This window comes from Suricata suricatta, chromosome 6 (genome assembly GCF_006229205.1).
Source record: "Suricata suricatta isolate VVHF042 chromosome 6, meerkat_22Aug2017_6uvM2_HiC, whole genome shotgun sequence".
Taxonomy (NCBI): domain Eukaryota; kingdom Metazoa; phylum Chordata; class Mammalia; order Carnivora; family Herpestidae; genus Suricata; species Suricata suricatta.
Genome location: NC_043705.1, coordinates 51,999,261 through 52,071,349, shown reverse-complemented (window position 1 = coordinate 52,071,349; position 72,089 = coordinate 51,999,261). Strand labels below are relative to the sequence as shown.

The 72,089-nt window shown below is 44.1% G+C and overlaps 2 long non-coding RNA genes across 2 annotated transcripts; both read left to right on the top strand.

Annotated features, from left to right (window-relative positions):
* The first annotated feature begins 20,895 nt into the window (after nt 1-20,895).
* LOC115294499 lies at nt 20,896-51,232 on the top strand. Its single transcript, XR_003909915.1, has 4 exons — nt 20,896-21,013; nt 23,164-23,322; nt 46,485-46,591; nt 51,056-51,232. It is a non-coding gene; the product is annotated as an uncharacterized LOC115294499 (long non-coding RNA).
* Nucleotides 26,134-27,644, top strand: LOC115294500. The gene is made up of 2 exons (XR_003909916.1): nt 26,134-26,216; nt 26,304-27,644. It is a non-coding gene; the product is annotated as an uncharacterized LOC115294500 (long non-coding RNA).
* Nucleotides 51,233-72,089: the final 20,857 nt, after the last annotated feature.

Sequence of the window (72,089 nt, the reverse complement as noted above, 5' to 3'; positions counted from 1 at the left end):
ATTAGGAGACACATTTGATTCAATGTCTCATTTCCCTCCTGTGAGGGAGAGAAATAGGACAGTGAGGAATCCTCATGGAGGACCTCGGTCAGTGGCTGATGGTGTCTCCTTACCATATGGAAGATCAGCTGTTCCCAGGATATGTCCAGATATTTCTACTCCATGTTGAAATCCTCATATACACGTAGGAGAAAGGGAAGCATATAACAGGTAAAAACCTAACAAACTGGGGCCACAGAGGCTGCGGCTAAGAACCAAAGGTCTACTTGAATGGCCAAGCCTTCTGTGAAGACCAAAGCTGATAGATGAGCACCGCCTGCAAAGTTGAGCACTCAGCTCAGGAAGGAGCTTTTCTTGGCCTAGTTCTATGCATTATACAATGAAGAATAGGACATAATCCTGTGAATCTATAATACACAGAAAATACAGTTGGATAGTTGAGAACTAAATATTTTGAAAGGGAAAGATGTTAAATTTCCTGCAGGTGGGATCTTGAAGAGGCATCAGAGTAAAATAGCTAAGAGCACGAACTCGGGAGCCTTCCTGCTTGGGCTCCACTCTTGGTTACACTGCTCATCGGCTGCCTGACTTTGGGTGGGACACACAACCTTTCCGTCCTTCAGTTCCCTTCTCTGTAAAGAGGGGATATTCACAGCATTGATTTCATAGAGCTATTTGCAAATATTTACAGTAATGTTTGGCACACAATAAACCTTGTGTTCTTAAAATAAATAAGCCTTAGTGCAAGCACTTTCATTGTGTTCCTTCCTGTATCTCAGAGCATTTTCTGAACATCTAAATTCAGCAAATATTTATTGAGTACTCGCCTGGACCGGGCATGTTCTGAGTACTGGGCAAGAATGAATTTCTTAAGTCTTTGCCCATCCAGGTGTTCATGGGATTACTTTTATTTAAAAGCTAAATTTTAAAAGATAATTTGAAACAATGGTACACTTGTGAAATTGTTGGAAATGTAATATAAGTAATTTGTCCCTTTACCTGTGTGGGAATAAGATGTCACATAATGCCCATCATCCCCGATTAGATTATACTTTCCTACAAAGATAAAGACAGTCTTCTCCATAAGCACAATCTAACCACAGCAATCTGAAAGTAAGAGCTACACATTGTGACCATCTAATCCTCGGACCCCATTCAAGTGGGGTCATTTGCTTTAGTAAGGTTTTCTAGGTTGACATTACATGTTGCATTTGGTTACGTCTCTTCAGTTTGCTTCAGACTAGGACATGTCATCCTTCTTTCCTCATCTTTCATGACTGACACTTTTGAAGATTACTAGCTGGGAATGTTCTCCAACTTGGATCTATCTGATGATCATTCATGATTAGATTTAGGGTGTGCCTTTTTGGGAATGATAACAAAGAAAGAATTCTGTGTTTTTTTCCATTGGGCCTTGTCCAGGAGCACAGAAGTCCAAGTTGTTCCAACTGTGATGTCCATTCACTTGATTAAGATGGTGTCTACCAGGCTTTCCCACTATAGAGTTACCCTTTGCTCCTTTGTAAGTTATAAGCATTTTGTTGAGAGGTACTTTGAAACTACGTAAAAATTCTCTTCATCATCAAGCTTTCAATGTGTTTATTTCAGAATGGATTCAAAGTTTCCGGTTTTATTCAATGGGTTATAATCTGTTGCTATTATCTCTCCAAGCTTAAATTGTTCCTGATTTAGCCAGTGTGAGTCCATTGAAGCAGGCCTGTGTCCTTTTGACATTTTTACCTTAATCTTTGAGCTCAGGATTTTTGGCATGACAAGATATTCCTTATATCTTGTTCCTTGTTCCAGCTCTGAAGCAGATGTTTCTCTGAGGAGCAGCCTTGGTTTCTTTGTGTGGAGGATGGTAGTTAGAAGTGTCTGTGCACCCTGTGTGTGCTCATGGTCCTTGTGGTGTCATTGCTCCCAAGCCCACTGAGTGGATACAGCTCTATTTCTTTCTTTTTTTAATATTTTTGAGAAGGAGAGAGAGAGACAGCATGAGTGGGAGAGGGGCAGAGAGAAAGGGAGACACAGATCTGAGGCAGGCTCCAAGCTCTGAGCTGTCAGCAACGAGCCCAATGTGGGGCTCAAACCCATGAACTGAGAGACCATGATCTGAGCTGAAGTCAGACACTTAACTAAGCCATCAACGTGCCCCGAGCTGTATTTATTTCTATATTTATGCATATTGAAACCGTTCATTCACGTTAATATATCCCATTCCAATCACCATTATATAGGTCCCATTCTAGTCTTCTGGCTTTCTGCTATACTTAAGATGTTTACTTATCTGGTTAGTCCTCCTCTGTGTAACCCATCTCCCGTCTCGATTGCTCTGACGTCTCTCCTTGGGATGCTCAGGCCCTGAGGCCCATTCTGCACTATGATTTTACTCGGCCACATTAACACCCCATCACCCGACTGGGACCAGTACTCCCCAGGCCTGGCTAACCCTCCTGGCCTCCGTATGGATGACACCCTCCTTCAAGGGCCTGGGCTCCAGCACCCCACACCAGGCCACCCCACCCATGTAGATGCCTTCTACACCCTGCTCAGCCTTCCTATCAGGCATGTACAGTGTGACTCAGGCAGATTTTCAAAGGCTCCTGTGGGGTATGTTGAGCTGAATTGAAGAATCCAAGCCAAACGAAACTAAACAAACCAAAAAACACAAAAGGCAAAAAACACCTTGATGTGACCACATGTATCACACTTTAAAATTTGTAGCTAAGAGTACTAAAATGAAATTTATTCTCTTCCTCTCTTCCATTTTTAAACTTTAAATTAAAATGAATGATAGCACTTGTGAATCTCAGTAAGTGATTGATGGAAAAGGAAATGAAGTCAAGTTTAGCTAGGTTCACACCTGAGTCAAGGGAATGCAAGTCTAGGTGACATGGAGGCCATGTGGACCGGGATGAAAGGGGCTGGCTCTTCTGCCTTCATGACTTTTGATCTTGACTCCAAAGACAGATATCCTGGTTATGGAGTAAACAAAGATTGGGAAATAGCCAAGAGTTCAGGAAGGGGCAACTGATAGAGGATGCTTCTGGTAGATGCAGGAGACTTCAGTGGGTGGGAAAAAAAACATTTGTTTTTTTAAATCCAATTTTATGTAAGTGAATTTCCTCTTAACCCAGAACAGCAGGACATGTCATCTCCCAGGAATGATAGTGTTGAAGATCTCATTTTCTAGTTACCACTTCTCCTATGCTACAGAAACAATTTTACTTCAAAGGCATAGACTAAGGGATGTTCCCTGTGAGTGTGAACGGGTTTGAACAACTGGCTGGTGGTCTTTTCTGTTCTGGTAAAATACCCATGGGGGTGGGGGCAACCTTTCTAGGGAGCACAGCTTCCCTGCACCCCCGTCTGCCCGCCTGCCCTGTGATGGGGCAAGGGAGGAGCGCTGTCCCCCGTAGGAAGCCAACTGTTCTGGTTTTATCTTCTTCCTGAATGTGTGCATTCCTGGGTAGGAAGGCAAAGGAAGCAGAGACACCCCCACCCAATCTGAAAGTCTAAGATTCCCTGACGCCAAGTCCTGTCCCAGGTGTTTGTTGGAGTTCAATGAAGGAGAAGAGAGACCCTCCATTTTACCCCAGTTCTGGTCAGTCCAGCAAGCTCTTAACTGCCCACAAGGAACCACAGAAATGCTATTTTCAGAAGTGCTAATTTTTATTGGACATGACCTAACTCTCAAACTCCATTCCCCCCTTTTTTTTTTTTGCTTTGTTTTTCTTTTTTAAGAATAATCACTTCAAAATGATTAATGATGCCTGAAGCCACCAGTCTCGCTTCCTGCGGTGAAACACAGAACTTGTGTGCATGTCTGGGTTTGTAGGAGGGTGTGCTCCAAACGGCAGCACCAGATCGTTTCCCATCCTGCACAGACAGTTGGGTCTTTGTTCAGAAAAGCTGACTCTCTGGAGGAAATGTGCTGCAGAATGGGACCCTATCCCCTGCAGGGAGGGAAGGCTCTGCTCCAGTTACGGAAGGGAAGTGAAATCCTTTACTTCTTAAGGTGCCAGAACAAGATTGGAGCCGGGCTAGCTGGAGCCTAATCTCCCTCCCTTTCTTTTTCGGTGGGAGCTGAGAACAATGAGGAGGGTGTCTTTGAAAACAGGTGGGATTACTGAAGGATTACAATAGAGCAGTAGGTGAAACCAAAAGTCACCACCCTGCGGGGACGCTGCCACCGTGCTGGACCTCTAGGCTGAGCTGGGGGAGATAATTCCCAGGGGCGCATCCGGTCCCTCCAGCCCACTTCTCAGGAGCAGCCGGACCTGCTCTCATCCTCTCTTCACCGAGGACCCAGAAGGGGAAAAACAGCAGGTTTGCAGCAGCTGCGTTTGACATTTTTGTGAATCCTGTTTGGAAAGGACTATACATGATTCTTGCTTATGAAAACTAAAACTAAATATACAATACTTTTGATCGATTCTTTCACAGAATTTTGTAAGTCTAGAATTTTGTCAGGCAAATCACCCCATCCCTATGCTAGCCTTTATATTACTGCTCTGGAAGATGCAATATGGTGACGTGAAGTAGAAATTCCCTTTTCTGGAGCTCAGAGCAACCTCTACCATGGTCCCTTCTTTCAATAAAGTGATTTATAGAGGGCCCAAACTTTCCATTCTGAAAGGCTGTAGATAGCATGGTAAGGAAGCAGGGGGGGATCATAGTGGAGGTCTGAATGCTAAGAGAGAGGTCTGTGAGAGCATAGGTGTGCACACGTGAATGCACAACATACACACGCAAGCCTTGTCCCTTCTGCACAAATAAATGCCAGTAGGTCTGTTTCCTCGGGACCCACATTTCCCACTTACAGGGGGAATTGGAAGCATAGCAGCAGATCACAGCAAGGAAATGTGAAAGCATGAAGTAATGCTGCATGGTTATATTGTATTAGAAAAGTCAGATGGAAGAAGAAAACACAAAGCCAAAAAATCTCCCCCAAGCTCAAGCTGCTCCTGGCTCTTCCTCAGGGAGCTGTTCTTAGGTTACATTGTGTAAACCAGGCTCTCCTTCTGCAGAACTATCTTAGCATCAACTGTGTGAGAAATTGTAAGTAATTTTGGGCAGTGTGCCCAAAGGGTTGGAGCCAGGAAGACTGATCTTTATGCTAACAGGCCAAGCACCTGCCTGAGAAATCTGGGAACACACGTTTTCTTCCCACGACGCCTTCTCCATGCGAATTAATGTATTAGCTGGTATGTGTGTCAATTTATTTAGGAGCATGTGTGCTGACAATTGGCTTCTGAATGTAAAATACGGTCTTCGGGGAGAAAATGATTAATTGCCTGCTTTAACGTGTGTGTGTGTGTGTGTGTGTGTTTGATGACAGTCATTAGTATGTGTGTGTCTACAAAACTAAAGGCAAATAATTGTTAAGAAACTAGAAGGTGTGAATAAATAAGGCGGCTCTTGGTCTTTGGACATTTATGCCCTCTTCTTGATGGACAGGAGAGTCACGGAAATCTCATTTACGGAGTGCATTATTTCCAACTATAAAACAGGAGTCAATTCACGGTGGAAAAAAAAAATCCCCATTGAGTTTTCAGTATTATGATGAAGCCAACGTTCTTGGGAAGAAACTGAGGGCTGTAGACATCCCAAGTAGGTGTTTACTATAATAAAATCTTTCTGTCTCTGTTTACTTTTAAAATGCTAAGTGAATATCACTTAAAATGAGTCTAAGTGATAGTAAGCTCTTCATCCGACCTAGTAAGGATGCAGAGGTCACAGATATCTGGAAGAACAGACTAGCTAACCTAATTTCCGAAACACAGAAGTTATGCCAATTGTTGTTCATGAACTCTGCATTTTTCCAATTAAGCATACTGAAAATAAAGGGAAATGACCCCTGTTTCATTATAGAAAGGACATTTTTAATATAGAAGGCAGTAATATATAATTTCCTACGTTGCAACATAATGTGGTAGAAAGCTCACAACACGGGCTTCATCTTATTTTGCCTTCATGGACATTCGGAAAACCTTTTAAAATTTTTTTTTTATTTATTTTTTAAACTACCTTTTCTATAACTCTGGAGGCAGCACATTGGAGGCTTTTGACACAGCATTAAAAATATCCTGACGGCAGCGGTGCTCAGAGGGAATTACGGGGAAGAGAAGAGGGAACAGGGTGGCCAGTTCGGAGGCCAGCTCGGCCAGAGGGAGGAGGACAAGGCTCACTAAGGGTCTAAGGCCCTCCCTAAGGGCATACATGCGCAATTACCTCACTTAATGACCATCTAGCCTCCAGAGTCTGTTGATGGTCAGGCTTGTTTCAAATTTACAGACATTCCCAGGCTGTCTACCCTGGGGTTCCAGAGAGTGGCTGGGCTGGGAGCTTTATGAAGTCGGCCCTGTGAGACTTGGAAAGGAGAATGTTGCTCACACAAAGAGGCTGAATGGGAAGCTGGAAAGGTGGGGTGGGGGGTGGGGTGTGTGTGAACTCAAGACTTAAACTTGGAGAAGGTCGTGACGCCAAAATGCAAGAAGGTCAAGGCACTAGATGCTGCAAAGAGGCAGGGAGTGGGAGTGAATAGTTGCAGACATTCACTGTGCGTATTGACTAGGTGATTGGGAAATAATCTAACATCAGGAAAGCAATCCAGTTGGCACCAGAATTCCACTTCAGGGCGGGGGGGTGGTGGTGAGGACTGAGTAAGGAGAAGTTTAGGAAGAAGTGAAGCAGAGATGCAGGTGGAGATGCAGGTGGAGATAGCAGTTCCAGAAGGTAGCAGTGTGATAGTTGTGTGTTTTTTTTTTTTATGGAAAGATGAGCATTCTTTCAGTCACTCAACAAACCTTCATTGGTTATGTGTTACGTATCAAGGATTGTCAGAAGTGCTGGAGACTTAAAGATAAAAGGAACAGTCTCTGCCCATCAAAAACTCACAGTCTGGGAAGTTTTTGAGGGAGACAGAGAGGTGGACAAATAATGCTAACATTGTGTGGTCAGAGCTATGGGGGAGGAGAGTTTGAGGCTCTTACCACACAGGGCAAGAAGTATTAATCTTTATCGGAAAGGGCCAGTGGTTGGGAATAGCATCACAGGGTTTGACGCTGAGCTGGGCTTTGTAGGATGATTAGGAGTTCTCTAGACCAACAACGGAGGTGCGCCTTGCAGACGGAGAAAACAGAGGGTGCAGAGGAGTGGGAAGATCGTACTGGGTTGTTACGCCGGTGTGGAGGGCACAGTGAGCATAGTGTTGAGGCGCAACACACCTCAGGAATTTCCTACTATGCTGTAGATGTGGGATTTTAATGTGTCAGTAGATAAAGGGGAAGCGGCCATTTGAACAAAGATGAGATGATAGTGGAGGGGGAGGAAGAGAAGCCGAGTGAAGGTAAGAGCGATTTTGAGATAGAGAGGAGGAATGTCAAGGCTGTGGGTGGCGGGCTGGCCTTGATTGCCTCCACAGGGTAGTGGCTTTGGCCATCTGGCACGGAAGGCAAGACGGGGAGGAGGTCTGGCAGAGCGGCTCTGGGGAATTCTAGAAACAAAAGGATGGCCATATTGTCATTATTTGAGATTCACAAAGACTTTCATCAGTTATGTAACTGATTCTCAGTGACACCATCACCCCTACATCTGTTGTTCTGCTTTTAAATGAAGTGCAATCTTACTTTCCAATATTCATTTTCTGTAAAGATATCAAGTGCCACAAGCATGGCCGTTCTGAACAGGAGCCAAGGGATATTGATTACATATTCTGTCTTCTTGTTGAAACTTGTTTATATTTCACAGAGTGAAACATCAACCAACAGGAAGGGCTCTTTACGGAACACCAATTATTACTATTGGTGGGAAGTTTTCAATGAAGAAGAAAAGCAGGACAAGTATTTAAACTCAGTGTTTATTTGAAAGTGGATTTGTACCAATTTTTTTTTTTTTTTTTTTTTTTAATCTCAGAGCGAAGAATGACATAGAAAAGACAGTGTGGCTACCAGGGAGAGCACTGGGTCTGGGGTCCAGAGGCTGAGGTTTTTGTCTGGGTTATACCACTAATAACTCTGTGACTGTGGGCAAAGTTTATTTTTGGTTCCAGTAGCGGCTAGGTTATAATTTTTCTCCCCCAGTCGGCCCCCAACCAGCATAGTTATAGAAATATAATGATAGATTCTAAACATAAGGCTTCCCATTTATGATCTTATAGGTGCAAAGAAACAACTTCAGGAAATAATTCTAAGTTCTATTCATGTGCCCAATTTACAGAATGAAATTGACGAGCATCTGTTTCATCAGTTCATGAAAAGTTAAGTCTGCTCAGGGGATTCACCGGTTTGTACTTAAGGGAAAAGGATGGTTAGACCAGAAAATGATAAAACCAGCATGTGGAGAATCAGAGTTGGAAGAGCAGGTTGGAGAAGTTGTAGGTGGTAAAAGAAACATGGGCTTCGTAGATGTCTGATATTTGGGGGGCGTTAGGTGATCTGTGGCAAGTGTTCAGATAGAAGAACGTTTGTGTGTGATAATACAACCTCTCACCCAAAGGACTTTTAGTTTAAGACTTAACTCTGCGCGAGGCAGAATAATGTCCCCCGTGCTCTAAAAGAAATCCACATCCTCCTGTCTGGAACCTGCGACCGTGCGGTTTTACACAGCCAAGGGGCTTTACAGATCTGCTTGAATGAAGGATCTGAGACTGGATCTCAGGAGAGGACCCTGAATTGTCCAGATGTGCTCAGGATAATCACAGGTTCTTGTCAGAGAAAGGCAGGGGTGTCAGTCAGAGAGAAGGGGATGTGACAAATGAGGACAGCACAGGTCAGAGTGGTGCAGGGCATGGGCACCTGAGCCAGAGAAGCCCATGGCCTCCAAAAACTGAAAAAGGCAAGGAATGGATTTTCCCCTAGAGGCTCCAGAAAGATTATAGCCTTCTGACAAATGTATTTTAGCCCTGGAGGCCCATTTTGGACTTCTGATCTCCGAGGTGCTAATGCAATAAAGTTGTGTTGTTTTAAGGCATGAAGTTTGTGGCGACTTGTTAGAGCAGCGGTGGGGAACTAATACCAAGTTGGTGAGCGGTCCTGGTTCTCTGGGTTCTATACTCGTAGGTTATGAACTCCTTGTGTATGTCCTTCATTCACCCCAATTCCTTTCCCTCATGGCCATGGTCACTCTCTTGTGATTGCCCTTTTAATTATTGGTCTCCTCATTAGATGGGAGCTTTCTGAGGGCAGGGAATGGTCTTACTTCTGTGCTCCAGCAGTTGGGTACGGTGCCAAGCATGGGAGTAAGAACACGACCACTCATTGAGTGAACTGGTAAAATCAGTGCCAGGTAAGAAATTTTCAAATGGATCAAAAGGGTGGGAAAGATCAAAGGATGTACATCTGCCGTTTCTGGTGATACCAAATGAAGGCGAAAAAGGATTGTGAGGGAATGTGAGAAAGTGTCGTTTTAGCCTTAGATTCCTTGGGTGCAGCCATTTTCTTCTCCTACACTGTGGTCTGCTAACATCTGGCACCAATAGTTGGCTTGTGTGGGTGACTCAACCACAGTGGGCTGTGAGACCTTCTAAAGGGACCCATCTAAGAAAGATCTTTGCCAGTTCTTGTTTAACTCACTCAGCCTGATTATTTGTTGGGGGTGTTCTATAGTCATTCCTCTTTCATGCTCTGTGCTGGGTGTCCTGGGGTCAGACCTTCTGGAGACTGCCCTTAACTTCTGGTCTTCAGACTGGGCCTGGGCACAGCCTTCAGACCTTTGAGCTCTGGAGCAAGTAGTCTTTTCTGTTCAGACTCCAGTTTTACCTTCTTTGAGCCTTTGGCTGAGCTCCTGTGAGATTATCTTCTCCATCAGTGGAGAAGGTATTTGGCTTCCTACCTTCTGTCTCTGCACTATGACAATGCTTGAGAGGCTGCATGTAAATTTCATATTTTTGCTTATTCTAAAGCTGCCATTCTTGGATTCCTGTACCTCTGGAGGTTACCAAGGGCCTGTTCTGCACTCCTGCACTAATCTCATTTCTCCTCCATCTGAGAGCCACTGTCTTTGCTCTCCACTCCACCCCCCCCCCCTACTCCATCCCATCCCATCCTGGATGAAACTTCATTCAGCTTTTTATAGCACTTCCCTTTCAGCACCAACCACACAGGTGGCCCACCCAAGACTTCCTTGTCTCTCCAGCCTGGCCTTCTTTTCTCCTGCTCCCAAAGTACTGTTTGGTGGGTCACATCGTGTACTTTCAGGGTGAAGACAACTTCCATCTTTTCCAAAACATTCCCTAGGGGGTTAAAAATGTGTAACATTTAAAAGTACTAAAGAAAGAACATGGAGGTGTTTGGGCTGCAAATTCTGTCACTCTGCTGCTTGCAAGGGTGGGTGGAGTTGGCTGATGGTGAGGGCTTCCCACATCCTCTCTCACCAAGCTAATGGCAGCTCTCAAAGACACACAGTGGATCGAAGGAATGGTCTTCTATGATAGAGGAAGACATTTCTGGGAAAGATAATTACAATCAAATGGAGGGCATATAACTCTAAGAACGGAAAATAGGGAAGTATACAGATATTTGTATGACTATGTTCACAGATTTCTTCATAATAACCACATGTGTAAACAACCAAAATATCTATTGGTAGATGGATAAACAATATGTGCTGTGTACAGACAATGGAGTATGTCTTCCTTAAAAAATGAGTTCTGATACATGCTACAAAGTGGCTCAACCTTAAAGACCTTCTAAGTCAAATAAGCCAGACACAAAAGGATAATTATTGTATGATTCCATGTCTGTGAGATACCTAAAAGAGTCAAATTCATAGAAAGTAGAATGGTGGTTATCAGGGGCTTGGGGGTGAGTGAGGGTAATGGGGAGCTATCATTTCAAGGGTACAGAGTTTCGGTTTGGGAAGATGAAAAATCTGTGGAGATGGAACGTGGTGATGGTTGTACAATAGTAACGTCCTTACTGCCACTCTACTATACACTTCAAAGTGGTAAAATTAATGTCTATTTTGCCACAATAAAAATATTTTAAAAACGATATGGTGCCTGGGTGGCTCAGTTGCTTGAGCGGCTGACTTGGGCTCAGGTCATGATCTCACCATTGTGGGTTCAAGCCCCGCATTGGGCTCTGTGCTGACAGCTCAGAGCCTGAGGCCTGCTCTGTATTCTGTGTCTCCCTCTCTCTCTGCCTCTCCCCTGCTTGTGCTCTGTCTCCGTCTCTCTAAAATAAACATTAACAAGTGATTTTTAAAATTATTTGTAAACTATGGTCTTGTGGTCTTTCCACAATTCACATTCAATTTTTGGTCAAGGGTACACATAAAAATATCAAACAGTGCAAAAAAATTGTTGCGATTGCCTATCAGCATGGTTCCTATTTTGTGTACTTTCTTCTTTCCAAGTAATGGTGAGAAAATCTTCTTCAAACAGTACTCAAGTACACCCTCCTACTGAGTAATTATTTCCTGGGCCTGTAGCTCACTAATCTAGGAAAGAAAACATGTTCAATGAATTGAATGTGCATTTACAAAAGTACCAAATAAACCTGGTGGCCGTGACAACTCCTTGGAGCTGTGCTGAGTAAGCTGGATTTTGTAATTCACACCCGCTCATGACAGGACACCTTTGTCCTGGGCTCCTTCACTTCCCATAGGAAGTGCGTGCCCTCCAGGTAGCTGCACTCCGGAAGAGCTTTGATGGAAACAAAGCAGACAGTTGGATTCCTCCTGGTTTAGGTGATTTTTGTGGCCGATTGTCATGTGCAACTTTTGAAAGAGAAATACCAACTCCTTACTCTGGGAATGGGAGTTTGTTGTTTGGGTGGAATAAATGCCGATTAGATGCCCTGAGCACTTGGTGGGCTTGTCGAGTGATTTCTAGCGAGTCACCTTGCCACTCTGTGACTACATGCCATGGGGTTGTCACATTTTATCTGCCCAGCCTTCCCAGGGCAACCCAGGGTGCCTTTCTTGTCATAATTTGGGATGCAGGCATGGCGAGAATGGAAGCATCTCTTTAATACAGTTTAAAATAAAGATATCACCATATTGAGATACCTACCACCTTACACCAGTCAGAGTGGCTAAAATTAACAACACAGGAAACAACGGATGTTGGTGAGGACGTGGATAAACAGGAATCCTCTTGCAACTGCTGGTGGGAATGCAAACGGTGAAGCCGCTCTGGAAAACAGTGTGGAGGTTCCTCAAAAAATTAAAAAAAAGAACTACCCTACAACCCAAAGTGTTACTAGGAATTTATCCAAAGGATACAGGTGTGCTGATTCATAGGGGCACATGTATGCCAATATTTAAAGCAGCACTTTCAACAATAGCCAAATTATGGAAAGAGCCCAAGTGTCCATCAACTAATGAATGGGTCAAGAAGATGTGGTTTATATATACAATAGAATACTACTTGGCAATGAGAAAGAATGAAATCCTGCCATTTGCAACAATGTGAATGGAACGGGAGGCTATTAAGCTAAGTGAAATAAGTGAAATATCTGTCAGGGAAAGACAGATACCATGTTTTCACTCCTATGCGGAACTTGAGAAACTAACAGAAGACCATGGGGGAAGGGAAAAAATAGTTTCAAACAGAGATGGAGGCAAACCATAAGAGACTCTTAAATACAGAAAAACTTAGGGTCAGTGGGGAAAGAGGGGAAAACGGGTGATGGGCATTGAGCAGGGTACTTGCTGGAAAGAGCACTGGATGTTGTACGTAAGCGATGAATCATGGGACGCTATCCCGAAATCCAAGAGCACACTGTACACATTGTTAGCTAACTTGACAATAAGTTTTATACATATATATAAAATAAAAATATCATAAAGTAGGTGTAAGGAATCCCAATCATATTCTGCATTTCACCCTAATAATTTGGAACTATTTGAAATAGCAAATAACTATTTCATCATTTTCTGCCTTTTCCCTGCTTCCTTTTCTCCTTCCCTCCTTCTATCCCTCTTCCTTTCATCTTCCTTTTTTCTTTGCTTTGTTTTGTAACACATGCACCCTGAGTGCTGTTTTGTCTGCCTTCTGTGTCATCCAAAGTTGCCCAAACAAAATGCCAAATAAAATTATCTTCCTAGTTTGCTCTCATGTCTTTAGGTGAGGATTATGGGTGGCTACAATAATATATGATGGGGGATGTAGAGGGCGGTGTAGAGGTTGGCAAGAGTTATTTGAAAATAGAAAATATAGGGAGGGTGTGAGGGCATCCTCTCTGATCATTTTCTTTTCTGTCAACACTTCTCAACTCCCGCCCACCAAAGACTTTCCTAGAGGAAAATGGATGGGACGGAAAGGAAAATCGCAAGTAGCATAGTGCTTACTCTTTTCTCTTTGAGACGGCCCAAGTGGCCTAGGTGGGGACTGGGCACTGTGCTTCTACCTGGCAGATACCTTGCTTCTGAAGAGCCAGTGGATCCTTTGAGGCCAAAAGGCTAGGACAAGGGAGACCCCTCTTCAGGGCTCCTGTTACCACTTCCAGGAGACACAGGAAGAGGGTCCTGTGGTTTCTTTAAAAGTTGTCCATATGACTCCGATTGACATGACAGAAAAAGGGGTAGATACACTGTCCCTTAGTAAAGGTTACATATTTGGCCCTTTCTTGATGACCCAAGCAGAGGTTGCATTTGGGTGATGAAAAACTCTCCTAGCAGCATTTGAGATGTTGCTCAAGAGCAGGACTAATAATAATTACAGCTAATAGGGCAGCTAAGTGCTTTTTCTGCATCATCTCACATTTCAACTGTATGATGCGTTGCTATTCTTTTCAAGTACGTAGGATAGGTACTATCATTATCCACAATATACGTAGTATCTCCGTTTTTACATATTCAAACTCAAATAAGTTATTTCCCTAAGGACAGGGTGACTAAGAGACTCTTCATTATAAGTCTATTTATTGCCTCCTTCTTTCACTCTTTTCAACACTATTAATTCTTTTATTTTGCTAGGAAATAATGAGATCCATGGTGTAGGTCAAGAAACAAACTCAAGTCTTGTTTGAAAGCTGTCTCCGGGAAGTTAATGCAGGTAGGAGAAGGGAGCTAGCTTCTCTGAGTCAAACGTCTTGTCAGCTAAAGCAAGAAGTATTTCCCATAATCTGACATAAAACAGGCTTGATTTCATTTTATTGGGATGTGGGGGTGATAGTGGAAAACAATTCTGAGGTATAGTTTTCTTGGGGCCATATGGAGATAAAGTTTTTTAAGTCCTATTTTAGCTTCAGCAATAGAAGTTGTACAATTTTGAATTCTGAATGAAAGGAAAAGCCAATATTATAGTGTTGACTAAAGACACAGACCTAGCAACGAGGCAGGCAATGGCAGATGGTAGCCACCAGCTGGAGAGAAACCAGCTTAGAACCCCAGGGGAAAAGTGAACCCCACTGGAAGTGCTCTCTGGCATTGCTGGTTATTTTCTGCTGCCTTCCATCAGTCTCAGCTTTGTGCCCTGGGAGCCTGGCCTTGAGGAACGCTCCCTCTGGGCTCCCTTGCACCCCATCTTCTGGTTGGGTTTGGTCAAGAACAGGAGGAAAGGCTGGAATATTTCTTCCTTGCTCTCTTCCTGCTTTGGTGAGGTCTCCAGAGTTGCTACTTCCTTTAAAGTCAGCTCCACCAGACAGCTTCTCCTCAATGGTTCTAGTGCAGAATGGATTCACAGATATCACTAATCCTTCTTGACATTCCCTCAGCCTCAGGGATTGTAATAGTGACGGCTGTTGCTGGTCCAAAATTTTCTCTCCATCCCTGTGAATCCTCTCTGGCTCCACTTTCCCAGGCGGTCCCTCCATTGCACCTCTCCTTTTGTTCCACCCATGACTGAGGTCTATTTATTGGCAGGACCTTGACTAAGACACCCCAAATGGCAGTGCTCCTAACTTGGAATGTTCCTTCCTATGAGTCACCTGGGGTCTGGTTAAATGCAGATTCTGATTTAGTAGATCTGGAGTTGGGCCCTAGAATTGGCGTCTCTAACAAGTTTCCAGACGATGCTTAAGCTGCTGATCTGGGGACTGCATTTTGAGAAGGAGGAAACAGGAGCACTTCTCTCATTAACTATATCAGTATAGCTGTTGGCAAATATAGCCCAAGACATGAAAAAAATTTAGTCTCATTACCAAACCCTGAAAGTCAGAAATAGGTTGATGTAAAAGCAAAATAGAAGACATTTTGCTTTTCAGGTTTGGCTCCCTACCCCCACCTCCGTGTGTGTGTGTGTGTGTGTGTGTGTGTGTGTGTATTATATACACAGGCAGCAGAGGAATCTCTGCTTCTACTGATGGATGAATGGTTGTGGGTCATTTCACAAAATCAGCCTGGACACAGGGACAGGCAGGGTGGCATGGCGATATAGAATAACATGAGTTCCTAGACCAGAAATTGGCAAACGATGGCCCAAAAGCCAAATTTAGCACACCACCCAAATTTGTAAATGAAGCTTTATCAGAATAGCCATATTCAATTGCTTTTGTATTGTCTATGGTGGCTTTTGCCTTACAATGGCCCTGATGAGTGGTTACTACAGATACCCTATGGCCACATAGCCCAAAATGTTTAATGTCTGGCCATTCACAGCAAAGTTTGCTGATCTTTGCTTTAGACTACTGTGCAGAGTTTCACAAGCATTTAGATCCTTGAGCAATAGGACTCGCACGAATCATCTTATCTCATTTTACGGATGGGGCAATGGATACCCACGTTGTCCCAGGTAACGTAAATGTGTAAATCTAAAAAGACACATGGGAAAAAACTGGAGGGAGCTTGGAGAAGGAAAAACAGTTATTCTATGTCCTTTGAGGAAAGCAGAACTTGAATGATAGAGGTTAAAAAGTTGAAGGTAAGACAATAATTATCTCTCTGTAACAAGAAAGCTGAATCGTTACTCTTTCTTTCTACGTAGGAAAGGCTTTCCCACATGTGAATGAGGCAGGTGTTGCAATTAGGATTCCAAGGGAGGTGGGCGCTTGATTATCTTGAAAAAATGGTCGAGGAGCTGCCTCAAAAGCCATAGGCTGAAATTGATGAGTTTTCTGAGGCCGCACCTGAACTTGTCATTCATTTGTTTGTCTACCAAATAGTCAAGAGGAAGGCAGGGACTGAAGTCAGGAAAAGGGCACTTCGGCATGCCATCACTGTTGTGTGCACACACATGCATAGGCACACACACGCATATGCATGCACAGAGGATTCCACCATCTCTGTCTCTGGCCAGGCTGAAAAATCATCCTGAGGCTAGTCGGCTGCCAAACATTGGTATAATCATGTGTCATCTGGGTTGAACGAACCCTTCAAACTTATGGATTCTGAGAACAGAGAGATAGAGCTTATCCCCTTTAAAAATATAATAAATATAGGGGCACCTGCTTGGCTCAGTCGGTTAAGCATCCGACTTCAGGTCAGGTCATGATCTCACGGTTTGTGGGTTCGAGTCCTGTGTTGGACTCTGTGCTGACAGCTCAGAGCCTGGAGCCTTCTTCCGATTGTGTCTCCCTTTCTCTCTGCCCCTCCCCTGATCACACAGCCTCTGTCTCTCAGAAATAAGCAAATAATTAAAAAATATAAGTGTACAAAATCTAAGTATATACACATAAAATATAAATGTATAGAAATATAATCAGTGATCATTTGGAGCACTTGTAGGTTCAAATAGCATTAATATACTTTGAATTTGAAAACAATGTGCAAAATTTGAATTTGTCATAGTATATATCATGATTCATCAATGACTAAATAGTCATTGCTAATGGGGAAGTCAGCTACAAAAGTTTTGGGTAGTGTTTTGAGGAGGGACTTTCTCTGGGATGCTCTCAGCTTCTGACAGACTCCCCTCTCTCTAGACTATATAGGAGACCTGTGCATTTTCTATTTTATTCTGAGCTCTGCAGCAGTAAGAACTAGGTGTTATTTAATTTCTGCATTTCCAACACTTAAGGCAGTCTTGCACATTGTAGGTGCGAGATAAATGTTTCTTGCTGGGGTTGGGGAGAGTAGCAAGTGTGCATTAAATTGTAGCAGTCAGTCTTTGTGGTAAGCTGCTCAGGAGGGACAGTTAAGTGGTGTGATGACAGATTGGCTCAGAGATAACGTGCTTCCCAGTCCCAGGCACTCCGGCCCCCCCCTCCCCCTGGCCTATCAAGGTCATCCTGGTCTAGATCTGCTGACAGGTGGGAATTGCTTCCACAGTGCCTACCTGTCAGTTCACACTGATGTTTTGAACAATAATGCTGGAATTTATATTGAGCCTTTCATCTTTGAAGTTCAATGTTCTAACTCTAATCTTTATGACTTCCCTGTGAAGTTGCAGAGAGTTTAATCTCATTTTTTTTTCCAGGTAGAGAGGGAATGTGATGGAGACCTAGGTTCAAGGACTTGCTGGAGAACTCTAAGCCAAGGCCAAGGTGGGAAAGGAGCTGGACATTTTGTAGCTCAGTAGTAATCTTTATTTTCTTTTTCCTCATGAAAAGTTGGATAAATGAAGCATGCCTTTTTAAAAATTATGTTTTAATTTGAATTCCAGTATCCTTAACGTGCATTGTTCTATTAGTTTCAGTTATATGCAGCAGGCCTCTTCATTCTTAGGACAGAGTTGCTTGCAATGCTTTTTTTCTAGCATGTTCCAAATATGTTTAGAGTCAGAGAGATGGAAATCAAAGAAATTGCAAAGTCTGTATTTTAAGAAGTCTCTTCTAAAGTGCTCCTAACACCTTTGGTCCAACTGCTGGATTTAATTTGGAGCTTAGGACACGGTCATCATCCCTACTTTCCCCTCAGCCTGGCTTTCCTTCTCAGATTCCCATCTGACCTTCTCTCCCTGAAGTCACTTAAAGTGCCTCTGTTACAGCTTACAGGCCTAAGAGGCCTTGTTGATCAGCAGCCCAACGCAAGGCTTTAGGTAGCTTCCCTCTCAGATCGCAACACAGACCCTACAGTTTGACTCAGCAGCTCCTGTTGAAAACGCGGGTTTGTAATTGAAACGTGGTGGTTATCTGGAGGACAACGGGGAACTGCAATACAATTTACAAATTGGTCTCAGTACAAAATGAGACCTGTGGTGGTCTCGTTTATAGAGCAGATGTAAAAATACATGTAAAGTGAACAAATACCAGCTTCTCGAAATCCTTGACGTTTAGGCCATAGAAGGTCTTTGGTAAATAATTAAATATCCTGATTTGAGCTTCGCAGGAGACGTACCAGGAAGTTATAACTTGGCTATAAGCCATGGTTGTGGTGGACATTCCGTGAAAGCCTGTTCTTCCAGAAAGATAAGTCTCCTTGCACGGTTTCTCTAACTTCAGGCTCTTTCCCAGTAACAAAATAAAACATAAGAAAATTTATTTTAATGTTTTTTTTAAAAAAATTTACTTTTGACAGAAAGACAGAGGTGTGAGCAGGGGAGAGAGGCAAAAGAGAGAGAGAGGGAGACACAGAATCTGAAGTAGGCTCCAGGCTCCAGTACAGAGCCTGACCCGAGGCTCAAACTCGTGGCCCGTGAGACTGTGACTTGAGCTGAAGTCAGGTACTTCACTGACTGAGCCACCCAGGTGCCCCAAGAAAATTTAACCTTAACAAATATATTATTGATAGAATATAAACATGCATAGTTTACCCAAAATTAATCCTTGCCTTTTGGCAGCCTTCTCTGTGAAGACAGAGCCGAAGGCACTGCTACTTACACTAGGAGATTGAAGTAATACTGGAGTTTCTCTGCCCCCTCACATTTATTTATTAAATTTTTTTTAAAGTTTATTTATGAGAGTGAGAGAGAGAGAGAGAGAGAGAGAGAGCGAGCGAGCACGATTGTCTCCCTCTCTCTGCCCCTCCCCCACAGAATCCGAAGGAGGCTCCAGGTTCCAAGTCGTCAGTATAGAGCCTGATGTGGGACTCAAACCCACAGACTATGAGATCATGACCTGAGCCGAAGCTGGATGCGAAACCGACTGAGCCAGCCAGGCGCCTCACTGAACTATAAATACATTGGTTTGAGGTAAGGCTTTGCTACCAAAATGCCTCTTTTTAAATCGCCTAGGATAAAAGTAGGACTTGAAAATATAGGACACGACTTGCCAAAGCCAGAATACCTTGTCTAACGGACATGCTTTCCTTCCCTTGTGGCCACTGTGCTGTCTTGTAGCTGTGAAATGTCAACATTGTAAGATGAAGTCCATGGTTTTATCCTTTGCTAACTCACTGAATGGCATTCCTTTCTCTCAGAAAACATCCTAGTCAATAGCATTTTAAATTAATAGAGATTGAAACAGATTCTGAAGAAACTAAGGCATATATTGAATCAAGATATGCTAAGTATACTAAGGTTTTAGGTTACTAAGAATAGGTGATTATTGCATATATTAGAAAAAACTGCCAATTTCAGAGCCTTTCTTTCTACATCTATTTCTACATGAAGATTCTTTAAAATACTATGCTTTTTAAAAATGTGACTAATATAATCTTGCATGATATAAAATGATCATGAAGACAGAATTCTATAAAAAGATGCTGACCTTAATCAAAGATTAAATTATTCATTATTTTATGCTGATCCAGTTGATTTAAAATTTTCATTTCTTTAATATCAGGGAAAAATATGTTCACATTAAGAATTTCTGATGATACCATGAAAGTGGTAACACTAGCTAATCCTCACAGAGTTAGACATTGTTCCAAGAGCTTGACATTCACCACATACTCTTCCTGATAATCCTGTGAAGAAGGTAGTGGTACCAGCCTCATTTTGCAGATGAGGAAACTGAGGCTCAGACTAAAAAACTCTGTCAAGGTCATAAACTGGTATGTGGGGAAGTCAGGATTTGAACCTGCACATCCCAGCCCTGGAGTGTTGACCACTGCCTGTACTGATCATACTGATCACCTAAGCAAACCCTGACATGAAGGCATTTGGTTCAGGGGTGAGGGGGGGAGTTTTGAAGATCTGTTCCACATTAACAGGAAAATTTAAGGAAGAAATTCTCAGTGAGGAAAAAAATCACAAGAAACTGACTTGGAGTGTAAAGTAATTACAATGGGAATAATGACTTATAGTTTGAGATAATTTTTGAGAGAGAGAGATAATCTTTTTTGAGAGAGATGGAAAGAGAGAGAGACACAGACAGTGCAGGGGAGGGACAGAGGAACCGAGAGGGGGGAGAGGGGGGAGAGGGGGGAAAGGGGGGGAGAGGGGGAGCGGGGGGAGCGGGGGAGAGAGAATCCCCTGCTCCACTAACAGCTAACAGCACAGAGCCCAATGCTGGTCTCCATCTCAAACTGTGAGTTCATGACCTGAGCTGAAATCAAGAATGGGATGCTTTAATCAACAGCCCCCCAGATGCCCCAGAGATGTTTTGACGTAAGTTTATTATGAGCTATGATTGGTTTTAGATTCTGCCATTAAACCTGGATTTGACAAGAGGAGAGAGAAGAGGGGAGAGGGAAGAACGGGGAGCACTGGGAGAATGATGGAGGCAGTACCGTTATGGTTTTCAGTCCCTTAATGATAGTTCCTAGACCTGGGCCTGATGCGGTTTGACTACGCATGTTTAAGCATATATTTTTACCTTTAACCTATGTGCACTGTATACACATGTGCAGTATAGGTGTTGAAGGTGATTTCAAATTCTCACATCCTATACAACTGTAATGTAATTATTATAGCATCTGAAGTGAGTCGTAATCATTTATTAAGAGATTTTAATCATCCTTTTTTGAAAATGCGCAGAGATTTTTCAAAGGGAAAAGCTACCCTGGAGTAGAAGCTGGATAGAATTTGACACTGAGCCCAGTTGATGTCTTGCTGCTTAAGTCTTATCTATCAGAAGTAAACAAACAGTTTACTTCTTGGCCTTCTTGTCCTGTCTGATGCCTTGCCCCCAGAGATCTGCAACTGTATTTATTTTCCATCTGCTTCCGGCTCTCTAGACAGTCCGAGACCGCCTGCTCACCAGCCAGCAGTCACAGAGAAGTAAATATCGTAGTGTGCATAAAACCCAGGGAGCAGGCAGAACTGACGCACGTCACAGGCAGACCCGGACATCACAGGTGGATTCAGGTATGGATGGGATTAAGAAACAATGTTCTTTGGAGTGAGGCCAGGCTGCCTATTTAGGAGGAATTTTTCAAAAATCAGGTCTCTTGTTCTGTTCCCTCATCAGATATTGGTTAGCGTCTTGGGCAGTAGACAGACAGTATCATCCGAAACGTTTCTTAGGGTTTCTTCTTTTTTGGGCCATTTTGACCAGTGCTTCTGGAGGTCACAGCCTCATTGAAAAATAAAAAGCAAAGTAAATGATGTGTGTGTGTAAGGGGATGGGGCAGATCTCTCTAGGATTGCGAGGTTTTGTTTTTGCAAAGTACAGACATTAAAAATTTCCTCATTGTTTCAAATATGAAAGGACAACTTAGTCCCAAAGACACAGTGCAGGCCCATCCTTCCTAAGAAACATAGGCAACAACACCAAATGCATATAGGTGTTTAGAAAAATAGCTTTAAAGTTTTGGAATGTAGACCAATGAGGGAACAGTTCAGTTAATCATAGCAACTGTTAGACACCAGTTTACTTGTTACAGGTTTGCTGCTTTGAAGATGTTTTCTATAGCTCGAAAAGGAGCCCAAATAGCCAGTTTCTAGGAGAGACATTGATAAACCATAGTCAGTGCCCCAAATCCAGTTTCTCAAAACTATGTCATTGCAAATGGAATCCTCGTTCCTGGTGTCATTTCTATGAATTTGGAAAATCCTGGGCAGGGTAGTACCTGTGGGTGGCTGTAGCCATGGCATTAATTCGCAACTACCTCCCCGCTGGGAAGATTTCCACGCAGCCTTTGTTAAAGTGGAGGGCCGGACAGTGGTGTTCACGGAGTAGAGGAAGGACAGAGCAGGAAAACTGGGGGCACGACTCGGTCTTGCTTTGATCGATTTGAATGAATAAACGCTGCCTCCACCCTTGAAAATCCCACTCAACAAAACCAAATCCTTTAGTTCTCAGGATCTGTTGTTCTCCTGGGGAGACATGTGTTATGATTTGCACCTGTTCTCAGTGCTGTGCAATCCTATTCATCCCGATAAGATGAAGTAAAACAAAGAAAATTGTATTTAAGGGATTCTAAGAGCTCCTGTGGAATAAGAGTGTGACCGCCTGGATGTTCTGCTGGCTGGACTCCTTAGCAGGGTCCAAATTCTGTGCGAGCCACCCCCCGCCCCCGAAAATATCAAGAAACAAGACCACTCGACCAGGGGCTTCTCCTGCCCTCTCTGGGTTGGGAGCAGAGCAGGCAGTGGCCAACCAGGTGCTGGCCAGTAGAAAGTAGTTGACGGGAGGCAGGGAGCTCTCTCTCTCCAAGAAGCAGGGTGACTTAGTGAGGCCTAAAACACAGCAGGAAAAACTAAATAGGAGAAATCTGTCTGAAATGGAGGTTGCATGTTTCATCTGGCTCAGCCCTGGACCAGGATTTTGGAATTAATGATATAGATGTTGGTATGGGTTGATTTTCCACCTACCTCCCCAAAGTCGTATATTGAAGTCTTCACCTCCAGTACCTCAGAGTGTGACCTTATGTAGAAAGTCACTGCAGATGCACTTAGTTAAGATGAGGTCATGCCTTTGACCTGGTTTTTGGGCAATCCATGGCCACACCCTTCATTCTCCATTATCTGTAAGTGCCCTGCTGGTGAGGCTACAGAATGCCTCTAGACCAGAGATATTTGGGGAGTTGGCATGAGAGATGACCACATCCCTTTGTACTTTCCATTAGAATTGCCCTAACCCCCATGGCTGTGCCAAAATGTACTGATTGGACTAAGGGTTACCCAGGCCAAATGTAGAATGCTGGAAATGGACTTTGAGGTCTCTTGGCAGTAGATCCTGGGAGAATATTCTGAGCATGGCATGATTAACTAGAGTCAAGTTTTCACGAGTCTAACAGCAGAGATTTGAATGAATGGGAAGAAAAAAGCATGCCCAGAGTTACACCTTTCTCCTAGGAAAGGGTTACCTATGGATGCATTTATTAGACTTAACCCGGATACAAAGCTTATAAACTTCAAGGAACTGGGCAAACATTTGTCGATTTCCTGAACATGTTTGGAAAGGTATACTTGTTCCGCAGAAGGGCACCTTGGGCAGGGGAATAGAGGTTTTATCAGTGCAGTGTGGGATGCTGCCAGAGTCAAGTGTCCTAAGCTTCTCTTCCTTTCTTTAGGCTTTCAGCGGTTTTCCCCAATACTTCTGGTGGAAGACATACCAAATACAGAGAGAGGAGCAGTGAAGGGAACTGGAGTTAGATAGTAGATTGTCAGTCTGGGATGCCAGTTTTTGAAACATCCAGGTGTTCCTGACCACGTCCCTCCTTCTCTCTGAGGTGAGCATCTTAAATTAAGGATAGAAGCTTCATCAACATTTGGACTCTTTGGAGACAACCAGTAATTACTGCAAATTCTGTTCCCACTGCCACCCCTCCCCAACTTCAAAGGAAACTCATTAGCAGTCTCCGAATTCCTGAAATTACTTTCCCATCATCTCAAATGATGTACGTAAGTAGTTCATAATGAGGATCTAACCTCACCCTTTAGATTACTCAAGAAGCTCACAGAAGATGGACTGTGATAAAATTATTCCAAGGCAAGGTGATTATCTTTGGATTCTTCACAAGAATTCAGTCACTGGTTTGCTAAAATTTTAGATGAGATTTTATGGACCTATATTTACAGAAATCATTTATACAAACTTCTTCCTGACCTTCATTTGCAAGTTAACACCTAAATTTGACCTCTTCTCATAATGAACTATTTTATGTCTCGTGGATGAATAATTTGATGAGCATATCTGAGGTAAATAGCTAGGTGCCTTTGTTTTCTAGAAGATTCTATCTTATAAAGGAGAGAGATCAGGAGGTGCCCGAGACTAAAAGCCTGTACAAAAAGGCAGACAGCCTAGTTCATTCATTTGAGCAGCATTCTTGTTTAGATTTACCCTTGACATCAACAAAAATAAGAAAGAAGTAAATAGAGATGTGGCTGGTAGAAACAGGCACTTTAAACTGTCAAGTATCCTAGGTTTTTAAACTAGGTGTTTTTCAATGGTTATTTACATTATTTTTTTTCTTAGAAATTTGAATAGAAAACTATATGGTTAAAGTTGATGGTAAGTTTTTGGAGACCATCTTTATATAGAACAAAACACAAGTGCATCAGATTGCCTCTGTCCTCTTTAGGTCTTTATTCTTCTCCATCTCGCAAGTTCACCTCCTGTGGTAGTGGGGTATCCATGGGCAGTTACTCACTTTGTCCTTTGAGGTTACAAAGGGAGAGGGAGAGGTAGGAGTGTAGGGGTCAGAGAGAAAGAGCAAGAGTCTGCCTTTGAGAATGTTAAGGCCCATAGGGACAGTGGCGCCTTATAATTACAATAAAAACTGACAGGGAACACTTGCTGGGCTCACAGGGACAACATGGAGAAGAATCTGATACAACCACGGAGGACCAAGAATGTTAACCTGTGTCCACTACCGCAGGCCAATAGCAGGAACTCCCGTCACATGTGCAACAAAAATAGAGATGGATCAACGGGCAGATGGAATCTACAGCTTGACTTTTTATTTTAGGAGACCCCATCCTTGGGGGATTCTTCGATCTTAACCTGGCTCCTTTTTACTCACAATGAATCTCTCATGTTCTGGGTCTTGCTCCAGGTTCTGAATGAATGCTGGGAAGTCATTTGGAGAAAGAGAGAACCGAAGGAAGACAGGACAGTTCATACAACTGTGGAAGAACTCAGATCATGGAAAAGTTGAAAAAGATGTAATGTTACCCATGAGATCTTTGTGCATTTCTGAATAGATCTTATTACCTGTTTAGGAAAAGGAGACATCATCAAAATGGCAACTTTGCCACATGAGCACATTCATTTTTAACCTCAAACTCATGGTGCTGAATGCTAACTTATTCTTTGGATACAGATAAGGAAGGTGGAAGCGCTTTGAAAACAACTCTTCCCTGGGAGGAAGTCAAGAGACAAAGAAAGGTAGGGAGAGAGTTCAGGCAAAGGAGTCAAAAGGCAGGTGGAAGTTTCTCAATTTTTTCTTCCTTTCCTCTGTGCCCCCGCTTGGAGGCACTTGCTGTGGGTCCTAGGCAGCCCCGAAGGAAAAGGAGGACCATCAGAAACAGATAAGTGGGGCCCAAACAGATGGAAATGAACTAGAAAGTGGAATAGAATGACAAGAAAACTCTTATTTGGCTGATAAGTTGTAAAATGGCTGATTTGTTTCTGTCATTGACATTAATGCATTTAATGAAGACAATCCTACTGTGGTTTCTGCTGTGCAGGGGACCCCATTCTCAAGTAAAGGATGGCAGCCCATCCCAGACCACTGCACCTCAGCCAGAAGATCCGGAGCTATAAGGATGTAGGCAAGAAAAAGGTGCATTTGCATGGACCATGAACACGATCTTCACCATGAATATTACTGTTCTAGGAAAACCAGACCAGGCAAGAGGTGGCTATTTCTTTTTTAATTAAAAAAAGGCCTTAAATGTGTATTTATTTTTGAGAGAAAGAGACAGAGTGAGAGTGGGAGAGGGGCAGAGTGAGAGGCACAGAATCTGAAGCAGGCTCCAGGCTGAGCTGTTAGCACAGAGCCCAATGCAGGGATCAAACCCACAAACTGAGATAATGACCTGAGCTGAAGTCAGATGCTTAACTGATTGAGCCACATTGGCACTGCATCTCCCAACCCAATGTTTAAAACATTTCTATTACTATTCTTAGCAAGTTCTATTAGGGATCTTTAGGGTGTGCAAACTTTACTCTTTTTCTTAATGCAGAACCTAAAATCTTCACCTATGCACCGTTTTTTCCACCAACAATTCACTGCATTCCTTTGATCTGTTCTTCCAACATGTTTCGTGAAGTCAGTCTTGGTCTTATCCGCTCCTTATAGTCTCCCAAGAAAAATATGCAATCCCTTGTGTTTGATTGGTTTTAAAACAGATTATACTGAAACTTGCTAAAGTGGAGAAATGATACATCTTCAGAAATAGTTACTTGAATCATAACCTAAAATACTCTTTTCTCTAACAGCTCTCGTGAGCACTCCATTGACGTTCTTTTTTCTCTCTCAAATAATTCTGGGGCGTCCCCAGGGAGAGGCGGACTCCTGGAGTCCCTCCTGCAGACCCTGGCAGGCAGAGCAGAGCCCCACAGGTGCAATGGTCTCTGGTAGAGCTGGGGAGAAGGCTCCCTCCCTTAAGTTACACGGTGGTAAGTGTGAGGCACGGGCTCTGCTGGGCTAAAGCATTTACTGAAACCACTGTTTTAGAGTTTGATTGTATCATTCTCTTTCCCTAGGAGCCATCGAAACCTGTGGCCCGTGGGGGTGACCACGTTGCTGCAGGTGGACTCCTCCCACATCCTCTGTCAATACTAGGATTCTGCTTTCTTCAGTGCTATTCTGGGCTCCTTCCTTGCAGAAAGACCTGCTCCCCAGAGCTCCTCAGTCCTGCCCAACAGTGGAATTCTGCCTAGTCCTGCACCAGGTTGCTGTGTACCCAGAGCGTCTACCCTCTAGCACTGTTCCCAGGAGGCAGCTCAGCCCCCAGGCAACAGACATCCACCAGGTAACAGCCACCAGGGCAGGTCCAGAGAGCTCTGAACCCTGGCAGTGGATGGCAGTGGGTCTCAGTCAGGCTAAAGCCGAGATCCTTCCATACAGCCGTGGTCTCTTGTTCCTACTGGAAGACTGGTCTGTGGGCTTTTCCGCCCTGTTTTATTTCTGAGCATTGGTCTCACCAAACTCTCTCCAAGAAAAAATCAGGTGTGTGTGAGGACCCTTTCCATGAAGGTCTACGAAGACAACGGTGTGTCTCCCAAGTCAGGGACCCCCTAACTGGCTGCTGCCTGTTGCCTTTAGTCTCTGCTCTATCACAGGCACGGCCCCCTTGGAGCATTACCTGAGATATCTCACAAGCATAATCTTCTACTGATTTCTGATCTTCCCACAAATTCAGACTCTAGTAAGATCGAAGTTGATGAGGTTTAGGTGATTTCAATTTTCACATCCAGATGATGTGTGGCAAATGGTATGTGATTATTTAGCATAGAGCACATTTCAACTTTGTGACTATAAAAATACAATCTAGGCTATAAATATCTATATGAAATTTAGAAGAAATTTTTCCCATGCAGAAAAAAACAGCTTCAGATGTCATGAATGTGTTAGACACAGGTAAGCGCCAAGTTTAAGAGAAACAAAACATTCACTGACAGCTGTTAAGTATGCATTTGATTTAGAATAGAGTTAACGTCAGTTGTCTCTGAAATTCACCACTTTAGCGGTCAGTGCTCTTGTTTCTCTTCTATTTGCTACTTTTTATTCTTGTTTTTCTTTGAAACTCAGTATCTTTCTTAAATCCACCCCTAGTTTGGTTCCACCTTTCCTCAGAGACCCAGTGAGGTAGTTTACACAGTGCGTGCTAGCATAGAGAATTCATAGAGCTGACTACAAATTTAAAACAATATTTGCATTCTAGCTGAAGTGAGTTGATTTGTGAGTCAGTATTTGGTTAATGCTCCATGATCTTCACAGTGAAAGCAAGATCCAAGTACACTGTATTATTGCTTCACTGTCTTTTCGTAAAGCACCTGGTACCATGACAATATTCACTAGGTAAATAAATGAAATGAAATATACTTCCTTCTCTATTTTAATAATGTACCATTCATGCATTTTTTTCCCTCCTGGAACAAAGAATCATTGTAGGAAGTTGCTCTGCCAATATTAGGCTAATATCTTGTTGCAAGCAGAAAAGAGATAAAATGGCATGCCACAGGAAAACTGATAACATTTCTTTTCAAAATAAAGAACAAGGCAATAAAATATGAAAAGCCAGGAAATGGTTCGATGGAATTAATACAAATATGAACACAGGTCCTTTGGTTTTCTCTCACTAGCCTGGTTATAAGGTAAATACCTCCATGTCCAGAGCAAAGTTCAAATTAGTTTCTTCATCAATTCTACTTTTTAAAAAAAATCTATTGTTCTCTGAATAATCTTGTCCTCAAGAAAGTGGTCAGAGGTTTAATTTAATAGAGCAGAACCATTTCCAGCCATGTCTAGTGGGCATTGAGCTACCAAATATTTCCCTCAAATTATAGAAAATTGCCATTTGTAGAGGCCACATTATACTTAGCTTCTTAATTTAGGATTAAACATCTGTAACTTATTTTTTAGGACCTATTACAGAGTTTTTCAAACTCTCCCTATGAATATTATCTCTCTCTTTAGTCCCATGGGGTCTCTGAAGAAAGTTGTTTTGGCCCCATTTGTAAAGATTTGCTGATGGCCTAAAGAGCCAGTATATAATTCTAGACTGAATAAATTGAGGTCTTGTGCAATGCAATGTTGCCATGTTTTCACCCAAAATTTGCCACCAGTTGACCAAGGATCCAGACAGTGGTTACCCTTCCCACTACTTCACATACCCCAAGGGACCCAATGGAACAGAGAAAAACGGCAACTTCATCTCTCATTCCTCTGGCTTTGGCTAAATAAGATGCTTTAATAATACGGGCTTTGGAAGAATTTAGGAATGGCCATAAGCCTCCCTGCTACGCTTCCCTAGTAACCCTCAAGTAGCATTACAGGGTCTGATTTTTAAAACATTAAAGGATGGACATAGTGGACATGGAGATCTTTCAATGACTAAATATAAAGGAGGAGCTTAGGGTTTCTGAAAGCTCAAGGAAAATGTAATAGAACTTGAATCTTGTGCTTAGAATCTTTTAAAGTTATTTTAAGAAACAGAAGCGAAACTGAAAGTCAAAGATGACTTACTAGCAAAGCCAACATTAAAGTTGAGCCTTGAAGAATGAAAGATGACATTGGGAGCAAATTCAAAGCAAAGTATTCTGGCTAAGGGAATCATGTAGGTCAAACACAGAAGTAAAGAGGACATGGTCGTGTGTGAAACGTTGGCTCGTGCTCTCCAGTGGTCCTAGAGGCATAGACAAATTTTAGAAAAGTTCTCCAAAATCTTACTCTTCGAAATTATTGGCATTCAGGTTATTCCTCCTGGAAGGCTTTCTCTGACCACCAGTACTTAACTGAATGCCATTTTCCTATGCTTTCAGAGCCCTCTGCTCTTGTCCCAATGTACTTTTGTACAAAATATGCATTTACTTGGTCTTATTGGACTTTGTTTTAAATTCCTTACAGAATGGACCTTGTCTTGACCACTTTTGTCTTAATGCCCTGGACAGTGCTTGGTAGGCACTCTATTTTTGGAACTGCATGAATTATGCAAGCTTTTCCTTAAAGACTTCCAAATGTTTTAAATTTTTTTCAAAGGCCTTAGATAAAGCTTGGTAATTGTCCTAAAGGCATAAATTAACATATTAATAAATGTGGCTATCTTTTATCATTAAACTACTAAAAATAAAACTTACTCTCAACTGTTATAGAGAACAGAATACAATCCCAAAAGAATCCACCCAAAGGCTTTTTCTATCCAATTGCTGAAAGGTCCTCTTTATAAAAGGACTTTCACTTATAAGATGCCTCGCCAGGGTAAGGGACCACTTGAGCGGCCATGTAAGAGTGGCAGAACCCTAACAATCTGCTAAGGAAAGACTCTGTTGGAACGAATCCTAAACTTGAAGTCAGAGAACTTGGGACCCAGCTCTGGAAATTGCTAGGTGAACCTAGGTGATCCACTCAGTCTCTGATCTTCAATTTCCTATCTGTACGTTCAGAACCCTAATACCAGTTCTGTTTACCTCAGGAGTTGTGAAGATAAGATAACGTAGAAATGAGATGATCAACTACAAAGAATTATCCTTATCACAGTGTTGTAAGAAATAACTTGAATTGACCTCCTGAACACTAGGTTGTCGTTTGTCCACCGGTTAAACAGATACTAGACCTTAAGACTTTTGATCTGACATTCCATCCGTGACTATGCTCTGCCGCCTCGTTGTCATCTAACAAGGAAAAGAATACAAATCACTAGGAGAGGAATGTAGGGTTGTAAAAGTTTGTCCTTGGCAGGATACATTATACCTTCTGGAATTTAACACCAAATCCCAGAGTCAGATTCAGCCTCCAGGTAGTTTTCGTGTACAGCTTATCAATAGCTGGGTGAAAATATCCCACGACAGATTCTGGCCACAGTGATGTTGAATGTTGGCAAGACAGCTGAGCACTGTTCTCTGGCACATCTCTCCCATGTTCTGCTTGTTTCCAGGCTGTCAGGGGTTGGGTCTGGCCAACATGTTGAAAGGTCTGGCCAGTTTTCCTCCAAGGCTGTTCAGTCTACATTAGAGGGAGGATTGGCATGTTTACCAATCCTGTATCTACACTGATGATTCTGACAGCATTTAAACTTGAGACGGGTTTGTCTCTCCCTGGTGGCCCTTTGTCTTGGTTTATGATGGACTTATTATCTTTGACCTAGCAAATCCAGAGAGTAGAGGATGGGTGTTTGATTTCATATGCCAGGTACCACAGACTTTATCTTCTTGAGATCAGTCCAGTACTCAGGGATGAGGGACTAAAGTCTCAAACTGCTTCATAGTTTGGATAGTTTCTAAAACCACAATGAGTATGTATCCTTTAGTTATTTAGTATTTGTCAAGAAAACGATGCAGTTTGCCGATCTGTGATTTTCTGATAAGCTTCATTTAAAATTAATTTTTGGTACATGTCTAATTCTGACAGTGCAATAGCTATAAAATGTAAAATGTATAACCAGTCAGTGCTGGAACACATGCCATGTAATTTCTCCATTCACCCTGCTGAGTTTGGGGATATGCAAGTTCTCTTCTTTGCTTGGTAGTAGAGTAAGTGGATGGGAAGACAAAGAACAAGTTAGGGGATGAGTCAGTCAGATTGTATCTAACAGCATTGAGTCAATTTTTTTTTTCCATTTCAGATATTTCTCCCTAAAATTCTGTCCCACTTCTTGGATCCCGTTTAGTGTCATTTAGTTTGCATAATAGGTCAATTGTGGAATAAGAGCTTTACAAAAAGCATAGAGGTAGGCACACATGCATCCATCTAGTCTGCCAGCACTTGGTATAGGAAAGGCCCTGGGGGAAGACTAGACATACCACTCTTGAGTTTACAGAGCAAAGCAGTGGTTTTTAACCTCTCTCCTACTCCTTAGACAATCTGATAAAAACTATGGACCTCTTCTCTAAGGGAAAGAACATCTTCAGTTGCAGGGTATTCATCAACCAACAATGGACAGGTTTAAAGACTTCTATTCCTTTGGGAGGCAAGAGAAGTTGATGTACATTACAGTGGAACAGTAGGGTCTATGTCTGAGACACATGCAGACGCTATGGGATTACAGAAGAGGAAGTGCCACACTCTTCATCCAGACGGAGGACCCTACTTCCTCACCAGTAGTCCAGCATATGCTCCGAGTTGTGTTTGTCAACGGTGCTGGATTTCCCCCTTCCTAACAGTTTTGGTGGTGGTGTGGGAGAGGGCAGCAAAATCAATAGGCAGACTGGCAAGCGTTCTGGAATTGGGATTAGAAGTTTAGCATTAGTGGTTCTAGTTGTATTAAATGGACACGTTACTTAATTGCTTTTTGTTCCATGTCTCAATCTGTGAAATTAGAGATAGGTGCTCTGTCAAACTTATGGCCAGAGTGAGGGCCATAAGGGGGGGACCTTGTGATTAGAGGGAGTAGGGGGTAGGGTGCGTGAAAAAGTCCTACAAACATATTGTGTTGTCATCACTATGCCCACAAATACAGATATTTGAGAAATAGTTAAAACTTGGTTAAAAAGGAGACAACCAGTTGCATCCTGGGGCTTCCTATGGCCCATGGGGACAGGAAGTCACTTACAGGCTACCACACGGAACTAAACTCACAGGCCCCTGTGGGACAGATACCATAATCGCAATTCTCAAGACTGATCCACTTAAGGAACCACGTTCAAAAGTCCTGAATGTATTGGCAAGAGATCCAAATTTATAAATTCAGAGAAAATGTGAGTAAAATAGTTATAAGCCAGTGGTTTGATTAGTAGATGTCCATTTATTTACTTTACTCTAATGCAGGGTTTTAAAAAACCAGGAGACCATAAAAACTTTGTCAGCATGCCCACCCTTACTCAAACCATCTATCCCTTCTTTCTTGATCTCTTATGCTCCAATGGAGAGCAGCCTGTGGCTGAGCTGGCAGCCAGGCGGGGCAGGAGGTAGAGGATGTGGTCGCCCTGGTCTTGGAAAATGAGGTCTCGGGTGTGAGCCTTGGGGCTACCCTCACTGAGTAGCTCTGGAACAGTGAACTATCCAATCAATGCCCCAGATTCTTCATCAGGAAACAAAATGATAATATCCAGCTTGTCTATCTTATTGGGTTGTTCAAAGTTCCCAGCAATTTTTTTTTTATGAAGTGTAATGTGCCAGCCATTTAAGTACCTATTATGTGAATAAATGTACATGGTTATCCATGAAATGATCAAAAGAGGAAAAGATCCCACATTTTATGTTTACAGATTGGCTGCCCAATTTGCCTGTTAAGCAAACATCAGGATGCATGGGTGCCTAGTTCTCTATGTGAAGAATTCATCTAGAAGCTTCTGATCCAAATATATCCAGGAGCTCTGCCCTGGATGCAGGAAAAAAAGGCAATCTTCCACTGGCATTTTTCACATTTTCTATCTAGCAAAAGAAACTTAACAAGTTTGATTCTCAAGAAGCTATCAAATATATTCTATCTTATTCGGGAACAAATACCAAACCCTCCTCCCTCCACCCTTGTACCCATATGCTTCCTCTCAATTCTTATTGCCCTCCCCCTACTTGCCCTTTCTGTTCCCTTCCTCTCCCCCATCCTTGCTGGCAGTGTATTTGCAGCCCAGAAGTGGCAGCTGCCCACACAGATGAATCTGAGTGGATCATGGTGGCATGGTCTCCATAGGAACCTGAGAAGAACAAGGCAGGCGCTGCCTTCCAACCCACGTGTTTGTGGTGTGGCCAGACTGGCTGAGGAGCAAGTTTTGCTCCAGCCATGACACTTAGGAATAGACAGTGCAGAAACTCCCAGCTGGGATGTCAAACAATGCTTAGCAGGGGCCATATGGGCAGTTGTAGCTCTTCTATTGACCCGCTCTTGGGATCCTGCCTCTTCCTCCAGGCTGAGTGTCCCCAGCTCCCAGCCACGCTCAGTATGTTCAGTAAACCAGAAAGAGAATCTTTGAACTGGGAGCTTATTCTTTCATTCAATACTTAACAAACATGTACCATACACCAGAGACTCTGCTAAGGATTAGAAGAAAACCCAAACTCATATCTCATATGGCTCCTATTTTTAAGAAGTTGACAGTCTAGTAAGAAAGACAAAAGTATACAGAAATAATTATAATATGTGACAAGTACTATTTCATGGCCAAGCACTATGGGGACCATGGGAGGAAGCAAGGAATTCTGTTTAGGTGTGTGAAGGTCTAAGAGGAGGGGAGTTTGATGTGCACCATGAAAGAGGACTCCTATTCCACATGGAAGAGATAACAATGGCATTGCTGGCATAAAAGTTGGTAAGACGACAGGGAGAATAGCATGAGGATGTTCAAGGAATGGGGAGTGTCCATATGTGGAGTTTAAGAAACACAACAGATGAACATAGGGAAAGAGAAGGAAAATAAGATAAAAACAGAGGTCGGCAAATGCTAAGAGGACCTTAACTAGAGAACAAAATGAGGGTTGTTGGAGGGGTGCTGGGTGGGGGCACGGGATACATGGGTGATGAGTATTAATGAAGGCACTTGTTGGGATGAGCACCGGATGTTGTATGTAAGTGATCACTGGGTTCTACTCCTGAAACCACTACTACACTATGTTAACTCACTTGAATTTAAATAAATGGAGAAAAAGGAATGGTGAGGGTCTAAAATGGCTTGAGCATAGTATTCAGTGGGGGCATGCAGGGGCACATGAGGGGAGAGGTAGGCATGGGCCAGGTTGTAAAAAGAACACTGCCCAGGAGATTGGATGCAAAAAGGAAACAAAGAAGATATTGTCAAGATACTATTTATTTTGAAAAATTCTAAACCTGTACAGTCCACTGCAAGTGCTTATGCTCATGAGTGACACCATTAAGATGTTTCTTTTGGGGGCGCCTGGGTGGCTCAGTCGGTTAAGCGTCCGGCTTCGCTCAGGTCATGATCTCACAGTTCGTGGGTTCGAGCCCCGCGTCAGGCTCTGTGCTGACAGCCAGCACAAAGCCTGGAGCCTGCTTTGGATTTTGTCTCCCTCTCTCTGACCCTCCCCTGCTCATGCTGTCTCGCTCTGTCTCTCAAAAAAAAAAAAAAAAAAAAAAGATGTTTCTTTTGAATGTGAACTCTGGGGCAGTGAGAAATGGGCTGATGGATGAGGACAGGGAGACCATGGGATGGGAGGCAGGGAGGCCCACTAGACAGCTGTTGCAAAGCTCTAGGCAGGAAGTAAAAAAGACTCCAGAGGGTGGGGTGGGATGACAGGAGAGCAGGTTAGCTGGACATAGATTTGGGAGGGCTCCAGGGACTGGTTGGGTAGGACGGTTTGGGGAGGCAGGGATGATGCTAACTCAGTGGATGGGACGGGGAGAACCAATGTGGAGATCTCAGGAGGAAGCTCCCAGGACAATGGAGAGGCCAGGACTCTCTTTCCACTTCAGACGGAATGTAAATTCTGGCTGCAAACTTCCAACAGTTGGAGCTGGGGAGGGCCATGGCCAGAGTTCGGCCAGCCGGTGTCCTGGGACAAACTTCTAAAATATTTGAAAGCAGGTACGTAGCCCTCCCTTCGGTTTCATGATAAGAATTAACCATTTCCACCTCTTTTAATCTTCCCTCAAGGGTCTTAAATCACCTGGGTTGATCTGTACGGTCTCTTTTCCCACATCCCACTTAGAATGCAAAGCCCCAGGCAAGAGACCATACATGAATCTTTCTTAAGCGATTCATATAATTACATACTTCTAGGTGCCGTGCACACTTTATCAAGGATTACTTAATTCCCCACATTTAACACTTTATAGTTATTAAATGCCTGCTTTTCCTGCAAACACTTGATTTTTCCCTTCATTATTTTTCATCTCCTCACTACATATTTACTTCTGACGATGTATTTGCCTGCCCGGCCCACAGTTCTCAGTGCCGGTCTTTAGGAATCTTTATAGCAGAAGTCTTCTCATGACCCTTAGTATAGAATTGCTGTTTGGATAAACTTCCAGAATCGGATTACATCAAGGGAAGAGATTCCTCTGGCAAAACATAAAATGAACGAACAGCCACATCCTGTCAGGAGGACACTGGGGGGTCCGGCGAGATCTTCTAGGAGGTCCAAGGGCTGATTTTGCACTTCAATGATTGTGCTAGGATCTTGGAGAGTTTCTCTGTCGACATAGGGAGAAAATGGCCTGGGAAAGAGGCTGTTTCCTCAAGACTTTACCATCAGGAAGCATCAACTGAACAGTACCTCACTTAACCATTTTAGACCTTCTGAATATCTGACAGGCAAAGGGAAAAGGCATAGGAATTTTAGGAAGTGCTTGAGTTATGGTCAAAGGTATCCGCAGAGACGTTCATTGCCCCAGAGGATTTTTTTTTTTTTAATATTTTGTTTTTGAGAGGGAGGGAGGGGGGAGAGAGGGGGAGCAAGAGCGAGCACGAGCACGCTTGAGCGAGAGCAGGGGAGGGTCAGAGAGAGAGAGAGAGAGAGAGAGAGAGAGAGAGAGAGAGAGAGAGAGAGAGAGGGAGACACAGAATCTGAAGACAGACTCCAGGCTCTGAGCTGTCAACACAGAGCCTGATATGGGGCTTGAACCCACAAATTGTGAAATTGTGGCTTGAGCCGAAGCTGGACGTTCAATCGACTGAACCACCCAGGGCCCCCAAGAGTTTTTAATTGGTCCTGCAGGTTCCTGCTTGCAGGACCCTCTTTCTGCCAGCCTCACTTCAAGAAGGCCTCTCCCATTGCCTCAGAGCCCCCTAGGGCTGGAGTCTACAAACGCCCTTGTGACATTCCATGTTGCTATTCCTCCACTGGGTCCTGCCACCTCCATGAACTCTACCTGCTCAAGGCCAGGTTCCCTTGTCACATTGATCTGGCATTCGGCTGGCTCCCTGGCAACTTTACCCCTTCATCAGGACCCTTCAATACCTCTACTTTCTTTACTCTCCCATTCTGCCCTCTAGCCAGCCCTTCTTGAGTTCCTCATCCAAACCACTGCACTCAGAAGCAAATTTTAAAATTTTCCCAAGGAAAATAACTAGTATTATTTTAGATGCATAGGAGATAGGTTAATGCATTAGATACAGTGGATCTCTTAGGGATTGAGGCTTATTTTTGCTGTGGAGGGAAAGAGAATTTCAGGCTTGTGAAATATTTTTCTGGCTTGGAGGTGGAGAAGCTCTAGTTCTCTCCATCACCCCGCCTCTACCCCTGATGACATTTCTCCCCAATATGCTGATTGCGTTGAGACTCTTCTCTGATCTACCAAGAGCTTAAGTTTTTAGAAACTTTTGCCAGAAAAAGATTGAGTTCTTCCATGTAAAACCCAGTCCTGATGCAATGCATTCAGAATAGCCTATTGAGGCATGGCTCGCATCAGGGTAGGTCAAGAGGAGGGAATACTAAAGAAGATAGAATTTACATTCTGTAACCTTGAGATGAGCGCTATCCTCACATATTTCAGAGTCTGGCAAGTAGGCAAGGAGTAGGTTTGTCATGTACTTTAAAGGAAACACGTATTAAAGGAAGTAATGCTAGCTGCTGCATCCCAGGAACTAAGCAGAATATAAATTTATTTCTTGTCCATATCACAGGCCAGTGAGGGTACCGGTAAGGGGTGGGTTTCTGTCATATACAGTCAGGGACCCAGGCTCCCTCATCTTGGGCCTAGCCCTCCACTGTCTCTGGAGTCCTTTCCATTTTGCTGTGACAGGAGGAAGGAGTGAGGACCACATATGGGAGGTTTTCTTGGACTGGGCCTGGAAAAGACAACACACCTGGTTCACATTCCCTTGGCCAGAACTCCGGTCTCTGGCTGCAGCTAACTGTGGGGAGGCTGGAAAGTGTCGTCTGGCTGTACACCCGCGAAGAGGAAAGAACATGGGTGTTGGTGGTAGCCAAAATTTAGGTGTTTGGGGCCATAGGTTTGGGCTCAAAACGATATGAATTATTTGTGTGAATTAGCATGGCTCATGATGGGCAAACTTATGAAGTAAGAAGTTCATTGTCACTAGAATGTTGGTTGGAGAACAAATTTCTGCCGTTTCTACTCTCTAATTACAGTTCCCAAACAGCAGAGCAATTCCTCCCACACTCCTGCTCCTACTTCTCCTGTGGTGCAAAATGCTTGGTTCCCATTACGGAGAAAAGAGTGGGTCATGTGGCGCTACCTCTGCTGCAGAATATCCTCTCCACTTTTGCTCTTTTTTATGATGGCACGATGGGTGGATGTTGAGGTGATCTTGGTGGCCAGCAAACAAGATCTGAGGGCCTCTGCAGGGAGCTCAGTGTATGGGAAAGGCAAGCCTGCACATTGTTGGAAATCATGCATCTGGGGCAAGAATTAGCACAAAGTTCTTTTGTATGATATATGAAAATAAAAAAGCTTAGCAGAATTACTCTAAGTGTAACATTCTGGAATCCTAGGATTCTGGCTTCAGAAAGGACATTAAAGCCCAGGAGTCTGGTCCTATTGTGCTGTACGTGAAGGGGACCAGAGGGTCAAGCCCTTTGTCTTTCAGGTTGTAGAGCTAGTACTAGCTGAGCAGTTAGAACCTGGGCTCCGCTCACCAATAAAATATCAGGGTTTTCATGGCCTTAGAATAGATTTACGTTAGTTTTGTTCCACTGATGTTCTAACCTGTTAAGAGTCGTACAGAGAAGGAACTGTGGGAGGCAGGAGACACGAGAGCTCTGCTCTGAGCCCAATCGGACTCTGGGCATGTGTACGGGCCTTCAGTTTCTCATACATACACTGAAGAATTTGGATTAGATCCTGGCATTCAAATCCTATATCACCTAGGGAGGCCCAGTATCTTAAGTTTTGTTAGATGATTCTATGGCTTAACATGGTTTGAAAACCATTCCTTCCACTGGAGGAAATGGTCTTTTGAGTGTCACTGCTTGTCAGAGCTGCAGATTCAAAAAAAAAATTTTTTTATACTTATTTTTGAGAGACAGAGCATGAACAGGGAAGGGGCAGAGGGAGAGACACACACACAGAATCCGAAGCAGACTGCAGGTTCTGAGCTAGGGGTCAGCACAGAGCCCAACACAGGGCTTGAACCCACAAACCATGAGATCATGACCTGAGCCGAAGTCGGATACTTAACCAACTGAGCCACCCAGGTGCCTCCAGAGCTGCAGATTCAAATGCCTTGGCGGGGGGGGGGGGGTGTCAAGTAGGTAATCTAAGAAGAGGCCGGAATACGTTATAGGTTGTGTGTCCCTCCCCAATTCCTATGTTGAAGTACTAACCCCCAGTACCTTAGAATGTGACTGTAATTAGAGATAGGGTCTTTCAAGAGGAAATGGAGTTAATACAAGGTCACCAGGGTGGGATCTCATCCAAGAAGACTGATATACTTGTAAGATGCAGGCACTGATAGAAGAGAGATCATGTGAACACAAAGGGAGAAGGCAGCCATCCCTAAGCCTACGAGAGAGAGGCCCTGAAAGAAACCAACAGTGCTGGCCTTGGACTTGATCTTGGAACTGTGAGAAAATACACTTGCGTTGCTTAAGCCACCCAGCCTGTGGTACTTTGTTTTAGCAACCCTAGCAGACTAATATAGAATGTGTCGGTGCTTTTGTGTGGGCAGGTACGTGTGTGTGTGCGCGCATGCACACACATGTGTAAAACAAGAGGGAGTGGTAGAGGCTAGGGCAGTTTTGAGTGCATTTTGTCTTGGAGGAAAGGGGTCGGCACCCTTCAGCTCCTGCTGATTATTCCTAGATCCATGCGGGGATATTAGCTTTGTGTTGCCAGATGTTCTAAGTTTTTCGAACAAGCTGGACTTTTTCATTGTGAGATTTCCCCTCTTTTAAGATACTACATGGGCAAACAAAACAGGTCTGTGGGCTGAATTTGACCTACAGACCCCCAGTTTTGACCAGTGACCCCGTGTCTAAGGAAACAGTTGAGACCTGACCTCCTAAGGGAGGGCGTGACTGGGGAGCACGGGAGACAGAACACTGGTGAGGAGCCAGGACATCTGGTGGGCTCTCCCAGCCAGACCGTCTTGCAGTTAGACCTGAAGTCAGATCTCAGTTCCCATTCTCGTCAGACGAGGAGACTGAACTAGTCTCTGCCAGCAAAGGTGATTGGAAATTTCAAGTCCGAGTGCCATATTCTGTAAACAGAATGATGGCCAAGATAATTGCTTTCTGCTTGGCTGTTTCACTCTCAGAATGAGTGCCCGATCTTCTAAAGTCACAGAGAAAAAGATTGAATGTAATTAAAGATTTGAGTGCATAGAAGTAGATAAAATAGCCTTAGGTCTTAGAAAAAGCTGCTCAAACTGGAAAAAAAAAAATGACAAGCAGAGAAGTTGCTCCAAATGAATGTCATTACACATATTGGCCCAAGAGAATAAGAACTTCACTATTTCATTATGAAAATTATCATGGTGCTCCTTCACTTTGCATTGGAATGGTCACTGCAGGATTTCCTTGGCTCCTTTTTTGTCAGCATGTCAAGGACAGAGTATGGTAGACACGGAATAATAAAATGATTATTGAGGGGAGCCTGGATGACTCAGTCAGTTAAGCATCCAACTCTCAATCTTGGCTCAGGTAATGATTTCACGGTTTGTGAGACCAAGCCCCATGTCAGGTTCTGGGCTGACAAGCCTGGACCCTGCTTGGGATTTTCTCCCTCTTCTCTTCGCCCCTCCCCTGCTTGTGCTCTTTTTCTTGTGCGCGTGCTTGCTCTCGCTCGCTCTCTCATAGATCAATAAACTTTAAAAAATTTAAGAAAAATTGAGCCCTTACCATACATCAGGGACTTTACACTTATAGGCATTTCTTGCTGTAACACAAAAATAATATTCCCCAGAATATTTTGTCATCTGCAAAACTTAATATAAAAAGAATAGGATTTATGGGGGGGGGAAAATAGGACTAAGGCAGACCTTTCAAATTTCATGCAACTCTGATGAACCAAAACAATTACTACTATCTGAGGAGGTCACTGGACTATTTTGTCAGTGGCTGAGTGGCTACAAGCTGCCAGAAGAGTCTTAAAATGCACAAAAGCAGGGACACCTGGCTGGCTTATGCAGTAGAGTGTCCGACTTCGGCTTAGGTTGTGATCTCCTGGTTCAAGAGTTTGAGCCCCACCTCCAGCTCTGGGCCGACAGCTCAGAGCCTGGAGCCTGCTTCAGATTCTGTGTCTCCCTCTCTCTCTGCCCCTCCCCTGGCTCGAGCTCTGTCTCTCTCAAAAATAGAGATTTTTAAAAAATGCACAAAAGCAGTAGAGATGGGAAGCTGGTAACTAACTACACCAGTGCTGGCATGGGTGGAGATAGAGAAATGACAATGAACTCTGAGTCAGTGGGGCTATGGTCAAGTTGAGCACAGGAAGCAGGACAACCTCACACAAGCTAAGAGCCCATGAGACTGGCAGGGGAGTGGGGGCTATTGGAGAAAGTAGAACCCTGGGTGCAGGTGATCATTTAAAAGTTCCCCAGAACACAGCTTCCTGTTTCCCAGAAACAGTTCCTGCTCGGGTAAGGCAGCAGTGGTGCCTTGGCCCTTCTCCACTCCCACTGAAGGTATGGTTCTTCTCTCGCCATTCCAGTCCCTCTTGCTTAGGAAAAGCCATATAGGATATGGTGAAAACCTACATGCAATTTCCACACAGCAGTGTGAAATTTTCACGTGCAAGTATGTACCATACAATGTGCAGTTCTCACATTTCAGGGACACCGTGGATGAATGACCCATTACTGATGGGGTCATTCATGCTATGGAAACACACTCGGTAGAAGAACAGAGCGTATAGAGTGTATTATCCTAGTTAATTCTCACACCTTTACGAGGTACTGGAGCAGTGGTTCTCACATTTGTGTGCATCAGAATTACTTGGAGGGCTTGTTAAAACAGATCGCTGGGTTTTATCCCCAGACTTTCCGTAGGCCTGGGGTGGAGCTGAAGAATTTGCATTTCTAATGAGGTCCCAGATGATACTGATGTTGCTGCCTGGGAACCACATTTGAGAACTACTAAGCTGTAGGAAATGGATAATTGGCAAGATTTCATGATTTACCCAAGATTTCTTAAGGAATGGGCCAGAGGGGAGCCTAAACCTTGGGCCTGATGAGACTAGCATGCCTGAGAAATTGACCTTTGATGATCTATGAACACTTAAGAGTGTGCTGGGGTGGGGTACCTGGATGGCTCAGTCAATTAAGCGTCTGGCTTCTGCTCAAATCAGGTCACAGTTGGTGGGTTTGAGCCCCACGTAGGGCTCTCTGCTGTCAGTACAGAGCATGCCTCGGATCCTGGATCTCCCTCCGTCTGCACGTGTGCTTTCTCAAAAACAGATAAACATTGGGGGAAAAAAAAAAAGGGGGGGAAAGAATGTGCTGAGGTTGGTTGGTTTTTGTACCTGAGGAGTCTGTACTTCCACCCGAGGGGCATGCTGTGTGGCCTCCAACTTTGTAAGACACCTCCCAAATTTTTTTATATCCTTTGCTATTTAAGAACTTACATGTAGTGGGTGTCGGTTACAGTCCCCCCATCCCGTGCATAACCTTCCTGCTAAGGCAGCCGGCAGGCAACGGCCTCGGATTCAAACCCAGCTGCTCTGCTTCCAGCATCCACGTTCTTCTCCACCCGGCTGCACTGCCCCCTAAAGCGTTTCCTAATGGAGGCCTAGTGCGGAGGTTGGGGGCTCTACCTGTGACCGGCTTATGCTCCTGTTCTGCACGGGCTGTTTCAGGGCAATGCACGGCAAGGTAGCCAAGTGGTGTCTGAATAGAAAGCCCAACTGGGAGAGCTGCTCTGAATCTCAAATCCCGCAATAATGGACTTGCTTTGTTTTCGAGGATTTAAAGGTTGTGGCAAAGGTGATGTGGTATCACAGAAAAGAGAACTTTGTCCATGTTTATCACGAACAACTCCCGATTGCAGAAAGTTGCAGTTGATTGCTGTGTTAGTGCTGGGAGGTTGTAGCCTGAATTATGAATGGGAAAAAAGTGCTGACTATTACTAAATGCCTCTCAACATTTCAGGAGCTAAGTCACCGCCTTGAGAGCGTGATGTGACAGGAAGAGCTGCAGAGTCAGAGTGGAATTTGAATCCACGCTGTTGCTTACAGATTGTGTGACATTGGAAAAGTTATTAGTCTAGTCAAACCCTCCATTTCTTTTATTAAAGTGGTCTTATATTTACTTCGCTGGCTTTTCATGAGGACAAACTGGCCACCAGTAATGCAGATATACTTCTGATATCCACAGCGCACTGAGGCATAGACTGGGCCCCTCTTTGGTTTCCCTGTGGTAGTATAGTGGATCCAAGGAGCTTCCTATCAAATGCAGTGTATTCAACCTTGCACTTGCTCTGTAAGGGCTGAAAACCAGGCAGCAATGCCTTCTCAAGGAGACAGAAGTGGATGCCTGCTGAAAATTGGCTCACCTGAGACGTCTGGTTGAAAGCATCATGAAGCTAGCAGCTTCCCCTAACTTCATACTAATATATATACACATGAAGACCTGGAAGAAAAAGGCAACATTGAAAAGATATTGGAACCAAATTCCAAAGTTTTGAAGGAACTGATGGTAATTACAGGGCAGATGGAGACCAAGAATAACCAGTATCACTTTCAGCTTAGGTCATATGGGCTACTCTGCCTCCATGATTTGGAGACACGGTGCCTGTATCAAACAGATAACTTCCCAAAGCCATGAGGAAAGCAGTGCCTCTGTTTCTCCCTCTCCTTCCCACCACCACCTGTCCCTCTGCCTCTTATCCCCACTTAGGTTTCCATTGTTAGAATTTGGGCCAATACCCCAAATTCTGGCCATGAAGTGTCCAGGAAATAATGCAGTGTTGGTAATGTCCCAAGACCCGTGGATGATATACTCTAAGGTGATCCCAAGGAGTCACACTCTTGAGTCATCCTGTCCCCTTGAATGTAGGCAGTACTCGTGACTGGCTATAAGCCAGTGGAGTGTAGCAAAGGTGATAGATGTCACCCCCGTGAGGATATTACAGAGTGAGGGTCTCCTGCTGGCCTCAAAGAAGGAAGTTGCCATGTCTTGAGATAGCCTGAGGAGGGCCACATGCAAGGACAGCCCCCAGTGGACAGCCAGCAAGAAAGTGTGGCCTCAGTCTCAGTTCCCCAGAGCTGACTGCGGCCCACAATGGTGTGAGCTTGGTAAAGGGCCTCGACATCCAGAAAGAAATGCAGTCCACCAACACCTTGATTCCAGATTGGGAGGTCCTGAGCACAGGACCCGGGTAAGCCAGGCCCAGACTTCTGACCCAGGGAAACTTAAGTAATAAGCGTATGTTGTTTTAAGTTGCTGTTTGTGGTTGTGTAGTGAAAGGAGTAATGGAGTGAGTTACAGTCTCTGTAATGTAGGTAATGTGAGGGGAATAAAAAAAAAACCTGCGAGGAACTGCTGGGAATCAGAGTGATTAAGTGGGTCCCCAGAAACCAGTAGCCAGATACTGGAGGCCAGGGGAAGGTGCCACCTCAAGATAACAGAGGTAAGGTCTGTGGGAAGTGGAACTTTGTCTGGGAGCTGTAAATATGAAAACCTGTCCTGCAACTGTAGATCTGATAAGGAGATTCCATTACAGTGCGTGTGACCCAAATGGGGTGGGGGAGGGAAGGAAAATGAACTTTTCATAAACTTACTAGGAAATGCCTAGAAGTTTAAAAAAATCTTAATGGGAGACTCAAAAGAAACCTTCTCATTGAAAATATTAAATTCTTCTTCTATAGATAAAACTTCTAGATTAATGTAATTTCAATAAAAATCTTAGAGGAGACTATTATCACCTCATGTAAAAATAAATTCTGGTTAATTCACATTTAGTTGTAAAAAAAATGAGCATGTAGAGGTTAAATAAAATATGGGTGAATATTTTGGGTGTCTTTGGGGGGTAGAAAAGCCATTTCCCAGTGTGATACCAAAGCCAAGAATAATAAAAGAAAGGATGGCTACAGCTGATCACACAATGAGAAATTCTGCGTGGTATAAAATTACACACAAAAAACTTGAAAGGCAAACCAATAGAGAAAAAATATGTAACAAATGCCAGGTATTGTTAAACTTTCAACTTTCATAAACCAATTAGAAAAATATAAACCAATTGGAAAAGGGATCACAAAACACACCGGCCTGGTTTGCTTTGTCCCATGGACCTTTTTCCTTTCCAGAAATCTTGACTGCTCAGGCTTTTGGGGCAGCAGTGCTGGGCATACTACAATGATGGCCATTGTGACATATTTTGGGGAAGATGTACAGTATTCATCTTTCCATCAGTTCTTTTTCTTGCCCATCATTCAGGAATTTCTGGTAAGGGATCAGACCTTTTATTAAATAATATCACTAAATGGAGATTTTATACCCACCCACACTTTCACAGTGAAGAAACTATCCATTATTAAAGCCTCTTTTATTCAAAAGAATTTTTCAAAATAGATATGGCTTTATTATTTTATGTTTGTGAAAACAGTTCATGCTTGTGAAAACATTCATGCTGCTCAGAAAAATGTTAAGATGGTAAAAATATGCTAATCTTGCTGCCCAAAGATAACTTCTATTTTCTGAGCATGTGCATACATTCGTGCACATACATTCACACAGGCAAGTGTTGATTTATATTTTTACAAAAATGAGGTCATACTTTTCCCCAGTTCAACTATACATCATGAACATCTTTCCATGTTAATACATGTAGACCTACATCATTTTAAATGGATGCAGATTATTCTTCAAAATGGATACTAATTAATTTAACCAATCTGATAAATTTTAAGTTTTTTTTCTTTACCATTATAAAGAACTCTGTAATTGATTCCTTATGCATATTATTTGGCCGTGGGTCTGGTTATTTCCTAAGAATAAATTCCTAGAACAGAGATAACTAGTCAGCTGTCTAAGGGAAGAAAGAGCCAGACAAGATGATCTGATGCAACAAGCTATAGTATCTGAGGAAGAGAAACGATTGTGAATTTATCACAGTCCCTATCGCTTGAATCTGTGCCCTGCCCAGCCCAAAGGATACATGTATGAGTTCCAGGGAGAGTAGATACAAGCAACGCCGCTTCCAAACCCTTTTAACAGTGGGGTCAGGGAAGGAGGAGAGGCGAGAGTGGCTTCCCCCTGCTCTGCTTCAGGCCGAGACATAACACTGCAGAGGTGTCGGTGTGGCAATCTGAGCAGGGGGTGCTCCCGGAGGAACTGGGCCAGTCTGTATGCAAATATGAGAATCCTATTGGGAACTCCAGAAACACAGCATTTTCATAAACTGGTGGGGGTGGGGGTGGGGGTCAGTGAGGTTTGAGTCCTTAGTATTGTCCTATCATCTCTACACCCAGTGGCAGGTGAGGCTAGGAGAAACACGTAGGTGCAAACCAACTGTGTGCTGAACACCTCAAAATACGGAATACATACTCTTTTTAGAGATATAACCAAGAATTGCCTTATCTGTAGTTTTATAGTCTAGTCTAAGGTGGGTTTTTTAAGGTTTATTTTTGAGAGAGAGAGAACGTGAGCGAGCGAGCGTGCGCAGGGGAGGGGCAGAGAGGGAGACACAGAATCCAAAGCAGGCTCCAAGCTGAGCTGTCGGCACAGAGCCCGATGTGGGACTTGAACCCATGAACCATGGGATCCTGACCTGAAGTTGGACACTCAACTGAGCCACCTGGGCTCCCCTGTAGTTTCATAGTCTATGAGTGGTATTTTGGGGCTTGTTCTTTCCCACCTGCTGTGTACTCATGGCCGAGGTAAGGTCTCTTAGATTCCATTGGCAGTCATTTTCCACCTCAGCCATACAGGATTCAAGTCTTTCACCTCTTTAAGATCTAATAGGAGATTGGTTCTCTCAAAAAAAAAGCCTTTACGTAACTGATAATTGTGTAGAAATCACATCTTTTATCTTTATCCCCTGTTTCTTGGAATAGTGCCTTTCCACAGTTCAAGTAAGTTCAACAATGAGAAATGACCCAAACTCCAAAGTAAGAGTTTGGCAGGCGGTGTTTGTTGTCACCCAACACTCATCCCCCCTCCTGCCTACTCTTCTTCACTGACAGAAGTCTAGTTTATACAGGAGCTAGCTAGGGACCCATTGGTTCAGCCCCTCTCGCAGTCCCAAAATATAGATGTTATTCTAGACCAGTCGAAATAATCTCATTTTGCTCAGCCTTCGGTTGGTTGAAGGATGGCACGTGATTGTTTTGACTAGTGAGGTGGAAGGGGGAGTCTCCTGAAGGAACTTCAGTCTCCAAATGAAAAGATAAAGTCTCCCCACAAGCAGTTATTCTCCTACCCTTTCTACTTTTCTAGAATGAGGAGATTGTGCCTTGAAGAGCAGTGATCATGAGATGAGAAGCAGGAGGATGCTAAGAGGATAGATCAACAAAATGGAGAGTGCCTGGGTCCCTGAGGACATCGTGAGTAACTGAACCCCTCTAGCAATCACTGAACGTTAGGGTAAACATTAAAAATAGGAATTTATCCCTGTTACCTAAGTTTGGTTTTTGGTTACACCAGCAAAACATTCCTAAGTGGTACATGGAATAAATAAAGCAAGAGTGACTTGATTATCCCGGGCAATGAACTCTCGAGCCAGATTGCCTGGATTTAAGTCTAAGCTCTTCTATGTGCTAGTTTTGCAACTTTGGCTGGGTTCAACTTTCTGTACCTCAGTTTCTGTTTGTAAGATGGAGATAATAATTCCTACTTCTCAGTTTGTGCATTGTAGTCTGGAAGAAATTACAAAACATCAACTTGATGTTTTTGTGGGGTCATATCAATATACCAGTGTCTAGAGTTAAAAAAAAAATCCAGGCACAGTTTTCTAAGTGTTTTTATTTTGGGGGACACACACACACACACACACACACACACACAGCAGAGGAGGGGCAGAGAGAGAGAGAGAGAGAGAGAGAGAGAGAGAGAGAGAGAGAGAGAGAGAGACAGAATCCCAAGCAGGCTCCAGGCTCCCAGCTCAGAGCCTGATATGAGGCTCAAACCCACAAATTGTGAGCTCATGACCTGAGCCAAAGTCAGACACTCAACCAACTGAGCCACCCAGGTGTCCCGGGATTATTTTTATCAAACCCAGGGGTGCCTGGGTCACTCGGTTGAGTGACTTTGGCTCAGGTCGTGATCTCACAGTTGTGAAACTGAGCCTTATGTCAGGCTTGTGCAGAGCCTGCTTGGGATTCACTTTCTCTCTGCTCTTCCTCACATGCTCTCAAAATGAATAAAGAAACTTAAAGAATGCAAAGTCTCTCATAACACATCATTTTAAGTACACTTGGATTGAGATGATAGAAGAGCTGGGGGAAAAAATCTATTATGGCCAAATATAGAACCATTAATCTCAAAGAGGGTCTAGACAAAATGTTTGGGATTTTCCACTCTTAAACAAAAGACCCGAGTTATTTCATTTGTAAGTCTTAGCCTTAATCTACTCTAAGGAGTAGAGCCTGGCTGTTTAACAGCTATAGTTCTGAAGTTCATGTTTATGTGGCCACCTTCCCCCACCCCCTCAATAGAGTGTTCCCTCCTAAATTGGTCTCCCCACCCCAAACTTCTTGAAAGTTTGTGTTTCTGCCTTCATTTCTTCTGGTTATAGCTTTTTACAAAGATTTGCATTTCTGTTGTTTGATGACTAAAGAAGTAGGGAAGAGGTCTTCTCTCTCCTTTTAGTTTTGTACATAGGGATAGGAGGTCACCTGATGTTCTCATTTTACAGGTGGATTTATTAAGCAAGAGGCATTGGACATTCTTATCTCGGTTGACCAAAAACCTCAGAAATCTTCCCATGCCATTTCTGAGAAGGTGGTTACCTGAAGAGAACAAGACTTACTTAAATTTGGTCCTCATGAATACCCTTAGAATTGTCTCTTATGGGGTATCTAGCCTTCTGACACTAAGTTGTGCTCATCTGCTAAGTTATCCTACAGCAATGGCAATGGAGTATTAAGAGGTAAATCCAACATTCTCTCTGGGATCACTTCCTTTCTGACTCAAAGGAGAAAGACAGATCAGTTTTGGCACAGCTGGTACTATGGGATTAACCATAGACCAACTCCTCCAGGCTGCTAATCACAGCTTGGATGTCATTTGCCTCAGGACCAACAGGGATTCATTAAGCCCCCATGTGGTGCATGCCATTGGATTAAGAATTCCAATAATGCTGAGGTCTGAATGTGGACTTCAATCTTATACTTTTGCTTGAGGTAACAAAACATTCAGAGTAACATTCCACTTAGATTCAAGACTCCTTTCTGCCTTCTAATTTCATCATGCTCTCATGATGACTCAGGAAATGATCAGCTCAGTGAGCCTACATTAAGATATCTCTCCCATTTTCTGGCAACAGAGGTCCAGTGTCTGATGAATCAGGGAAGAACTTAAAACCACCTCAATTTTAAACCCAACAACCTGTGATCAGACATTTAGATAGAATCATAGCATGGGAGAATCAAAAGGGAATTTAATGATCATTTTGGCCAAAAGTCCTCCAACTTTAATGTCCATTGGAACCACTTTGGAAGGTAGGTCAACACAGGTGAATGCTCATAGTTTCTGATTCAGTTAGTCTAGGGTGGGGCCCAAGAACTTGCATTGTAACACATTCCCAGCATATGTCAATACTACTGGTCCTCTAGACCACACCTTGGGAACCACCGACTTAGACAACTCCTGCCGTTCACAATCAAGGAAGCCAGAACGGAGCGATTAGTGGACTGTCCAAGGTGATTGAGGAAATGGAAGAACGAAAACCGAATTCATTTGTCAGGTTATTTCCATTCCACCATTAATGCCACTAGTTAACTGTTCGTAATACTTGCTTGGGAACAAAAGGACAGCAGAGCTCACAAATCTTAGCTTTCCCCTCAGGTAACTATGGACATTGGGAAGTCATGTAACCTCTTTATGGTCTCAGTTTCTATAAAAGGAGATAATAGTAAGAACTATAGGACCTACCTCAGAGTAGTTGTGAGGATTTAAATAAACTACTTTATAAAGTCCTTAGAGAATCATGCCTTGCAAAGTTCTAGAATTATTAAATATTCGTTATTTCTAATTTGGAAGTAGTTTGTATTCCCAATGTTACACTTTATCTGATCAAACTGGTCGGTCCAAGAATAGTAAAGGTGACTAAGAAGAAAACTTCAGACTGTTAATCCCAAAGCTGGTGATTTAAAACAGTTAGATTTTAGGTGTTAGAGATTCTGGATTATCTGCTCTGTCCCTCTCTTCCAAAGTGGGAACAGAAAAGTTAGAGAGAAACTTTTATACCTAGTTAGCAACACTGGCAGTTCTAGAGGTTTAAATTATTCTTGATCTATGCAGTCCTTTTGCATGTGGCATTACAGGGTCCCCTTACAGATTTGTCTCTTTCCTACTGGTAGGAATTCAGCTCAATCATATAGGGGACATTGGACCACCGATTCGTTATCATTTTATCCTTGCTCTGAATGTTTTTTCTGGAACCCTTTTGTTATGGTCCCTGCATGCAGTAAAATGAGAGGACCTTATTTCCATTAAGTTCTAATAATACTCAGAAGAATAATTGAACCCACCCAGGTTATTCTACACTCTTTCCCAGACTTTCTGGTGTAGAGAGGCGTCAAAGCCATGAAAATCAAGTATTACTCAGCTTAAAAATAGGGGCTCATTTCAAGAGTCTAAGTGGCAACTTGGACAGCAAAAGGTTAATAGTGCATTGAAAAAAATTCCAGCAGTCCACAAATCTAAGCATAATTATGTATGAACATGAGGCTTTTATTGCTGTCAAAATTAATCACTTTTCAACTTCCAGCTGTTAAAACCCTTCTGGCAGTTCTCCAAGCAATTCCCCCACAGTTACTTTTCTTTCAATTAAATTCTGGTGCAGTTCACAGGCTCCTGTTACATAAGCAGCCATTTAAAAATGGACTTCTCGGGGTTTTCTTCCTATCTTTTTTTGTCTTTGCTTAAAACTAGAAAGTGACAGAAAATGAAGTTTGTGTCTCCTACTCTTTCAGTTCAACTTTTACTTAAGCTTCAGGCCTACAAAACAAGCAGGGGATTAAAGTGCTAGTGTTTATTATAAAAATCTTTGTGTGTCGTGATTTGTAATAATTTTTATTAGCCATTCCTCTCAGCTGTCCTCTGAGATAAGGGAACATTGTTGGGTTTGCTCTCTGCAATCCCACCCACTTTTCTTTCCCCGACAGCAACTTCGCAGGAAATGTAGTTTACAAACCGTCAGTGGTAGGTTTAGTTCCTGTTACGCTACCGCTTATTTCTACGATAGCAGTAACACCTGCCCCTCTAAGTGTACAGGTTGGTCAGTGTAGGAATGATCATGAAAGGGAGCCCTCTGAAGTGTCTGGCGCTGCCCTGCTTCCTGGTAGATCTGGAGGTGGACCCCACCCGCTGATTCCAGAAGCAGCTGCAGAGAGGCCGGCTGAGCAGTGAAGGGCAGAGGTGCATGCATGGCAGGCTAAGGCCACTGTGCAGAGTACAGATCCTCAGTGTGATTCAGAAATGGCCCCAGTACATGATTTTGGTTTACGGATGGAAAGGAGTCCACATCTTTGTATTTGCTTGGCACAGAATGGAGTGCTTGATACATGAATGATAGTGTATTGGAATGGCTGCCTTTCCACTTTCGTTCCTGGGATTCTGAAAGAATAGACCTTTTGTTTAAAATATTTATTTTTGAAAGAGACAGCATGAGTCGGGGAGGGGCAGAGAGAGAGGGAGACACAGATTCTGAAGCAGGCTCCAGGCTCTGAGCTGCCAGCACAGAGCCCGATATGGAGCTTGAATCCAAGGACCTTGAGATCATGACCTGAGTAAGTCAGATGCTTAACGAACAATTGAGCCACTCAGTCCCTTTTGTCCTTTTTCAGAGCAACCCAGGGATGAATGAGGACGGAAGCTTTGCTCTACAGCGACTGGAGATTCTGACCCCTCTCACCTGCCCTGTGGTATCAGGGCACAAGCCCTTCAACACTGGAGGTCATTCAGTTAGGGTCACTTCCTTGGCTGGTCTCCCAACTCCCTCCGATGGTGCCAGCTATGTTCGAGTCTGGGCTGGAGACCACCTTCCCCGGTCACTCCTGTGGGTCTTGGAGCCTTCTTCCTCACTCATGCCCTATCATGCAGTTGCTGTGTGCTACATGCTGTAATGAGCAGGAGGTCTCTAGTTGGCAGCCTCCGATTTCTGCTATCATGCAAAGTTAGGAAGAAATTTGCTTCTGGAAATCTACTGAGTTTTTCTGATAGTGGCAGGAGCTCGGAGACCAGGTAATGGGTATGAAGAGGGCTTTGTGGCAGAGAAAAAGGAGTATAGAGGTCTTGAGTGTCAAAGAATAAGAATGCAGCAGACACCTCATAGTGCTTCCATGTTATCTTGAATACACAGTTCTATGCTATGTGGTTGGGAAGAGAGACTACAGGTGCAAGGGAGTCCTCATTCTGTGATCATCCATATTCTAAAGTGACTGGTCATTAAAAACTTGGGCTTTGACAACCTGAGCCAGTGGTGGTTTAGGATTCTGAGCAAGATTCCTTGCCCAGATAGAAGCCTTGCTGGTCAGTGGCCGGGGAGTCCTCTGTAGGGGTTTACTGTAGCGCCATTCCCCTGAGGCTGCCCTGCTGGACCTTCGCTGCTGGTCAAATCACATCCGTGCTCAGGGAAATGGCTCCAGGCCTGGGCACCTTGGCAGGAATTTGGAGAAGGGACAGATTCATTGAGAAATGATCAGATTCTCTGCATGACAGTGAAAAAAATCTGTCAATTAACTTATGAAAGAATGAGAGAAGGATTATCTCTTTAGTGTGCTCTACTATGGTGAATTTGATTTACTCCCGCCAGGGTAATTTGGAAAAATCTTCCTGAGCCTGGCTTGATGGCCTAGAGAGGACTGAATCAGGAGGAAGACTGGCTTGGACTTGACACACAGAGGCCAGAACCCCTCCATTGGGAAGCTACCAAGATGTCCAAGAGACAAGACGGAGCTCATGTTGAGAGATCCAAGACCAGGAAACACCAGTTACAAAGTTTTGCCCTTCCCTTTATTATGAATATACCTTCTCTTTGCAGGTCTTTCTTAGAAACTGCCACATGCATAGCTTTTGTTAATTGACTTATATACCACATTAGTATATGCCATGAATATTATTTCCAATGTAAATATTTTTCATGTATTTTGTTTGCTTGTTTTCTTACTTTGATACCCCATGGGACCTGCTATCCCCCAGACCTTTAGATTTTAGGATTCTAACTCCAAACATCTCACCATGTTCTACCCAGTGGTAATTAAGAATATATAGGCAATCAACAAGTTGGGGAGAAAAAGTTCTGTTTGCAGTTAGAGACCTTTTTGCATTTGGCAAAATACAGTTACACTAATTTATATTGCTCTTATTCCATCTGTTTTCTGGTTTAAAATGTCCTGGATTGCTTCACTCTGTATATGCAATATTTTCCATTTACAAAATTTTCCTGCCTAATCCATTTTATTTTCCTGAGAGCTTTTAATATATTGGTTAGTTTCAAATTTGCAGAGTTCGGTTTTATGTGATTTGATTCCTGGGCTTTTAAGTAGGTGATAAAGCCTAAAGATCTAACCAAGGAAACTTTTAGAGCTAAAATGTTTGTGCCAAGAGCTCACAGCAAGTTATGCCAACCAATGGATGGCTTGGAGCAGCTGGTCTTTTGTAAAGGCAAAATGCATGCATTCTCAAGTTCTTCTAGTGCCTAGAATTTTCTATCACCCCGCCCTGGTGCGCTTAAATGCATGCTGCCTACATGCCTTTGTGGAACTCTTTTTTTGTCCAGATCCACTAAGGCATGAATGTATATAAGTTTTTTCTTCACTAATTATGGAAGAGTACAAATGAATAAAAATATTGAAGATCACAGGAAAACAGTACTGTATTAAGAAATTGTGTCCGAGATCTTAACACTGCTTCACAAGTTATGATATCTCTCCGAGTCTGGGCTTGGAGCCGGGAAGAGGTTGGTAACTGCCTACCAGAAGAATCTGGTCCTTCTCCTTGTCTGTGAGTGTAACCGCTGGCAAATGAACAGACTTCTGTTTACAGCACTGGAGAGGGAGGCGTGGGATGGGAACCCAGAGTAAAGGGTCTCATCCGCTCCAGCCTTATTGCCCGAGTTTCAAGTGGTAAATAGGGTTGTTTTGAAGACAAATTGGCAAGGCTCTTTTCATGGTGATAGGCATGGTTTAAAAGGCAAGTCATCTGAATTTGTTTTGTCTGGAAACGTTAGCAAGGATTTTGTTTTGCCTCCTAGCACAGAACACCATTATTTAGTTTACTTTTATCCTACAAAACTACCCTCAGATAAATTATAACAGTACTTTACATTTGAATTTTACTTTCTTCATCTACCTAATTTTCAGAGTAGTTTTCTCATTCAATACTCACTCTTGTGTGCACAAATTGGAACTGGAAAGAATTTTATTGATGTGGGCATGTAAATTGAGAAAAATAATGGGGGGGGTCATAAGGTAAGTTGGTGGCAAAGTAGGTACTAGAGCCAAAATCTCCTGACTCCTACTACAGGGCTCTTTATACCAGAGAAGGCAGTATTTAATGACGCTCATTACCTACTGGTGTTCTTTTATAAAGAGAGTCCCCTCTGTGGTTTAAGGGGGTACACGGAGCTTTCCTAAGACGACACTCACGTGTAGGTTGTTGTTCAGTTTGTTGGAACGGCATCTGTTTGTAACAGCAGGTCACAACAGGCTATTCCTACCCTGCCTGTTGGAGTTTCTGGATAATCCACAGTCTTTGCTAAAAAGGAGCCTATACATGACCTAATTCTGGAACTTTCTGCTGGTCTGCCCAGGACACTCAGGTTCCAGAGGTATCTGGCGACTTTGAGCTGCAGAGAGCTATGCGTCCAGCACCTGGGAAGGGCATCTTTGGCTTTGCCACATGCACCTGCCCTAATGTTCTCTTGTTACTGCTGTCCTCTCTCTTCAGCTTGGCTCTTGTGGGAGTGTTCAGGGATGGACATTATTCCGCAACTGAGAGTTTGGCTTCATTTCAGGAACTTTTGGTATTGCTGTCTTATTGGCTGACATTCTGGATGCTTCAGAGACAAGGTTGGTTTAGCTGATCAAGGGCGATTGTGGAATATCTCAGTTTTGCTCATGTGTCATTTCTCTGCTTTTGAGTCTGGTGAAGAGCTTGATGGAGGATTGAGGTTACACCCCTGCCCCCAAAGTGCTGTTTTCTTAAAGGTGCAGGGATAGAGAGGATACCATCGTTAGCTTTTAGACAACTAGCACACTTTATTCTCCTCAGCTTCCCCATTGCTAGACCTCAATAACAGTGTCCAACAAAATCTACTCTCTTCTTGCAATTTAAACTTGTTAATGGACATACATGCCTTTCTGGAAAGAGCTCATCCTCTTAGTTTTTAGAAATGTGACCTGGTTCTCTGCTTAGGTAAAGCATGACCTTTGTTCCCCGTGCATATTTTCCAAGCTTCAGGCATAATTTGAAACGAGGTAGGACTTGTCTTTAGCTCTGTTCAGTCTCCAGAGCCTTATTCTTCACTTTCTAGATTCTTCCCCTTCCCATCATGTGCCCAGTACCTCCCACCTGCTCACTAGTTTTGGTGTGCAGCCCCAGCTTGGTCTGCCTTTGATAGCATCTTTGAGTTATTACTAGACTTACTCGTCCCTCAAAATCACCTCCTTATCTTGGCAGCTCTTCTGTTAATGGCAAACAATAGCCTCCCTTAAAAAAAATAGCCATTGTAATTATTACTATCATCACTCCCACATCACCATCCCTAACATGTACTGAGCCAAGCCCTGAGGACACACAAGAAGATAGAATTTCTGCTCCAGGAGGGTTTATAGTCTAGTGGTAGAAATGTATGCATTATTGATAGCTCATAATGATGGTCTTGCTTCTAGAACAAAGCATTTCCACATTCCCATAGAAGAATTCTAGAAATAGGAGGACTTAGCCTAGTGATATTTTTGGGGAGGCCAATGGAGAGTATTCAGAAGAGGCAGAAACCCTTAAAAATCCTAGGACATTAATAGGAGTCTACAAAAACCTACACCCCACACCTCTTCTCACATCTTTGCAAATGAAGATCCTGTAGTCATGGTAGAGCATCACCCACATAGAATCTGCTTGTGAGTGGGCTTCTCTGTTGCTAGAGGGATTCGGTTGATGGGTGTTGCTAGTGCTCATTCTAAATTACTTTCGCTGAGCCTAGAGCACAGCGGAAGTGATGTATAGGACTGTCAGAGCAGACCTCCTGCCAAACAGAGGCAAGATACAACAAGACACACAAAAGCAGAAGTCTTCCTGTTTCTGTAACATTTCCAGCTGGAAAACAAATCAGAGCCACACATTCCAGCTATGCTTAGGAAACACTGAAATATCCAACTAGTAATCATGGAGGTATGCTAACTGCAGCTCAAAATAATTCTGGGGTTGCCAGCGCCCTGTGCTTTGTAGGCTTCCAATTAACTCTTCTCTCCAAGGGCCATTAGACAAATCCTGTGTTTCTACCTCCCATCCCCACCCCCATCCTTTCAGATAAAGGTTGTTACACACTAGAATGTATGACCATTACATTAAGCCACTAATCCATTAAAATGGAGATGTTGGAAGAGTTTAGCTCTTGAAACAGATTCTATATTCTTAATTTCATTTAATGCTTAAGTGTTAGAAGAAACCCAAGAGCAGGGTGACCATACATTTAATTAGGATGCTCTTGTCTCCGAGTAGTTATTAATACTGCCTCTTAGACATGATCAGTTTGGGCCTTAAGTTACATGGTTATTTTGCCCAACATGCTGTCTAGTACAGTCTTCAGTTTGGTTAAGGTTTAATGTAGATTTTTTTTTTCCTGCTATTTCCTTCTTCCAAACAAGCAGTGGAGGGCTCACTACTTTGCAAAGAAACTCTAATTTTTAAAGAATTCTTGGTTCTGCATCAAAATCTTCCTTCTCCTAGCCCGCACTCCTGGATTGTCATTCAACAATATAGACCAAGTTTCCTTTCTTCCACAAAATGTTTTTCATGTTGGTATGTTTTAAAAAACATGTTTACTTCTTTCAACATTTGAAATTCCAAGGAGCCTGGTGTGATTTTTGCAGCAATGCATCTTAAAGACAAAAGCAAGAATTCTGTTAGGTTCTAATCATAGAACCCTTGGATGGAAACCAAAAACATTTGTTTGGGGATGGTGGATAAAAAGATAATTCAGGTAGTACTAACAAAATAACCATGCCAGCATCCTATAGTGACTGCTTCTTTATAATTTTTATTGTTTCTTGCATGTAGGTAAACGATAGTATTTCTAGAACTTTATAGGCAGGAAACAAAGCATAACATGAAGAAACAAGGCTTTAGTTTAATGTGTCTTTGCTTGAGAGAGAGTGCGAGCGCATACAGGGGAGGGACAGAGGGAGGGAGGGACAGAGAGGGAGGGAGGGACAGAGAGGGAGGGAGGGACAGAGTCCAAAGCAGGCTCCAGGTTCTGAGCGGTCAGTAAAGAGCTCATTGTGGGGTTTGAACTCAAACTAGGAGTTCATGATCTGAGCCAAAGTTGGATGTTCAACTGAGCCATCCAGGTGCCTCAACAAAGCTTTGTGTAAAGACTATTCTAAACTAATGGCAGAAGTAGGATTCACATGCTTTAGTTTTTATGATTGTAAGGATACAGATGATTGTTGGAGATTGAGAACATCTTTTAAAAAAAGGTTCCTACTTGTAATCCCACCTTCAGAGAAAATATTACTGTTAATATTTTTGGAGCAGATCCCCTCTCTGGTTTTTCTCTTAGTATATACTTAATACATAATTTGACAAAGAAAGGATCAGATAATATTTTCTCTACTGCTTTTCTAGGTGTATAATTATTTTCATATGTCATTAAATAGGCTTAAAATCCTGGCTTTAACTGTTGCAATATAAGCATTTTGCATTTTTCTAGAGATTCCTCTATTGTTCTACATTTAGGTGGTTTTTAACTACCCCACTGCAGTAAGGACACATCCATAAATTGTCACCTTCACTAATTATCTCCTTAGGATAGACTCTGATAAGTGGAAATACTGCTTAAAGGATTGAATTGGTCTGCTAGGGCTGCCAGGAGACAACACCATGGATCGGGGGCCTTACAGAACAGAAATGGATTTTCTTATAGTTCTGGTGGCTGGAAAGCTCACATCAAAGTGCTGATTGATTAATGATTCGGTTTCTGTTGAGAGCTCGCTTCTTGGCTTGTAGATGGTGTTTTCCATGTGTCCTCCCTCATGGGACAGAACTCCTCTTCTTGTAAAAATACCCTCTTATTGGATTGGGATCCACCCGGGTAACCTCAGTCACCCCCTCACAGGCCTGGTCTCCAAGTGCAGTTTTATGGCAGGGCAGTGGTTAGGCCTTCAATACGTTGATTTTGGTGGTGAACACACAATTCAATCCACACCCAGAGTATAACCCTTTTCATTGTTTTGATCAACTGTAGAGTTGAACCAATTTAGTGTCACCAGCAAGGTGGTGGGGAGAGCTTTTAGCCTAACTTTACCAACATAGAGCATGATTATTAAAGAACTGCAGCTAAGATGCTGTGAAAGAAGATTGTGCTTTTAATTTGGGTGGGATTCTTAAATAAGGGAAATAGAAATGCTATTTGTAGTTCTTGCATTAACTCTTCATGCTTTGTCATTTAACTTTTTCATAGCTATTTACAGGATGATAATAAGCAACAACAGATGTTAGTATTTGCTAGACACCAGTGTGGAAGCCAGGCACCTTGCATGCAGAAACCCCCTTAGAAAATAGACTTTAAAAAAAAAAAAAAAACTTACAATTTGTAAAAACTCTATTCTTGTTTTCACATCCCATTTTAAACCATTTTAATGTTTATTTTTGAGAAAGAAATAGAAAGATGAAGTGTGAGTGGAGGAGGGGCAGAGTGAGGAGACAATTCAAAGCAGGCTCCAGGCTCCAAGCTGTGTGCACAGAGCCGGATAGGAGGCTTGAACTCAAGGACCATGGAGATCATGACCCGAGTTGAAGTTGGATGCTCAACTGAGTCACCCAGGTGTCCCTTCACAACCCATTTTAGAAACAATGACCCTGAGACACAGAAATGAGGCCGATTTCCCATATGAGAAGTTTACCTTTGCAACTTTCACTTATACCTTTCATCATGGCTTCGGTCCTACAGCATTTGGATCCTGTTTTTGACACCTATCATTTGTCCATTGAATTTCCTGCCTTCACCCTCAGCACATGCCCTCTTTTTCTCATCTTAAAATACCAGCATATTTTTTGCCTCCCTTTTCTGCCCCTACCTTTCCCTGTTCTCTGGGAGAGCTTCTACAAGTTCGTTCTGCACGTGACTGACTTGATTTCCCAGTATCCGTTTTACGGTCTTCATGATGACTTGAGGGCTTGCATTTTAATTCCAGCTTTAAGCTCCTCTGGCCCCGCCCCCCTCCCCCTCTTCGTTTGCTGTCCCTGCATCCCCTCCAGCTGCCTTTTCATCTCATGCTCTTGCAGCTCACCTGCTTCACATTCTGCTCCTCTTTCTAAGAGGCCTTATATTCTTAGATCCTATTGAGGATACAGAACATAAATACGGTTTTTATTAATAGTAAATCATTTTCAAAGGTGTGTGCATCTTCTGCATCTTTACGGTATTCTTTCTCTCAAGGTTTGGCCTTTTTTCCACAGGCCTTCCCTGTTTAGGTTATTGTTTTCTAATCCTCAGATTAAATTTGTTCCCTCCGGATTCAAGGTTTGCCAACAGATTTTTGTGGCTCTGCCGTACAGAGAGCTGGGATCTTCTCGCGCTCCCCGCTGCTTGACTTCTCTGGCACTCTGAATTCAGCCCAGGGGCTCTGAAGACACACAACTTCAGCATGCACTGCTGTTCGACTCCATATAGTCTTCTTTCTTGCTAATCTAGCTTCAGGGTCAGGGCTCCACTCCCTAGGACATAAAGCACCAAGATAGATCCCTTCAGCTCCCTGTGTTCTCGAGTCCATAGATGGGATAGACATTTGGGTGGGTTGGAATTAGATTGAGAAAGCACAACGGGGACGAGAAGGCTGGGCTCTCAGGAACACCTGCACCGCAGAGAGCAGTTACCCAGTTTTCCCTTTGGCATTAAACCTGGGCCTGCAGGAAAGGGCAGACAGTGGGGAAGGATGAGCGCCCACCTCACTTTGCCACGTGTGTGCTTCTCGGCTTCAGGACAGCAACGACAGTCTGGCTGCTCATGGTTTCTCCAAATCTACCTTCAGCCACATCGGAGGGTAATTTCCACCTTTTGGCAGTTTATTTTTCGTTTTTGTTTTTACATTTCATTCTTCCAAATATCTAGGCCTATGCATGTTTAGTGAGAAATTGGGAGACATTGAGATAGGGGCCCACTAGCCAGGGATCATTTTTAAAGGAAGTTTTATTATTTTTAAGACAGAGTGGGAAGGGGAGGAGGAGCAGAGAAAGGAAGACAATCTGAAGAGTCCAGGTTTTGAGCTGTCAGTACAGAGCCTGATGGTGGGGGGCTCGAATTAATGAACTGTGAGAGCATGAGCCAAAGTCAGATGCTTAACCTACTGAGCCACCCAGGCACCTAGCCAGGCATCATTTTAAATTGGAAAAACTCTTCATTTTTTTTGGTCCCCTTTTCTCCCAGACACTGAGCCTACTCAAATGTGTGCTGATGGCACTCAGCAGAATCATTCCAGATACTTTGATTTGTGGTCCTCTTTCCATCCCAACCATTTCCACCAAGATTGTTTAGATCTTCCTATTTGCTATAGTGTTCTGTGGTTGCTGGGCTCCCAGCCACCCCCAGTCACTTTAATTACACCTTAATTGAGGTCAGACCAGGAGTTTTAGTGGCAAAGTGGCTCCTCTTTGTGATACTTATAAGTTCCAGATTTAGGTTGACATTCTAGGCCCTCTATGACCCATGCCCTACCTGACCAATCTCAACACCTTTACTCCTGTGCCTTATGCTCGCTTATTAAACTGGATGGCTCACCACTTCCAAGTGTGTTCCATACTTTTCTGCTTTGAGCTCTTAGATCAGTGCTTCTTGAATTTCCCCACTTTCCTTTTTTTTTTTTTTTTTTTTGCTAAGACCCTTGTTAAAAATGCAATCTTCTGAGATCTGAAGGCAATCTTTTCTCTAGCTGAGGCCTGATATCTGGATCAATTCTGATTTGTGTTAGAGTTTGTATGCACCTAGGTGTTGTATCTGGTTTTTTTTTTTTTTTACATTATAGGTTACTCTATCTTGCTAAACCTTAGTATACTAATTTTATTAGGAAACTATTAGTGCTTAACTCCTTCATTTGAGTCATTGTGGGGTAATGCATCAGTTTTAAGCACAGAGCTTGCCAGTGGGAATGCTCAGTGAATACTGGTTTATCAAATGAACATATGGTTCTTTGGGTTTCCTACCTTGATTCTGTATTTTTTCAAATGTAAGACCCTTTCTTAATTCCAAACCTTGCTAATAAGTTTGCAAGGCTCTCTCAGTACCAGTTGCCCTCTACATTTTTCTTGAGCACTGCCAGAAAGTTTAGGGGCAAGGAGGGAATGATCAAGTGTAACGAGTGAGAAGTCACAGGCACTGAACAGCTGGATAATGTGAACAGACAAGTTCAGCTAAGTCTCCAGAAATGCATCCATCACAGGATGATGGCAGCTTTGGGGGAACATTAAGAGATGTTTGAAAAGCAGCCAGACGACAGAACAAACAGATTCTTAGAGTTGGTTTTCAAAGCGGAAGTCTCCACGACGCCCAACACGCTTTGGGTGTGGCAAATTCACATGTAAACAGAACTCTTCATTTTTCTTGAGATCCTTAGGAAATTGTAGAGTTTTGTTTGAGCAACTTAATAGGAACTGCCTTAGGAGTGGGATCTGCCATTGCTTTTCCATGCAATCCTGTTCTCCCTCAGGGACTGTGCCACAGGCTTCCAGAGAATTATTGTAAAGGCCACTAATAAGGGTCCTTCTAAAGTGACATTTTCTGGTATAAAATGTTTTGGATTAATATAGTCTAAGTACATTGAACTGTACTGTGGTCAACGTGATAGCGTTCTCACAATGCTATCGTCTTAACTACCGTCTTGGTTTCTGTAGCCTCAAAGGTCCACAAGGAGTCAAGACGATAAAATCCTTAGCTAAGGGAACGTGGAGGCCATCATGGTTCCATACAGGATTTGTAGTCCACGGTTTTCCTCAGAAGAGAAAGCATGGACTCATGTAAAGCAGAAATTAACATGAAGAACCCTGGATGGTGAGTCAGGCTTCAGTCCTATTACTGCAGGAGGGTGAAGCCAATAGGACCCGGGCCCAGCACTTAACTCCTGTGGGCTTTATCAATTAAAAGGAATCAACTAACAGTCCTTAACGGTTTTTCCAAATTATGTATGGACTTTTCAACTGCAAGATTTTGTCTGGCTGGAGACTAGGGGGTCATGAGGACTAGGAATCTGGAATTAGTAGGGTTGGTTTTGAATCCAGACTAAGCCTTGGTGTTGCTAAAATCTTAGCTTTTTACTTGCTTATTCTGTGCCTCAGTTTTCTTAACTGTCAGACGGTGATAGTAATAACTTCTTGTATCAGTTTGGATATGCAGTGGATATAGATTAGAGGACCTCAGACTTACTAGGGACCCAGTCTGACAATTTGACCATTTTAAGTTTTTCCTTCATATTTGTTGCCACTGTAAGACAGCAGAGGTCCATCCAGATAGGGTCTTCATAAGAAGCAGGAGGTGGTGGTAGCAGGATTTAGGGGAAAAAACGGTACTCATGGAAGAAAGGTCTGTATTTCAGGACTGCTTCCTCCCCCCCCCCCCCCCCAAAAGAAAACCTTCAAGATTTCCCAGATGATTCCTTCCTCTTTATATTTCGTAAGGGCCACAAAGTCCCTCATCTGCGAGGGAAGTTGGCAAAGTCTTTCTCAGCTTCTGTAGTAGCTGTTGGGAGTACTGTGGGGTTGGTCAGCAAACAGCTGTGATGCTGTCCCGACGTGATAGCAGGAGGTCACAAGGGGACAAAATAAATTCTAGATGTGTGCTTAGCACAGAGACTGACCCAGAGCCAGCGCTTGGTGACTGTTAGCGGTCTTTCCTTCACACCTGAATCAACCTCAGTGATTTTCAACCATGCATATAAACCCAGAATCACGGAGGTTTGGTACTACCACACTATTGGACTTCCTCCCCTTACAGTAATAGCCTTACTTTTCTGTGTACACTTTGCTCCCGCTAGCTTTAGGGTGTTGTGTAGAAGCACTCACAGCACACATTTATGAGAAAAAAAGCAGCAGAGTAGGCAGCGATTATCCTAGACAGGTTGCTTCGCCTACGCAAAGCCACCTTCTGACACAGCTACAGGGAACTTCTAATGCATAGGTTACTATGCCCCCTTCCACCCTCGCTTTGGCAGTCTGGACCAGAGGATGGTGCTGGACCGACAAGTAGCAAGAGGCCAGACACTTTTCTACCCCTTAAGAAAGCACCATACAAGATAGTAGTTAACTGACCTAAGTCAGCCCCTGTATCTTAAAATGTTTTTCTTAAGGATTATTTTTAGAGAGACAGACAAGAAGAGTGAAGCAGACTGACTAGAGAGAAAGACACAGAATTCGAAGCAGGCTCCAGGCTTCGAGTCGTCAACATAGAGCCGGATGCGGGGCTCAAACCAAAAACCGTGAGATTGTGACCTAAGCCGAAGTTGGATACCTAAGCATCTGAGCCACCCAGGTGTCCCAGTCCCTCTATCTTGGAGTAACTCCTTGAATACAAAAGATTTCAGAGTTCTACAGCAGCCAAGAGGCATGGAAAGGGGACAGGTAAGCAGATGTCAGGAAGAACAGAAGACATGAATAAGTACAAGCCAGGAGGTAAAAGGCTGAGGTCATCGCAGACACTGTAGAAACAGAACAGGGAGGCTGAGTTACCGTGATGGGAACAGCAACCCATACTGTGAGGAATCCCTGGAGCTGCTGCTCCGCTCAAGTTTGCTAGAGCTACCCTGTGCCCTGAGCTATGTTCCACTTGTACCCTGGCTGGGTACCACCTTCCTTGCTCTCCCCTGTCCCTGGATCAGCCCCCCCCCCTCCGCTTCTGGGGTAACTTGTAAAAGGCTCCCATCCTGGTAACTGCCAAGCCTGGCTCACAAAGGAATTTAAGTAATTTAGGCAGAGGAACGTGCTATTCTGCTCTTAATGGGGAACAAGTGGGGGAGGCTAATGCACAGCCTCTACAGCCATCTCCCACACCTGTTAGTGGTTACGGAACAAGCCACGGTCACGGTGGAGAATCCTCTCCAAGCACGGGCTGAGATTCTGCCTCGTGCAATTACCACGGCTCATCCACGGGGGCACGAGGGCCCCACGGCCCCCTATTTACTGACCAGGAGTCTCATCAGAAGGGAATTCAAGAGACCTGCTTTGCCACCCGACACTGGCTCTTTACTTAATCTTCCCTAGGCTATTGCTTGTGTAATTCAATTATTTGATTGACTTTATACTGTGTGATGCTGGAAGAGGTGAAGAAACAACAGGTTTTTGGCTGTACCCTCTGGCCTGTTCTGTCTTGTTGGCTTTAAGGATTTCACGAAGCTTTGTGTCGCTGCCAACTGTCTCCCCGGGTGTTTTTCACAAGCAGCATCCTGCTTCCCATGAGCCTATCTCCAAGGGATCCCCAGTGGGACAGGGACCTAAGCCTTCAGTTGCAGGCACGTGGGTGGGGTGTGCAGGCCACAGAGGATCCCAAGAAACCCCTTCAAGGGCCCCACAAATTGCGGAATTTAGCACTTACACTCTAGCTTCTTCCTTTCTCCCCCCCCCCCCCGGAGAAATGGCAGTATTTGTTTGATGGGGGGGGGGGGTCTCGTGGTGTCTGGCAGCTCTGACAAGTTCACACAGCTTTAAGAGCTAGCTTCTCTGACATTCTGGCTGGGCAGATTTCCGCGTATGGAACTGTTAAGCCACATTTCAACTTCGTTTCCAGGCATGGGTCTTCTCTGCCATTTCTTATAGAGCTCCATCCCTCCGTTATTGTTGACACGTCTTCCCCCTTTCTCCTCAGCTTGAGCCGAACTCCAATAAACCCCCCACTTGTAAACAACTTCTGAAAGGTTTCCTATACGCGACTGAACGACCTTGTATTGGGTCCCAGGAGGAGGTAGATTCCCCCCGCCTATCTGTCCGCCACCTTCACTGGCTGAGGGAGCTTTGTACTGGGCGGGTGGGGGCGGCACGGGTGGTGGGGGCTGGTTTGGGTCTGACATCTGGAGTTAAAGTTTAAATGCATTTTCTTGTAGAATATTATTTGCGAAGGCCAGCAAGCCCACTTTACCCTCAGAGCTGAGTGCTGTAGTACGAGCTATATTCGTCACTTTAGAGTGTGACAATACATTGTGATCACCTGCGGGTGCGTTTAACCCTGCCCAGGGCCCTCCACCAGTCACTTTCATCTGCTCCAAGCAGGACCCCTTGGAAAGGGGCTTTTCACAAGTGTCCCTGGAAATTCTAACACAGGGTGGGGAGCCCTGGGATTTTGCAGCCAGGCCAAGACTGGAGTGAGGTACAAGAGGCATCTGGGGGCAAAACTTGAGGTGCTCACTTTCAGGGTGGTGCAAGTTGGCCCGGTTTTGGGGTTGCATTAGGTAATTAGGTAATTCCAGGTTTCGGACGGACACAGAGTTTTAGTTTTAAACGCATAGAAAAATTTTTATAGGGCTCAGCCCGTTTATAGTTTGGGGATTTCTCCCTTCCTTGCCTGCTTCTCTTACTATCCCGTCTCTTTACGATTCCTCCTGCCCCAAGCCGTTTTCTTGTTTTCTTCTTTTCCCACAGCACTAGAACTTTCTTCTTCCCTATCACCTTCTCCTCTTTTCCCTCTCCCCCAGCCCCCTTTCTCCAAAAAGATGCTTTCTTCACTTTCTCTCTGCTTGGGTGCTTAGCCTTTTCCTTCCCGCTCCTTCCAGACGCCGTTCGCTTGATGTGGAGCCCTGTCTGGTCTCCCTCCCCAAACGCGCCTTCCACCCCAGCACACCCACCAGCAGCCAGGAGCTGGCGCAGCCCCACTGGCTCCCATTTAAATACTTCCCAAGGTTCTTTACGTTAACAAGCGTCAGCTGTGGCCAGAGCTCCAGCTGCTTTTCATGAACCACCACCGGCCCCAGTTGACCCCAGGCGGCTCTTCCAGGCAGGGTGGGCAGCAGCGGGGGTGGCTTGGGAGGAGGAAAGAAAGATTGGCAAGGATGGAAAGATTCAACAGCCACGCACTCTTCCTCTCCCTGAAGCTCCTTTGAGGAGTAAAGACAAATGTCTGTAAAAGTCTTAAAACCTTGGATCCTGGTGGCCGCTGGGGCAGGTCCCCCACAGCTGCCCGGGCTAATCTTTTGACTGTTGCTGCCCTCTGGGTTTTCTTGAAAGATAAACAGTGCCATCGTCTTTTTCTCAGGCCCTCCGGCACTATTGGCACTTCCGCAGCTGGGAATCAATCTCTTTTTATACCACAACTGCGCCAGATCTTCAGAGCGGGGCCAGCATCCCCTTCCCTTGTGTGGGAAAGATGAGGCTACGGCAAAAAGCCCAGAGCCCAGAAGCATCAAATTGGAACCTTCAAAAGGCTTCCTTCCTGCCAGGTGTTGAAAATGCCGGCAGAAAATGCAGTGGCCTTGGGAATTTGTCCCAGGCATGGCCCGGGAGAGCCTCGTGGGAGAAGAATAAGGTGCCTGTCTAGGCTCTGCTCCCTCATCTATATGCAGTCGCAGTCGCTCTGGGGGCCTTGGCCTGTCCTCATGGACATGGTTCCCACCTGCCCCCCAGGAGGCAGGACTGAGGGGGACACGATGTGGAGGAAGCCCTCTGCCCAGCTGGTGGGACGCCCAGTCAGCCACGGTCTGACTGCTCACAAACAGCGTAGCTTGTCCAAGTGTGTGGGACCAGTCACCGGCGCCCACCCCTTAGATCACGTCGTCCTTGGCTGGCATTGGTAGGGTGTGGCACTGCAGGGATGCACAGGAGGAAAAGGAATCGATGACCTCTTGGGCTTTGAGTGGGGTGGCCCAAAGGGGATGGGCATATTTCGGCAGGGGAAGAGAATACAGAAGTGGCGTGAGGGCAGCTGAAATAATAATAATTGTTCCGTGGAGGGCCTGGGTGGCTCAGTCGGTTGAGTTTCTGACTTCAGCTCAGGTCATGATCTCGCGGTTTGTGAGTTCAAGCCCCATGTCCAGCTCTGTGGTGACAGCTCAGAGCCTGGAGCCTGCTTTGGATTCTGTGTGTGTCTCTCTCTCTCTGTTTCTCCCCTGCTCATGCTCTGTCTCTCTTCTTCTTCTCTCTGTCAAAAATAAATAAAGATTAAAAATAATAAAACTAAAATAACTTAAATAATTATTCCATGTTACATGCTACAGTCTTCAACTCATTTTTACATACATTTTATTTGAGTTGGAGGATAAGCCTGTGCAACAAGCACAGCAAATTCTCTTAACTCCATCTCGCAGGAATTCAGAGGGTAAGGGAGACCCAGAGCTCACCGTGCTAGCAAATTACACAGCTGAGTCCTCTCTTGGCCCACGCCCTGGAGTTTCTTGTTGAAATGTCCTAGTATTGACATACACAGGTGCCCACTCAAAGGCCATTGGCAGAGCTCAAAGTCAGTTTAGGCCAGAATGGATATTGTAGCAGGCATTAAGGGGCACGGGGGAGCGGCAGCGGGCTCCCTTGGTTTGCCAGGTGTAGATTAGGAAGGCAGCGTGTCGGGTGTGGTCAGCGTGGCAATCCTCGGGAATAGGGATCAGCTGGGACAGGCCAGAAGCAGCAGCAGCATTAATAGTAGTTGTAGTTGTGCAGCAGGATTCTAGCACAGAGGCTTTTCTGTCCAGAAAGCAACTTTGTTCGTCGTGCTGTCACAGGCTCAGTGGGTTCACACCCAAAAAAAACTGAGCCCCGAGTGCAGAGTGCAGTGGGTTGTAGCCTTCCATACAATTTTTGCTCCTTTGTCTCCCAAATATGGAAACATGCAGTCTGAACGGCCGTCTGTGTTAGAGAGTTGTGAGGAATGTTGCACACGCACACGTAGCCAGGTTGCCTTCCCTGTCTTGAGGTTTTTACCACATTCCTTAGGGAGGGGTCTGCCTCCATGGTAGCAGAAGACTATCAGTAGTATTACAGATTTCTCCTTCCTCAGGAGGATCTTGCCATTACTTGGTCTGCCAGTTTTGGCAGAACCATAGTTTTAAGAGACAAAGACCATGATACTCCTACCCAAAGCGCTATCTTGTACCTCTAATCATTCAAAATTTGTAGTTTCCAAATGATACTATTAGATCTTTCAACTTCCACTGACGTAGGCAAGCAGTTATTCTTCATAGCCCCAGTTTCCAGATGAAGCCTAGGAAATTCACTGACATCTAAAAATCTTACAACCAATAAGTATGAGCAGACAGATCGGAACTTAAATCCAGGGCCTCCAGTTCCTGATGAGTTCTATTTTCTCTGCTCCCTTCTGTATGCAGAGGTACTTACTAGATGAACGTCCTCCACTCCCCCTGGACCAGAGGCCGGAGGCAGGTTTGAGTCTACAGTTAGCAGCAGGCCCAGTGGTCCTAACTGTGGAACCAGGGGCCAGGGAGGCTGGGGACTGGATGGAAGTGATGGTGCTTTCTTCTACCTCACCTCTCCTCAGAGGAACTGAGGGTGCTCGAGGGTGGGGACAGCAGCTGCCGTTAGTGTTATGACCTGAGGGCAGTGATCTCTTGATGAGGGGGCTCTGAACCTTATCAGGCTCCTTGAGATGAAGAAAATAGTAAATTTCTCAAAGTCTTTGTAGAGTCTCCTTTAGCAGCAACTTGGTGTCTCCTTCCTCACTGCAGAACACATTTCCATAAATGTATTTCTGTCACAGAAGAGAGCTTGGTTTTCAAGCTGCCCATATGTGAACCATGCTTTCCTTTCTTCCCCACCTCGCAGAGTGTTAAAATGTAGGCGTGTAAAACACTTCTGCTTAACTAAAAGTCTGTGCCACATTAGTACTATGTGCCTGTCCATTCTGGAACCTGATGGAACTGGATGTCTCTGAATTGTAGCTGAAGCCCCAAAGCTGAGGCAAAAACCTGTGTCCATAATCTACTGAAATCCACCAACAAGCTGCAGAATGGCCCTCCAGGCTTTTATCAGAGGTGGCCAGACTGGCCTTGTGCCCTCCATCTGCACCATCTCATGCAGTCCGGATAAGCACATTCATGGAAAGGGGAGTCCTTGAGAGGTGGGCTCAGGGCTTTGGGGGACAAGGCTGTGGTATTCACCCTCCCTTCCCATCGTGTGCCCTCAAGTCTGGTGAGGAATGGCCACGAAAACGCTTGTCAGAACCACCCTAAAGTGGGGTCCCTGCCCTGCCCTATACATTTTAGAGACAGTGTCTCAGGAATTCCCCTAGTACACTGCTTTGTGGCATTAGGGGACATGTCCCCCTGGAGCCCTTCCACACCACATTTCAGGTATCCAGTTCTCCCAGAATGCCTTCCAGGGCCTGCTGATGTCCATCGACCCCAGGCCTGAGCATAGCCAGGAGGCAGCAGTTTTGGGAGGATGTGGGAGGTTCCTGGATGTGCAGCCTGGTGGTCATATGTGTGTGGCTTGAGACACTTCCAGTAAGAGATGCAGCTGAGGGTAGGAAGAGAAGCAGAGCAGGCTATTGGCCAAGGGCAGGGCCTTGGGATGGGAGGAACATGTCTCACAGGTTTATATTCCAAAGAGAACTAGAATTCTAAATTTGACTGGTTGTCCAAGCCATCTTGAAGGGGTATATGTCAGGGTAGAAGGCTTGAAGGCACTTTTAAGCAGTATTGTTGAGCTACATTTGTAACTTTTTAAAACATTTGGATATTTGGAATGTGGGCCTCCATATGGACTCTTGCCTTGGGCCTTGCAACATTAAGGGTGGGCTTGCTTCAAGGACATTATTGGGGCCTCAGGAGGAGAGGCTGCCCCCTTGCCCTCTGGTTGGCTGACTTTAAGCCACGAAGAGTAGAGGTCCACCCAGCACCCTGGGAGAGGTTTGTACTTCCCCATGAACATTCTGGGGGGAGATGGGACTCTAAAGCCCGGAGCTTGCCTGGAACACCCTAAAATCAGGAGGCTAGCTGGAATAACTCAGCACAGCAAGCCCAGTGAGGAGGTAAGATGGCCACGAGCAGCATGTGCTGTGGCAAGATTTGGGAGCTTCCTCTGGGCCAATGGATACATCCGTGCCTTCAGGGGATACTGAGCAAGAGGTCTTCCTGTGAGGGTAAGGGGGAAAGGTGGCAAGCTGGGGGCAAGGATGGAGCTGGGGTGTGCCTAAAAAATCTGCCAGAGTATTCTTTAGCCACATCACAGAACTGTGCAGGGAGGAGGTCTCTGGTATGGGTTCTCATAAACAGCATTTGAATATCTGTGACATAGAGAACATTCAGAGTCAAGAGATTATCACTGCTGGGAATACCACCAAGCAAAACCCACGAGCACCTGGGAGGCCGCTCACTCTGTTTTGACCAGAAAGACCCAGAAGTAGGGAGAAATGATTTGTAAAAAAGGGGGAGAACATTCTCACATCCCTTGCCTTTAAATACATGTATATGTTTTATTTATTATTGAGAGAGAGAGTGCAAGTATAGGGGAAGGGCAGAGACAGAAGGACAGAGGACCTGAAGTGGGCTGTGCACTGAGAGCAGTGAGCCTAATGCCGGGTTGAACTCACAAACTGTGAGATCATGACCTGAGCCAGAGTGACTTTGCCATTTCTGACCATAGTGGTGGCACTCCTCAGCTAGATGAAGAGGAAAGCTTGAGTAAGAGGTAGAGAAGTGTTGACGTAAGACTTTTAATCCTTAGAAAGCTTTTAAGGGCCACAGTGAGGCTTGTTCATGGAGGTGCAAGCAGCCCAGAAAGTTCTAAAGTGAACCCAGGATGCTGTATGGGGGTGAGGGAATCTCAGAGAGCTTGGGTGGCGTAAAGATGAGCTGGATTTCTTTTCTACTCCAACAAGTTCATTATGCGGGAGATTCTCTGCTCACAACTACTAACACCAAACCACTGACCTTTTTCCATGGCCTTGAATCTTACTTGAATGTCCTGTTGCAAGGAAAATGGATGTTGATTCAATAACAGGTCCTTGAGTATGACTTGCTTATCCTCTCCGAATGTCACCTGCAAGATGAGTATGATGGTTCCTGTGGATGGTGTTAGGAAATGCAACTGAGCAAGGTGCCCAACACATACTCACTTCCCTGTCCTTTCTTTACCGGCCAATGAATGTAAAAACATGGCACAATCAGAAAAATGGGAAAATTCTCAGTTTTGCATGAGTGATGCCTGTAACTCAGTCTCCCAGCCTCCTCTGGAGTGGCTCCAGCCCCGTGGCTGCTTGGCTGTGCTCTCAAGTGTGCATCCAGATGGCGAGCCTGGGCCTTTCTGCTGTGTCTTCAGTGATGTCTTATGCTCATGCTGAAAAGGGCAAAGGTTGCTAGCTCAGCTTCTTCCTTCAACTCTCACATGTTTAGATAATAAATATCCTCATCAACACATGTTGATGTATTATTTATTTTAGCAAGATGGCCGTGTGGCCAAAGATTACCCTTTATACCGGCTCCTCTTTTGTTCTGTACATATTACTTTTCAGCTCAAGATCGAGAACATTGGGCTCATTTATTCCACCCAAGTTATGAGGAAGGGTTAACTTTCCATCTAAGGCTCACTGGATGCCTACCTGGAAGTTCATGAATATACTTTTAGGAGTAGGCTGTGCCTTTGGGCCTGAGTGTAGTGGGAAGGGAATGTGCTTCTATTTTCCTTGCTATTTTTTGCTCTGCATTAACAACAAAAAAAAATGGCTCTTGACTCATTTGACCAGAAAGTGGTATTTCATTATGGAAGAGCACATATTGACTGGTCAGCAACCAGCTTAGGCCACACCAAATCGCCAGCTGCTCTGGGAGGGGACAATTGTGTTCCATCCCTTTCCTCTGGATGTTCTCTTCCTGCCTACTTTACTCACCTCTTCTGCTTCGGTCCCTGTTTGCTTGTTTGGTTCAGAAGAAGATGGCCACCTAATTTCCATGAGATATGAATGTGAAGACCATGGAGGTGCCCAGGGAGCTAAAAATCAAAGGGTAGCAATTAGCCTAGGGAGGCAGTGATATCAGGGGGCCCAGGGACCCCACACAGAAGACTGAGTTGTGAGGAAAGCTGACATAAATAAGTTTCGTGGTCTTTCCTTAGCTGAACTTTTGTCCTGTGATGAGAGGGTGACCATGAGTCTCTGGGTGGCATGGAAAGGCCCATTCTGGAGGTTCCTTGCCCACTGCCAGAGAGGCTACCTCAGCTTTGGGTGTGTGTCTGCTAAGGAGTCCCTATTTAGGGGATGCCCTCTTTGGTGGCTAGATGACAACAAGGCATGGGTGTATTGGCCATGTTATCCTCCTCTCCCCCAGCTCAGAAGGGCTGAGGGAAATCAACTCCTCAGGGTGTTTAAGCTGGTCTGGTTCCAGAAGGGTGTGTGCTGGCCGTGCCTCAGACCCAGTCCTCTGGGAGCCAGAAGTCCTGAATGCCGGTATTGTTGCATTTGAATACCTCTGAGAAGCTGTCTGAAAGAAAAGAAGAGATAAAGATGAAATGTTAAACGTTTCCAACAAAAGCTATTAGGAGAGAATTTCCTGACTCAGCACTTGCTGACATTTTTTTGAGGCTTTTCACAGACAACATAAAGTTACTCTTTTTTGTGTGGTTTTTTTGTTATTGTGTAGGATTTCTTTTTCTTTTTTATAGCTTATTGGTTTTCATTGATGAGAGAGTTGTGCAACCCAGGGCCTGAGGCACTGCCAGGAAATGCCAGTAACCAGTGGATGAGGA